This window comes from Oreochromis niloticus, linkage group LG12 (genome assembly GCF_001858045.2).
Source record: "Oreochromis niloticus isolate F11D_XX linkage group LG12, O_niloticus_UMD_NMBU, whole genome shotgun sequence".
NCBI classification, from domain to species: Eukaryota; Metazoa; Chordata; class Actinopteri; order Cichliformes; family Cichlidae; genus Oreochromis; species Oreochromis niloticus.
In genome coordinates this window covers 246,456-307,403 of record NC_031977.2, presented here as the reverse complement: position 1 = coordinate 307,403, position 60,948 = coordinate 246,456, and the positions used below count along the sequence as shown (strand labels likewise).

The 60,948-nt window shown below is 40.6% G+C and overlaps 2 protein-coding genes across 2 annotated transcripts in view; both read left to right on the top strand.

The window, feature by feature from the left end:
- The first annotated feature begins 306 nt into the window (after nucleotides 1-306).
- On the top strand, nucleotides 307-27,580 carry npr3 (natriuretic peptide receptor 3). The gene is made up of 8 exons (XM_005461822.4): nucleotides 307-2,401; nucleotides 15,982-16,104; nucleotides 18,084-18,259; nucleotides 22,048-22,183; nucleotides 24,639-24,733; nucleotides 24,812-24,944; nucleotides 25,027-25,111; nucleotides 25,513-27,580. The coding sequence occupies exons 1-8, from the start codon at nucleotides 1,741-1,743 to the stop codon at nucleotides 25,622-25,624; spliced, it is 1,521 nt and encodes a 506-aa protein (XP_005461879.1). The 5' UTR covers nucleotides 307-1,740; the 3' UTR covers nucleotides 25,625-27,580.
- Nucleotides 27,581-59,579: 31,999 nt separating this feature from the next.
- LOC102077962 (uncharacterized) overlaps nucleotides 59,580-60,948 on the top strand; it is an 8,880-nt gene continuing 7,511 nt past the window's right edge. The window contains exons 1-2 of the mRNA XM_025897083.1: nucleotides 59,580-60,138; nucleotides 60,228-60,593. Coding sequence (XP_025752868.1) covers nucleotides 59,596-60,138; nucleotides 60,228-60,593 — 909 coding nt within the window. The 5' untranslated portion in view covers nucleotides 59,580-59,595. The remainder of the gene's footprint in view (nucleotides 60,139-60,227; nucleotides 60,594-60,948) is intronic.

Genomic DNA, 60,948 nt, shown 5'->3' with positions numbered 1-60,948 from the left:
TTTATTACCAGGCCTCTGCAGAACATCAAGACATGTTTAGGAGGTCATTTAGCCATTTAAATCAGCTGTGTTGGATCAAGGATACATCTAAAACCTGCAGGACACTGGCCCTTGAGGCCTGGAATTCGACACCTGTGCTGTAGACCCTCACTTGTGGTACCTCCATCCTGAGCTCCTCTGAACATACTGATGGCGATTTGGATCCAAAAAGGCTAATCTGGATTCTCCACTCCATACGGCCTTCCAGTGATTTTTTAACATTTATTTTTATTTGATTAGCATTCAAATATCTCAATGAATACAGAATTAAGATCTACCACAAAGCAAGAAAGCATGAGACAAAGCTAATCACATGCGTATTACGCCAAGCCTTTAAACAAAAGATCATTTAGTGTGCAGCTCGTGTACACAGGGCTTGAAGCAAAAGAGCAAAACAAACAAACAAAAAACAAAACATAAAACCTTCCACCTTAGATAAGTAAATACATTAAATTAAATTTCATAACAATAATCAAAGCAAAACAACCAAGAGTTTCAGTATTATTATTATTGCTCATTTCATTCTTGAAACTCTAGTTTTAAACATGTTTTTAAACAAGGAAAATGAAGTACACCTTTTTTAAATCACTGTCATAACTATTCCACACATTAACCCCTCTGACAGAAACACATCTCTGCTTTATGTTTGTCCTTTTCTTGTTTTTTCTTGTTCTGGAGTAATTTGGCAAACCTCAGCCTTTCCTCCCTGTTTCCTTAAGAATGGCTTCTTGACAACAACGCTTTCACTGGGAGCATTTCTGATGATGCCTCAGTGACATTAGATGGATCCACTGGAGGGTCAGATGCATCTCTCAGGTCCTGTGTCAGATCTTTGCTGGGTTTCTTCCTGTTTCTCACGGACATGACTTGTAATTTGTCGTTTATACTGTTGTTTATGGTGTACAGTGTTTTTGCAAGAGGCTTGTCAGCAGTGTAAGCATGCACTGCTGAGCTTAAAATGATTTCTTTGCCAGTTCACTGCCAACATTTAAAAAATAAAGAACTTAGGGCTTCATTTAAATCGTTTGTATACCATCAACATCAAAATTTTAATTTTTGGTCACATTTTTCCACCAGTCTTTCGACTTATTTGCTACTAATGCTGAAAATGTCTGTACAGAAATCTTGGTTACTGCAGAGTCCATGCACACCTGCAGTTTGACCCTGTCTAAATAAATGATCTATAGCTGTGTTACAGATGGTTAGAGCTTGATCAACAAGAAATAAAGAGCCGTCATCTGCATTAACTGGAGCGCATTAAGTCGTGCTACGTTGAAGTGGCTCATTGTGCGCTCGGGAGCGGTGTAGCTTTAAGAAGGAGGTGGGCAGCGCTCCGATGACGCATGAATAATCCTGAAAAGATGCTTCTAAACTCCAGGCCGGAGCCAGCGTGTATGATGGCTGTTGACTGAGCTGGAAGAATTTCCGAGCCTGGCACGATCAACTGTTGAGAAAATAGTTTGAACAGGTTCAGAAGCTTGGGAAGCGACTCTAAATGCAGAATAAAACACACCCATTCTGGCAGATTGGCTTCTCCCAAAGACAAATACAGTTATTTACTATTAAGGCATTTACTAACGACAGAGGGCTTTCTGTTTGCAGCTCTATGTGCGCTGCCGAGAGCCAACTTGAGGGAAGGAACATTGGAAGAATATTTCTCTAAAAGTCTTTTGCTGTCTGTCTTGAAGAGGAAGTGCTACCATGCCACATTTGAGAACACTATGTGTCTATTTCTTGGTAGCCCTGAGCCCAGTTATGACAAACACCATCACCGAGGACATAGATGTTTTGGTATTTTTGCCACAAAATAATTCTTATCTTTTTTCATATGAACGAGTCGCACCAGCGATCCATTACGCACAAAAGAGACTGAAGGCGGACGGGGGTCAGTACTCTGGGTTCAACTTCAACATCCAGTTTGAAAACTCCGACTGCCTCTATGATGCTTTCTTCACATTAGCGGACAGGTCTTGCGGACAGAAGCCCGACCTGATCCTGGGTCCTGTGTGCGAGTACGAGGCTGCGGCAGTGGTAAGGCTGGCGTCCCACTGGAACATCCCGGTGATCTCGGCAGGTGCCCTCGCCACGGGTTTCGCGAACAAGAACAAAGAATACTCCCACCTGACTCGCATCGCCCCGTCCTACGTGAAAATGGCAGAGACTTTCACGGCGATGTTTGAACACTTCACCTGGAAGAGCGCTCTGCTGGTCTTCGAGGACGACCGGGAGCAGCGGAACTGTTACTTCACGTTAGAAGGAGTATACCATCTGATGAGTAACTATAACATCGAAAGCTATGTGTTAACTGAAGACAAACCCCTGGACACGGACGAGCTCCTGCGAAGCATCAATGACATGGGAGGTAAAGCAGCTTTCCTTAGTCACTTTAAAGCGTCTCCCTTAATTAGACGGTGTCTGAAATAAGTCTTGACTTTAGGTCACTGGATTTGGCTGACAGCTAACCATCATTCATAGCTTGGTGTAGACTACATATTGTTTGTGTTCTGTTTCAGTTGATGAAACAAATGAGCCCTACACTGATGTGCCCTTCACAACCCTGTATTTATCTGACATATCAGTTTGTACATGCACTTCATAGTCCTCCACTAAAGCAGATTTCAGGTAATTAAACAATCATAATGGGCTAAATTAGGCACTGCCAGAAAATGTAAGTACAAGTATATACCTGCACTGTCACACAAATTCACAGTCTGTACATTAACAACTATCCAAGTTTCAGCTTCAGCAGTCTGAATTAGGTCAGTCTTGTAATCTTCTCCTCCACAGCCTTTCAGTACACGCAATAAATGGCATTATTACCAAAACCAGCACAATCTGTTCAGGCACAGGGATTAACTGACAGTTCATTGAATCAACTAAATGTTTTATCAGACACAATAAGCAACCTGAAGCTGTGAGAGATGTTTCCTCTTATTCCCTATTCTGTCCTGTTCTCTTACCACACGATTCACATAACAAAAGGCAGAGTGAAAAAGCATTTTCACTTTTTTTGCACATTTCTCAAACTTTCATGTTTCAGATCATCAAACAAATTTAATATTAGACAAATTTAAAATGCAGTTTTTACATGATGATTTAAATAACCCACCTGGTCCTGTGAAAAAAAAGAGTAATTGCCCCCATTTGTTAAATCATGAGTCACGTGATTAACCACATCATTTTTGGAGAGCTGGGTTTAATTTCCTTAGCCACACCCCTTTAATGTCAAAGCCTGTGATTCAACAATAAGAAAGAGACGGCGAAGCGGCATCGATGGGCGATTTCCAGGAGAAACGCCGGCTCATCTCACATGGGCCAAAACACGATGTTTGATTATTTGGGGGGAAATGGTCTATGGACATCGCTGCTGATGTAAAACTAAGACAGCATTTCATAACAGGAACATCACACCAACAGTTCAACATGGTGGTGGTGGTGTGATGGTCGGGGGTTGCTTTGCTGCTTCAGGATCTGGATATAATTAGTGGAACCATGAATTCTAGGACAATGTCAGTTTGCTCACTCATGTTCTGCAGCAGGACACACAGAGTGTCTTCCTCTGAATAGTTTTTAAAAAACAGGTTTTTTAGTGGCCTATTCAAAGTCCACACTCAAATCTGATATGTTTAATCTTACAGTGAAACCATTATTAAAAACCAATCATGTTATCTTATTAAAATTTGTTTCATCTGAATCATGTGTGATAAATATGCAAAAAACTAAGGAATCAGAAAGAGGTCGAATACTTTTGCATGGCACTATCTACAGTAGATAATATAATTTAACATCTATAATAATGAATCCAATTATAATCCCAGATTTTTAAAAACCTCTGGTGTTTTTAGAAAATTAAGATGAATACAGAAGGAAGCCGTCCTGTAACTGAGAGAAACCCTGTCAGATATAACTCTGCTGCTTCTGCAGTGATTCCTCACAGCTCTGAAAACATTAATAAATACTTTAAAAAGCAGTGATTTTTCAGCCCGTTCCTCTTCAGACCCAAGCAAACATCCCTCGTGTAGCACAAGCTATCACTGGTGATAGGCATGTGTGTATTTGTTTGGCCTCACCCCACCCACTGCCTCCATTGCTTAGACAGACTTACATAACATCCTGCATGCTGTCTGCATGGTTCATCATCTCGTGTCTAAAGGTTTTGTTGCTTCTCACTTGACAATCTGGACTCCTTCTCTCCAGGAACATTTCCAACTCACCTGGAACCACAGCAGCCAACCAGCATCATGTATGCTGTCACGTCTACATGATTGCTCTGTTTCAGTGCTCATCACTATGTCACACAGCTTCTTCTCTGCGAGCGTGTCCAGAGGTGTTTTTGCATGGAGCCATTAAAATCAAAACTCCACTTGAAAGTAAAGAAGCCAAGACCATTTAAACCAGTGGGATTACTGTTGGTAAATAAAGCATGGTAATGACATGCAGCAAATCACAGGGCCACCCAGCAATCCAGCCAGGGACTCACTCAACACATTTGAACATGTGGTATGTGCTTAAAGCGCGAGGCTAAAACACTGATTAGCAGCTTGTTGGCACCGCTGCTGTGGTCATGACAGCCCCTGAGGAAGTGGCACCGTATCAGAGTAGCGGCTGTGCCGGTGTCCTAAAAAGTTGCCTGTGATAAACTTTAAATGGTGACGAGAGACTAAGTGCACTTGATAGCAAGAAATTAGTTTGAGATATTTTATGGGATTCAACAACCGAGCAGTGGGCAGAGCTGAACCCTCCTCCATGTTTCATATACGGCTACACAAAAATATCAATAACCAATGTGAACACAGCAGGTTTTTCTAAGAAATGTAAATCTTTACTTTCCTAACTAGCTTCCAGTGAGAGGCATCACGTCTGATGATGCTGTGACAGCTCTCAGCTTTTTTCCCCTCTGGCACTCAGTTGCTTCTCTCATCTGTTATGATGTCACGTTTGTAGGACATGATCAGCTTTTACACAAAACTCTGTATGAAGAGTCCAGAAGACCAGAAATGCCCACAAACATACTCTAATCATAAAGTGCAACACTGTATGGACTGTTGCATATTACACAACTTGTTCAAGATGAACAACTAATTGAGTGTAAAACAACTGCCAACATGATTTTATAAATGGTGTTGTTGGCCCGTCACTCAGAGACAGCACAGCGTTACAGCCTGCAAAGCAACTATTGTACTGGGAAATATCACCACGGCTGGAAGGGCCCAAACAATCCAGAGTGGTGTCCTGGCACCAACATGAACAGGTCAACTTGATAATAATTACATATTATTAGTTATTTTTTGTGTGCTGTATGGTGTTGCTTTCATCTGACAGCACAGAGATGCTTGATCAGCAATAAGGAAATAATGACGTCTGTGGTTAATAGCAAGTTATTACTGCTAAAACAGAAATAATGTCCAAATATCTTGCATAAACAGTAGGGATGGGACTCAGTTTTGCAGAGAGCTGAGTCACAGTAGTTCAGTTCGGGTGAATAGTTAGTCTGCTTATCAGTGTGACATGCACTCAAGCTACAATCAGCTGATTTCAGTCTGCGTGTTGCAGTCTACAGCATGGATATGGACATTACTTTTACTACATAAAATGATGAGAGCGCAACGTTAAAGTGCAAGCTGCATCCATCTACACAGATGGCATGCTAATGCTAAGCTAGCCATAAACCCAAAGTGATGTTAGAGTGGGCGAATGCTGACCCTAGCAGCCAGAGCCTGAACTTCAACAGGTAACAAACAGGTAAGCAGTTGGACTGCAGCCTCTGTTTCTACCTGTTCATGTTTCTAAGGTAGAGTCACTGTGGTGATAAAGTTTGTTCTGGTTTTCATCTTTGCTTTGTGTTTTCATCTTTGTGTTCGTTCATACCTAAATACTGAGAGAAAGATCATATTAGGACAGGGCTTTGTGTGGGACTGGAGACTTGGGTTTAAATGTGTTTCAGGTCATCTCATGGCGAAATGCAACACTAATATAACAAGTAGCATAATGAATTATTTTCTCCTGGTAGTAATTAAGTAACACACTGGATTACTTTTAAGAACAGTGTTGTGTAATGTGTGTAACACATGACGACCCCAGCACTGATCACAACTGACAGGGGAGATACAACAAACACAGACATTTGACCACATTGCATCCAATGGTAAATGGACTGATTCTTATATAGCACTTTTCGACTCTCCCGGAGTACTCAAAGCGCTCTATACAACATGCCTCATTCACCCAATCACACAAGCACTTCTAAACTCAAGTGCAACTAATAAGCATTCACACACATTCACACTCCGATGGACGCATCGGAGGACAATTTGGGGTTAGTATCTTGCCCAAGGATATTTGGCATGCAGACTGGAGGAGCCAGGAATCGAACCACCAACCTTCCAATCAGTAGCTGATCTGCTCTACCACCTTAGCTACAGCCACCCATGTGCACAAATGTCATGTCATTAATATGCTGCTTAGTGGTGACTCTAAGAGTGAAGTCAATGACAATCAATGAGAGGATCATTCAGTAATAGGAACTCCTTAATAATAATAATGTAGTATAGGTTGCCGTTTTATAATAACAGAGCAGGGAGAATACTAACAGGAACTAAAACGAGAGCTCATATTTCGCCCATATGAGCTTCTCTTTACTGACTTACTGAGTCTCGAATTAAATTTAAAATCCTTCTCCATCCAGTGTCAAGTCCTGAATGATCAGGTCAGTGATATCTTAAAGACCTCATATAGAGCTGGGTGATAGAACGATAACGATATGTATTGCGAAATAACTTTTTCTCGATAGAAAAATGTAACTATTGCGATAGGCCTCATCTCTCTTGTCCTCTTAAAAAAAAAGAAAAAAGAACGGCCAATCAAAATTAAGTAGCGCAGAGCCGAACCAATCACAGCCGCAGTGTCACATCACGTGACTTGTTACATACAGCACAAGCGCCAAGGCGCACATGTGTATTTGTTTTTGCAGCCGTGCAGCCCGGGTAATGAAGGAAATGAGTTTGCCGACTAGAGAAAAATGAACCGAGAGCGTGAGCGAAGGTTACCGAAGAAAAAACAGATGATGGTTCCAATTCTGGAGAGATTGTCAAACGGAAGGGCCACAGAAGTTCCGTAGTGTGAAGGTATACAATAAAGCGGTGCATGCTCAATCTCTGACTGAAAGCGCTAATTCGTCATTCGGCTTTTGTCAGACTAAAGTAACTGTTAAAACTGTTTGAAAAGCTAAGCTATACAACAAGGAGAGATTGAGAATTTCCTTTTAGTTCTCAGTTTATTTGATATTGACAAAAGTTAGTCAATTTTGTCTGTTCTTCTATAAAACGACCTAAGATTTATTTTTAGAATTAATATTTTGTTTCTAAGTGGAATTGACAATTTAGTCTGTTTTGTTTGTTCTATTTTGAAACTTAAACGCTTTAGCGGCTGCCTTTTGTGTAGTTTGCAATATTTGCCTTTATTTATCTGAAACTGAAGTCTCATGTTCCTTAAGTACATCTGCCCTGTTGAACTTATTATGGGAAATAAATATTTTAATTAAAACAAGCTGCTAATTATTTCACATTTTACTTGTGAGCAACGGCACATTTAAATCTTACAAATATAGTTATTTGGCTTATATCATGATAAGATAAGATAAGATAAGATAAGATGGCCTTTATTAGTCCCACAGGTGGGAAATTTGTTTTGTTACAGCAAAAGTGCAAAGTTATGTAGCAGAAATTAGAAAACACTGGAATGCAATAAAATAAAATAAAATAAAATAAAATACTATGTACAATAGAATAAAATAGAATAGAATAATATATACAATAGAATAAAATAGAAATACAAATACTATATACAACTGAGTAGGAAAATACAAAAACACAACTTCGTCAGAAGAAGAATTGCACGTATAGCAGTCTTATTGCACATGTGTGGGTTTGTGTGTTTGATCAGCTGCAAAAGTCTTTATTGTAGAGTCTGACAGCAGTGGGGAGGAAAGACCTGCGAAATCTCTCCGTCCCACACCGTGGGTGCCGCAGTCTCCCACTGAAGGAGCTGCTCAGTGCTGTCACAGTCTCCTGCATGGGGTGGGAGATGTTGTCCAACAGGGATGACAGCTTAGCCACCATTCTCCTGTCACTCACCACCTCCACTGGGTCCAGAGGGCATCCTAGAACAGAGCTGGCCCTTCGGATCAGCCTGTTCAGTCTCTTCCTGTCCCCAGCAGAGATGCTGCCCCCCCAGCAGACCACACCATAAAAGATGGCTGAGGCCACCACAGAGTCATAGAAGGTCTTCAGGAGTGGGCCCTCCACTCCAAACGACCTGAGTCTCCGAAGCAGGTACAGCCTGCTCTGCTCTGATATATATCATTATCGCCTGAAATGAAAAAAACATGTCGTGATATGAAAAAATCTTATATCGCCCAGCTCTAACCTCATACTGTCTTGCATTTCTCACAGTTTCCAAAAATAGAATGGGATTCAAAGCCTTTAGGTGTCCAGGAAATAGATGCGTCATCTACTTTTAAAATCGAGCTTCAGTCTTTCCTTTTGAGTGATGGTGACTTTGAACGTCCCCTTAGTTATTCTGATATAAGCTCCGGCTGCTGGGGGAATCCCATCATTACTGAAAAGTGTTTTGTGAAAACACCACGTCCAGTTTTGGGATATCCTTACCTGGATGATCGATGCATTAAGACCTCAAATGGTACAGACTTTTGTGTCTGCTATGTGCTTTCTGCTGTTAGTGGTTAGACTCTCTGTGCTTATCTCTCTGCTTTCTCGTTTGATGCTGCAACCTTTCAAATGTCAAATGCCTGCCCTCACTGAGGCCTGTTTGACAGAGAGCTCCGGTTAAAAGGTGCTCTTTCTCCCCAGTGCTGCAAAGTTCTTACTCAAAGGGATTTGCTAAGTCCTTAGCTTCTTATCTGTAGTATTGGTAAATGGTAAAATGGGCTGGTTCTGAGCACTTAAAACACTTTATACAACATATCTCTTTCACCCATTTATGAGGTTTTCCTATGGCTAAGGGTTTACTTTCCAACATCCCTCTCTGGATGGACTGGAGAGAAACTTGGGGATAGGATCTTGCTCAAAGACATTGGGTATGCTGACTGTAGCAGCCAGGGATTAAATCACCAACGTTCTAATTCATAGATGATCTGTTCTACCTCCTAAGCTACAACCACCCCACATCCATGTCATCCACTTGGAAAAGCCAGAAAATCAGATTCTTGTGTTGTGATATTTTGAGTTTTGTGTTTCCTTTACTATATTTATAAAGACCCAAAGGGTCGGTTTATCCTTTAATAACCTTTAATCTGCTTTTGTTGTGAATTTACCTTAACTTTTAATGCAGAACAATATAAACAGGTTTTGGAGCAACATACCAACGCTTGATGTGTTTTTCAGAACAGGCCATTCTTATTTTGATAGTATCAGAATACATTCTGCATATATTCCACATTGCATATACAGCATATATTCCAACATATATACGGCTCAGCAGTAAGAGTCGAGGTGTAAAGCTGTCTCACAGGTAATCGCACTCTATTATTCATGAAAGCCAATTAGTACATTTTGATAAAATCACTTAAAATGGAGCTAGTGTTGTTTTCAGATGTTACCTGTCCCCCATATCAGTTAATATGATGACAGGTGCTTCCATTAGCTAGAAGACTTCCGTTTGAAGACTGAAGAAATATCGTCTCCTCTGATGAGTCTCAAATTCTGTAGCAACACTTGGAACATGATTGAACAATATGAAAGCATGCATCCATGCTGCCTTGGCTCAGCTGGTGGAGGTAGGTCACAACCTCAGCCTGTTCTCATTCCCGACGCGTAATGTACTGGCGATTTGTCACGTCCCGAGGCATTCAATGGGAACGGAAAAGGTGACCTTCCGTGTTCCTATGCGTTCCAGTCGTTCCAGTGTTTATCTGTCTGACACACTCGACCAAACAACAAATACATTCAAAATTGAAACGTCTTTTCCAGCGAACATAAAAAAAAAAATCTCTGACGTAAAGTTAAGTTTTTTGTGCAATTCGGCACATCTCAAATAAATAAATAAATAAACAAATAAATACATAAATAATCCAAAAAGTATCTATATTAATACTGAAACAAACAAGAAAATGTCAAATATTCCCTCCACACAAAACTTATAAATTCTGTGACAGGAAACGAGCATGTTTACCTCATCAGGTGTTAGCAGTGTGCACAGGTGGTTAACAACATTAGCAGCGGTGTTAAAGACGCGTTCTGCCGTGTGCTTGTGGCTGGTATACACAGATATTTCCGTGCCATGTGTGACATCAATGGGAAATGTTTTTCATGTATTTTCCACCAAACCAGTGGATCGTCCTCTCCGTCTACGACCTCCTCGCTGACAGTCTATTTCTCTCTGCGCCTTCTCCTCCAGTGTGCAATTTGGCAATTAGTTCGTCCATGTTTGGACTTTTTCTGTGTTCTAAACGCACAAATCAGTCTGTGCATGATTACATTGCTCCACCCATCAAAAAGTCTGCGCATGTGCGACTGATGATTTTCAGTTGGAACATTTTTACATATCGCCCAACCTTAGCTTGCACTTCATGTTGCAGTTTAAAAATGATCTTTATTTGCCATTGTTATAGGAAGCAATACCTGTAGAGCAGGTATTGCTTCCTATAACCTTACATTTGCCTTACCCTATACCTGATGGAGCCTCGATAGACTGAAAATTTGTAAACCAATAAATGTGGTGAGCAACCCTGTCTGCAGGAGTTTCATTTATGTGAAACTGGTTAGGAGAGCGCATATTAACCAGTAACATTAATTATCAGTGTTAAATTATGTGATTAACATATGCTAATATCATCCTAAATGCTAAGACTGAACAAAGCCTGCTGACCTGGTTCTACATTGTTTCTTCTGTTTTTCTAAAAATGTAAACTATGTATTTTTTATCCATCTACACAGTAAAGAAAAAATGTTTCTTTACTGTTAAAGTAAAAACGTTTATGAGCGATACACTGTTACAGCTTAACTACAGTCTCAGTTCATCAGTCCAAGCTCATCAGTTCCTCTAGGAATGGTGTTGAGAACTACAGAAATTGAAACACTACCATGACATTAATACTCCTCCTGGGCACCATCTGCTCCTCTTTACATGTTCAGGTTACCGTAGGCAACTAATAATATGTCATCAGCCATCAGTTTCTCTCCACCAGGTCTGGAAAAAGCAGTGCCTGCGTGTTTGTAATTGCATTATGGATAGAGCCGTGGCTGTGGTATACAACACTAGATTCAGAGCCACTTCAGGTAAACGTTGACATATGCAGTTTTCTTTATACTTATAGATGTATTGCCATCAAAAAATAAAACACTGATGAGATTTTCATCAAAAATAAAAGTTTAAAGATTTGATATGTTTGAGAACCAAATGTTGGGTTATTACTTTAGACCGTGTCCCAACTTTCTGGAGCGGGTATTGTACAATAATACCTTAAGTCAACCTGGGGGTCATGTTTCTATGTTGAAGCACAGATTTGAAGAGTAATATTATTTTTTTCTAAATGCTTCATTTATGCTACTTTTAAACCATGAATATTAAAGGCAGTGAATCACATGTTTATCAGCTTCAGTTTCAGGCTGTCGTCAGCTTTGCCCGTTATAATCTGACGATTCAGCTTCTCAGATTTGATCAGTTTTTTGAGATGATGTCATTTGGAATTTGATCCTTTAGTTTGATTTTCCTGAAAACTGAAAAATTAATTGTTTTATACTCAGTTTGAAATGCAAATAAAATTACAATGTAAGATGTTTTTACCATCAGAAGTGGATGAAATTAAAAAAGGTTGAAGTTTGTATTTTAAATAACTGGGAAAGAAAGTGGAAAGAGGACATATTTAGGCAAACAGGGAAAACTGAAAACGCTGGATCAGTTGTAAGTGCAAGACATGCAAAACTGTTACATCACATTACGCCCATTTTCAGCTTACAGTGCAGTTTCACTCGCTGGGCTTACGTCCTTGTTTTAGGTTTGGCAGCGTTTTAGTAGATAAAGGCGAATGGCTAAATCAAGAATTGAGCTGCGGTTTGTTGAAGGCCTCGATGGTGCCTGGGGGCGGCTGGCAGATCCCCCCGTGTACTAATGAGATGTAAAGGGTGGGGCATGAAAACCAGAATGAACAGCTTGTAGAACTGGGGCGCGGGGTGCGGGGTCATATATAGAGAAGAACCGGAAGGGGCGTGTTTGGAGGCATGGTCCAGCCCCTGAAATTCAGATAATTTATCTCCAATAATTCAAAACTATGTGCTTCTCCCAACATATGCAAACAAAAAACCAAACTATTTGTTATAGACGATTTTGTAGTAGGAAGATCGCATCATAAAGATTCTAACACAAACTGAAAATAAAGCACCTTTCTTGTGATTGGTTCATTTCCAGTGTTTGTCCATCTGAGACCTGCACTCTGGTCCTGAATCTGTATGAAGGACAGAACTCCTCCAAGGCTCCTGTAGGACTCGTGATCCACTTTGAGTCTATGTCCACAAGTGACCTGATGATCAGGCTGAAAGGTTCAGACAGTGATATGTACCCCAGGACTATAATAATCAGGAGAAACAGTTAGTCAGGAAATAAATATTGATTTCTGTATTTTAAGGACTCTGTTTAACTGACCTACATATATATATTTATGTTCCACCTTCCTTTCTTTTCCTTATTCTGTTCACCTGTCTGACAAGCACATCCAACATCACTTGTTGTTTTATGGAAATGGCATTACAATTTGCCTCTGCCCATTTTCACTATGTTCTAGTTTGAAAGCTAACAGGCAAAACAGGGCATTTGAAATACAGTGTGGGCACTCAGTAAGTGCTCCATGTGCTGGCCCATTCCTGAGTTCGTTTGTAACGAGCATCAGCGCCCCAGCAAAAAGGAAAATCCAGAAGTTTTGAAATATTGCTGGCTGCAAGCGCTGCCCCGTGGAATGGCTTGCAGAGCATATACAGGGCCAGTAGTGTGTGTAGAGCCCAGTGTAATTAAAGGGTGCTACAGTGCTGGCAGTACTGAGGTGAAGTTTGTCCCACTGACTCAAGGGATATTTCAGGAGGTGTGTTTAAGTGACAGAGTTGTGAGGAATGTTCCAGCGAGACTCTGAATCTTCCTTATTAGAAGGGGCGCTGGGGTTACTGTTTTTCAATTGCAAGCCTTGTTTGTGCAGCCATGTGTTTGTTGGTTTATTTATTTTTAATCACTGGGACACCAGAGGGGGAAAAAAAACCCTTTTATACAACCCAGCAAAATCATTCGTTACATTTGACTTTTTCCTCCTCGGCTCACTTCATTCATTTCGATCATTAAATATTTAGTTTAAAGTAAACAGAAAAGGCTCTGCGGTCTACAGAGTAGTGAGGAATCTGTTTACTAACATGGATTTCTTAAATTCTTCAGATGATTATCTTTAAATTCCTGCAATTAATACGCAAATCAAGGTGCATTATATGAACTCTATTATTTTGATTAATAATTTGTTTTCTCGTTTTCGAGGACTTTGCATTGTTGAATTTAATTGAGTAATAATAATAATAATAATAATGATACAATTACAATTTGAAAAGTGGTTGGTTTTTAGCATTGGAGAAACACTGACTACATAGTTCTGGTAACTTGTCCCAGCGTGTTGGAGTGTGAAGACCAATCTCTGAACTCAAATGTAAAATAATTTAATTTTATATTAAATCTGTGTTCCACAAGTGTGAATAAAGTGTGCATACTTGCTCACAAAGTGCTGTTGCTGTTTCACTCGTAGTTTAGTGACTTTATCTGCACTTTTTAACTCCAGAATTCTGTTTGGAGCTTAAACAAATGCAGTAATGTCTGACGTCAAAATACAAAGTGTGGACAAATGAGAAGAAGCTGCATCTGTATTTGTTAAACTTAGTCACTGAAATTAAGTTACACATGAAGGTGCATCCAAAGAGAACCAGCATCTTCTGAGCATGTCTCAGTTCAGTTTGTGCAGCGCCAAATCACAACAGGATCACGACGTTTTATATTTGAAGTTAAAGACGCTACAATAATGTCTCCACACTGTATGTGTGTAAAGCTTTCTTCTTTTGAGAAAAATACAAATCCAGCACTGATCCTGACTTGCAGTGAATCAAACTGTAAAAAACGTAGCACGGTTCATTTCTAGCACTGACATATACGACACCTGTGTTTATTTTAGTCATTTTATCTCAGCTCTGCATCAAATCTCCAACAATTTTTCCCATCACATGTGGACAGCCATCAGTAGGAACACCTGCCGTTTGGCCCATTTCATCACCAGTCTACCAAAGCATGTCCTTACCTGTGCCACGGACATCACAGCTTTGTCCAGAGAGCAAAAGGGAAAAAGACACAGTTATGTTGCGTTTAAACTAAAGTGTCCTCTATTCATCTTGATATGGTTTAACTGGTAAGGCACATGCCTCTTTTTCTCAGGGCATATTAGTGTGTCAGGCCACCAAGCACTTCCTGTTTGTTTGGTTTTTTTAAAAAAAAGAAGCAGCTGGTGCTTCTTATTAAAAGTGAAACAATGTAGGACTCATATAATCTCTGTTCTATGGTCCAAGCCCTTTGCAATGATTGAGGTGGTAAACCAACAAATTATATTAAGTATATAAAGGTTACAAAATATAGGTTTCATCTATGTAGTGTATTAACTCCATCTTAGAAACAGGAGCTTGTACATCTGGAGACAACTTGAAGTCCTGGTTGTTTGTGTTGATATGAGTCAGCTGTGCAGTTCATACCTCCTGAGCACCTTCCTCTGTAGGATGTTCTCAGGCATGCCCCTGTCCACATCTGCATATGAACACCAGATACTGAGAAATGGAAGAAGCTGGGCTGCTGTAATGAATCTTTTCCTTACAGCTCATTAGTGTGTATCTAAATGCTTTGTCTGTTGTGCAGCGACATCAAGCAGGATCAGAAAGTTCTTCATCTTGAAGATCAAATCAGGTTTTGAAATGAAATGAGTCATGATGCAGTCTGTAGAGAGGGCTTGATTAAGTTAAAAGCTTATCTGTTCCATCAGATGTGAGGACGGTGTCTGACTAAAATGACTGATTAAACTGAAAATATACAGTTTAAGTAACAGCACTGATTGTGCCAATGTGGCCCAAAAGCAGCACACTGCATGGAGTCCATCAGCTGATTAGCTTTACCCAGCTGTCTCTGACGGCAGCTGGTCCAGTATCTGTTCCATCTGCAGGCTCTAATCAGAGTGACGTGCATCCAGGAATACACACCACACATCCACTGGTTACATTTTGTGCAACCAGCAACACACTGTTGGAAATAGTCCACAGAGCGCTCTGTGTATACGTGCACGTCAGGCCTGTTGCTTACAGTAATAATTATCAGCAGCTGTGCTGGAGATAGGCTTGTGGTAAATTTCTTACTGTTTTCACTTTGATGGTTCTTTTCATCATTTGAAGCTATGTGAGGTATGTGTGTTAGAATTTGATTAACATGATATGCTCCTCAAAAAAGAATTACATCTGGGACATGTGGGGCGTTTGATTTTGTTGTTAACAGTTCTGAACTGGACACATGCTATTGTGGAGCACTAACCTGCACATCAAGAAATATTGTAACTGGCTACCCAGTGAATTAAATGTATTAAATATCTGATGTGCTTGGAATGAAAATCTGTTAGAAATTACGATTATTTGATGTCTGTTTGCCACACAATGCAAAAATGTATACAAGTGTGGCAAAACCACACCACCCTGACTGTGAATCTGACTCAATTGTTATTATTTTTACTATTATTTGTGGAGCTTGGGTTATCTTTTAATGTAAATTACACTAAAGCTTACCTAAATTAATTGTCCCTTTTCATAACTTATTGTGTCCAAATAAACTGATGAGCCTATTAAATGACTTTTTGTCTCTGTCTGATTTTCTCTGCAGTGGTGATTATGTGCATGGGAGCAGACAAAATAAGAGAGATCATGCTGGCTGCACACAAACGACAGATGACAACTGGCAAATGCATATTCTTTAATGTTGAACTCTTTAATGCCTCTTCTTATGGTAAGTTAACATCCATTACCTTAAATGTGTCTAAAATACATATTAAAGGTAAATAATTATTAGACAGCACTGGCGTTGTCTATCAAGGTTTGTTAAAGTGTGTACCAGTTAAGTAAGGCAGTGCATTTCTGTATACGTTTAAATGGAAAATAGAGGTAAAGTTGCAGATTGCACCTCTCCTTCCAAGTGTGCAGAAAATAAGCTGCAAGGTGGTTGGTGCCCACGTGGTGGTGACCCCCAAACCAGATGGACAAAAGTGAAGGGAGCCATTAGGCTGAAGGAGGAGTCCCAGAGTCCTATCGGGCTTGGTTAGCCTGTGGGACTTCCGAAGCAGGTACTGACAGGCCAAGCGGAACACAGCTTGGGCAGTGACTGAACCAAAAACTCAGGTGTGGGAGGAGTTTGGAGAGGCCATGGAAAAAGACTTGTGGACTGCCTTGAAGAGTTTCTGGCAAACTCAGGCGACTCAGGAGGGGTACAAGTGCTGGTGGAGCACTGCTGACTTCAACTGAGGATTCAGGCAGTGGAAGGAATACTTTGAGGACCTCCTTAATACCACTGATATGTCTTCCATAGAGGAAGCAGAGTCTGGGGATGAGGGGGACGACTCGTCCATCACCGGGAGTGAGGTCACTGAGGCAGTTAAACAACTCCTTGGATGCAGAGCTCTTCAGGTGGATAAGAGTCGCCCTGAGTTTCTGAAGGCTTTGGATGTTGTAAAGCTGTCTTGGTTGACACGCCTCTACGATGGAGATCAGGAGTGGTACCTTTGGACTGGCAGACCAAGGTGGTGGTTCCTGTCTTTTAGAAGACAGAGGGAGGGTGTGCTGAAACTATACGGTGATCACACTCTTCAGCCTCCCCGGGAAAGTCTATGTCACAGCGCTGGAAAGGAGATTCCGTCTGTTAGTCGAACCTCGGATAGAAGAGAAACAATGCAGTTTTCGTCCCAGTCACGGAATACTGGACCAGCTCTTTATCCTCTCAAGCATACGTGAGGGAATGAGAATCAGCACCTTCAATCTGAGGCCATGGTCCTCAGACGGAAAAGGATCGAGTGCCCACTCAAGTCAAGTCAAGTGGCTTTATTGTCAGTCCAACCATGTGCAGTGGTACAGTACACAGTGAACGAGACAGCGTTCCTCCGAAGCCATGGTGCTACATACAACAGACAATCAACACAGGACTACATGAAGTGAAAAGACTGAGCATTGTGCATAAAGTAACTTGATGTATGAAGGTGTGTGTGATAAAAAGCACAAAAACAAAATCATTTAGTCTGGAGTGGTCGTTGTGTGCTACTGCTGTGCCGCCATAGGTTCATGAGGCTCCGGGTCAGGGACGAGTTACCTCTCCCTTAGAGATAGGGTGAGAAGTTCAGTCAGAGCCGCTGCTGCTGCACATCAAAAGGAACTAGTTAAGGTGGTTTAGGAATTTGACAAGGATGCCTCCTGGGTGCCTTCTGGTTGAGGTGTTCCAGGCATGTCTCGCAGGAGGAGGCCCCATGGGAGATCCAAGACAGGCTGGAGAGATTATATCTCTTGGCTGGCCTGGGAATGCCTTGGTGTTCCCTCGGACAAGCTGGAGGTGGCCAGGGAGAGGGAGGTCTGGGCTTCTCTGCTTAGGCTGCTGACCCAGCGACCCGGCCTTGGATTAGCGGAAGAAAATGGATAAATGGATGGATATTAGTGACATTATCCATTTAATTCTTTCAAATTAGAATCATTGCAGACTACTTTAGTTCACTTTAATTCAATTTTATTGATATAGCACAAGTTCTCTTCTTTATGAGGCATCAGTAGATGTGAAACGATTAAAGAAAGACTCTCAGTAGTTCTTAGTTCTACTTCACAGGTTCAATTTGATAGGGTTTGTATGTAAAATGTATCTAGCATGCTCTATGTAACAAGCAAAGCATTACATTTGTAAATTATTTGGTAAATGTAGCTTTTTTCTGTCCCTGGAAACTTAAATTCTAGGCAATGGCTCATGGAAGAGAGGTGATGAATACGACAACGATGCAAGGCAAGCCTACGCTGCTCTGAACACTGTGACTCTCCTGAGAACTGTCAAGCCTGAGTTTGAGAACTTCTCCATAGAAATGAAAATGCCCTTTGAAAAAGTAGGGCTTCGTGACTGCAACGACTGTGAAAATGTAAGTATGTCTATCAATATCAGACTAAAACAAAGAAGTGTAAGGCATAAGAAAACTGAGTCGTAAATGCTGATATGTTTGCCTCATATCTCGTGGTTTAAGGCAGTGATTTTGGAGGGTTGAGTGAACAGAACTAAAAAAAATATAAATGTGTGACAACTGGAACTGTACAGGACTTTTCCAGGGTTAGAATAAAATAACACTAGTCATAATATATGTCTAGTGTTAAATAGCAGTTAAATAGCAGTCTAGTATACTAGAAAATTTGCATTTCCTGCGAAAATGCTGTGTGGATGCCTTAATGCTGAAGCTGTCTGCTGAAAAGCTGAAAAAGATGAAAAGTTGTATGGTGGTGAAAAAAAAAAATGTTGGCCTGAGCAGCATTCGAACCTGGCCCTCCTGGACTCTAGGCAGCTACTCATCTTACTGACCCAAACTGACTCTCACAAAGAAGAGGTGGACAGACTGACAATTCTGCTGAAATAAGCAGAAGCTGCTGAGAATTGTGCTGATAAGAGGTGAAAAGGCTGAAAATTTTGCAGAAAAGAGGTGACTTAGCAGAATTTCTGCAGAAAAGAGGGAAAGAAGCAGAACGTTGCGCTGAAAAGAGGTAAATGAGCAGAATTTCTGCTGAAAAGAGGCAGAAGGTTCTGTATGTAGAAAAAGAAACACTGTTGAACGATGTGTGAAATAAATAAAGAAATGAAATGAAAGAACAACCTGGTTCTGCTCAAATTCACCAATCAGAGGTACTGCCTCTGTCTGCTTCATCAGGCTGTGTACTTGTTTCTGCCATGGAGCGTTAACAAGAATCTGAGGTCCATATTAGAAAAGCTGCTAAAATCATAAAACTTTGCAGAATTGTAATAAATTAGCAATATAAATTACAGGTCTGTGATAGTGTATAAAGTTGTGGTGAAAAAAAAAAAAACGTGGACCAAGGTGGGATTGAACTCACGACCTTTGAGCTGCAGAGCCGTGTCATTACTGATTGCGCCACCTGGGAAGGGGGCGGTTGTCTGAAAGACAGATACTTGGACAGTCAGAAAATAGATCGCGGTGAGAGGCGAAAAACGCCGTTTTTTGGTGTTACAAAACGTCGTGTAACTCAAAAACTAGGAGGGCTAGCAGCATAATTCTTGTACTGGGTGAATCGGTGGACTTTGGTGTATTTTGACTGCGATTTTAATAGCTCGTTCTACCTCCATCGCGGAGATATGACGAGAAAAGAAACGGCTTCATTTCCAGAGTTTGAAGACTGAGAGAAGGACAGATTTCCGCCCCTCAAACAAACGTAATTCATTGCTCAACGGTAAGATAATTGTAAAAACTGCTTCCACTGTGAGTGTCAGCAGTGTCTGAAGATATATTGGCACAAGCCTCATGTCCTAACTTTGTTTTGTTAAAGAGATATGACGATTTGAAAATGCCTCTCATTAGAGAATTTCAGCTCTGAATTTTAAAACCTCCCCATAGACTTTGAATGGGGAGTTTTCAGACCTTGTGTCACTTCGAGGCAAATTGCGAAAAAACGGTAAATCTCACAATAAAGATAGTGACATTGTCTGAAAGCCAGCAAAAATACCTACGTTTTGATGTATAATTTGTGGGGGTTGAGTGGAAATTGAGCGAGTAGCGAGAAGTTGTTCGGACATGAAGAGAAAATTCAGAACAGACCAGCGCTCACTGTCAGTTGCATAGCAACCATAGCAACGCATGTATTTTCTGAAAAATCACAGTTTTGGAACTGAAAACTTAAAGAGGTATAAAATTAAAACGGTAACAGATCTGAAAAAGCTGAATCACACAGGAATAGCCCAATAATCTGAGAACATTTTAAAGTTTGAATGGAGTTTCTGGGTGAAAGTATGAGGAAGTAGTTACATTTCAAAAACAAGCAAGTTTTAGCAGAATTGTGGAAGTTTTCCATTCATTTCAATGGGACAAATTAAAGGAAAAAAGTGTAATATTTTAAAAAGTATAATAGTAATAAACACCAAAAGTCATAGCCGGCATTAGCAGAAAGAGCAGAACAGTTTAGAGTTTGAACGGTGAAAATCGGCTGAAAACTGAGGAAGTAGTTAAGTGCTGAAAAACGTACGGAAGCAACTAGTAAATAGTGGAATAAAGAATAAAGAGAAACAGGAACTCAATAGTGTGGAAGCCCTTTGAGGGCATCCACACAATTAGCTCACACTAAAACTGCTGTTAAGATTATTCCAATTCAGTTTTATTTATATAGCGTCAAACTACAACAAAAAAACCCTCAAGGTAAAGATCCTACAATAATACAGATAACCCCAACAATTAGATGACCCCCTCAGAGCAAGTACAACCTCAAACTGGCGAGTAAAACCCCAAGCATTATTTCTATACATGTCATAGGTTTTAGGGAAGTTCAAATTGGGAAAAAGTCAAAAAACAAAATCAAACAATTTTGTCTATTAATTGTGAAGTCATTTTAAAGACTTAAAGTTTTGACCACAATCATGTTGGTTTTTTAAGCCAAAAATGACAACAAAAAAAAATACCCCCCCTCCAAAAAAAAAGCTGATAAAGAATATACAGCATGAAGAGTACAGACAGGCTGAGGTGGACACTCACTTCAGCCTTTGTATGTTATAACTTTGTTCTTTTCTGCAGCTGGTTGTTGGGCTATCAGCAACACTGGAGACTGAAACACAGAGATGAGACAGACTGGACACAAAAGAGGAACTAAAATAAAACAACAAAAATCAAGAACTATAAATAATAAACAGAGGCAGTAAAAATAACATATTCAGGAACTAGATCCTTCATTATCTTATAACTTTCTAATAAGTCCAGAATAAAACTAAAAATACTGGATTAAAGACCCAGGACCGTGACATCATGGGAGTCTGTGGGAATTAACTCGCTTATGGAGCCTGCCAGAATCCAGTTTTAGCCCCAGGGCCAGCAAGATCTCATACAATGTTGTGTACCACCTTTTTCAGAGGCTAGCAGAAACAAATGTGTTTTTATCATGCAGTGATATTTAAAATTCCTAAACTGGGATACTTTGTAGAAGTTCTAAAAGTAGATTAAGACAGCCTAATAAAACCAACTAGAGAAATAATTTACACTTGATTTACACTGACGTTTTCAGTGGGAGAGAAGTTTCAACACTCATGCAGGTGACTTCTTCAGTCTCTGCTGACTGCAGGTTTCCAACCTTATAAACAGGACATTTGCACAATGACTGAAACTAGCCCACTGTTCATTCAGTGGTGCTAGTTTCAGTCACTGAAGAAGTCACTTGGATGAGTGACAAAACATTTTTGCACTGAAAACAGATGCAGATGAACAGAATCAACTTTTTGGGATTTACTTACCTGGATGATTGAGCATGCATCAAGACATTTACACTTAGTCTCTTTGTGTGGCTGTAGCTCAGAAGGTAGATTCTGATCGGAAGGTTCGTTGTTCGATCCCTGGCTCCCCCTAGTCTGCATGTCAACTATCCTTGGGCAAGATATTAAGTTTCTCTCCGATACGTCCAACAGAGTATGAATGTTAGTTCAGTAAAATCATAGAAGAAAGTGCTTGTGTGAATGTAGCATGTTGTATTAAGCTTTGAGTACTGTGGGAGAAAAGCTCTATATAAGAATCAGTCCATTTACCATTTGTGTATTGAGTAAATTGATAATATAAAATATCTGTCAGTTCTTCAAAAGATAAATGTATACAATGTATCGTAACAGCTGTCCTAAAAAGCCATCGTGATTTTGTGAACAGCACAGTCACTTCATGAATTTGTTTCATGTCAGGTCAACATGTTTGTTGAGGGATTCCATGATGCCCTGTTACTGTATACCATCGCCTTGCATGAAGCCATGAAAAATGAGTACAGCAAGAAGAATGGAACAGAGATCACCTCACGTATGTGGAATAGAACATTCGAAGGTAAACACACGAGATGGTGTTATGGGACCATAATTTAGTCTGATTTTATTTCATATATGATAAAATATAAACTTGTAGACTTCAGATTTGCTTAACTGTAAAGCAACATCTGCACATGAACAAAACAAAAGCAATGAAGAATGAACTTTTAAATGCCACTGATGCAAATGAGTAAAAAAACAGGCTGACGTGGAATTAACACTGACATTAATATATCATTGTACAGATAAAACAGTGACTGATCACTCTGCAGGTACTGTGCAAAATGATAAGGATCACTCTGAAATCATTTGCTCTCTAGAAAACAAACAAATCTGAGAAGCAGTTTTTGAACCAACTACTGTGAATTATCCAAAGCATGACTGGAACCACATGCTTTATGTCTGTGGCCGCTACAAAAAAGTATTTCTGCATATTTGTCACATTTACACGTTTCAAACAGATTTTAACATTAGACAAATATAAATTGAGTAAACACAAAATGTAATTTTAAAATGATGATTTCATTTATAAAGGTGGGAAGAGGTTATCTACGTGGTCTAATGTAAAAAAGGACTTTCCCCTAAACCTAATAACTGGCTCTGCCACAATGACAGCAAGAACTCCCGTCTTTTACAACTCTTTGGAGGAATTTTGCCCCACTCTTCTTTGCAAAGAGTTTTTATTCAGCCGCATTGGAGGGTTTTCAAGAATGAACAGCCTGTTTAAGGTCATGCCAAAGCATATTAATCATATTTAAGTCTGGACTTTGAGACCAGTCCAAACCCTTTCCATTTTTTAAGCTATGCAGAGATGAACTGGTGCATTTTGGATCATTTTCCTGCTGCATAAACCAAGTAAGCATGAGCTTCCTGGTTTTAATTGAAGCAGAAGCAGCAAAGCAGCCTTAAGCCATAACACTACCACCACCATGTTTGACTGTTGCTGTAACGTTCTTTTGATAAAATGTTGTGTTAGTCTTACGTCAGTGTAATGGGACTCAAACCTTCCAAAAAGTTCAACTTTTGTGTTGTCAGTCCACATAGTATTTTCCCCAAAGTCTTGGGGATCATCAGGATACTTGTTGGCCAATGTAAGATGAGCCTTTGTGTTGTTTTTGGTCAGCAGTGGATTTCTCCTTGGAACTCTCCCATGGATGCCATTTTTGCTCTGTGTCTTGTTGAATAATGAACTCTGACCTTACTGAGGCAATGAAGGCCTGCAGTTCCTTAGATGTTGTTCTAGGTTCTTTTGTGACCTCCTGGAGGAGATGTCGATGCACAGTGTTGGGGAGTAACGGAATACATGTACCGCCGTTACGTATTTAGAATACAAAATATGAGTAACTGTATTCCGTTACAGTTACCGTTTAAAAAGGTGGTATTCAGAATACAGTTACTTTGTTGAAATAAATGGATTACACGGCGGTATTTTCCTGTTTCATATTGTCGCGGGTCAGGATTATTTGGGTTTGTTTGACAGCTATGTTCTGTTGTTCCAGGCGGCAGCGTTACGGTTGCCATGGTTACAGGGTGACGCGCTCTCTCTCTGCGTGTTTCCTGGGTGAGAGAGCGCTTTTTTGTTGTTGTTGTTGTGCTAAGCTAAAAGGCAGAATGCTACAGGCATGGCCCTAAAGAATGTAGCCTCATGGGCGGTGTAGTCCGTGCTGCAGCGAGAATGGACTACCATACACGTTATGTGTCTGTGAGCGAGGGAGGGAGAGAAAGGAAAAGTCCGAGCTGTCACGGAGCAAAAACGGGAGCTGGAAGCATGTAAATATAATAATAACCACTGCAGCCAAGAAGAGTGCCTGACGAGCCCATTTGTAAGTAAGCTATTAAGACTCAACTGTACAGTGTTCGTGTTTTCCTCCGGAAAAAATAAGTTCCGTTGGAGCAGCCTTTCAACGCCTCTCTCTGTCTCTGGCAAGCAAAGTTGACCCAGACAACAAAGTAAAGCTAGTTTTCGGCTACCAGCCCGACACGGAACCCACTGTATTAGCCCGAGGTCCCTTTACTACTGTTCGGAGCCGCGGACCTTCAGTAACAGTAATAAATCACAGCAATAGTACATTCACGTAGTTGTAAACAGCAGGATAATATATTAAGTAATCCAAAGTATTCAGAATACGTTACTCTCATTGAGTAACGTAACGGAATACGTTACAGAATACATTTTGGGGCATGTATTCAGTATTCTGTAATGGAATACATTTTAAAAGTAACCTTCCCAACACTGTCGATGCACTCTCGGAATAATTTTGGTAGGTTAGTCACTCCTGGGAAGATTATTTAAGAACTTTATCTTTGTTTAGTACTACAATTTGTTTTGTGATCTGAAAGATGTAAACGTGACAAATATGCCAAAAAGGAAAACAAAACAAAAACCTTTTCATGGCACTATGAGGTAGTGAGGTATCTTTCCCTCTACATTTCTGGGATTTAGTCAAATAACGCTGCTTCACAATGGGTTGCAGGAATTGCTGGCCAAGTGTCTATAGATGCCAATGGTGATAGAAATGGAGATTTCTCTTTGATGACCATGACAAATGTTGAAGCAGGAACCTATGAGGTAAGAAGAAGCTCTAAGGCTTCGTATTGTGAATGTGCTGTGCAGCTTAATAACAACAACAATTTTACTCATTTACAGGTGGTGGCTAATTACTTTGGTGTAAATGGAACTTTTCAGCTGTTGCCAGCATTCAACACTGAGCATTTCACTCTGAAAGGAGGGGATAAAGACCACCCTGAGAAAACAGATAAATCAGACACACCCTGTAAATGTATGTTAATTACATGTTTGACATTGATGGCAATATTTTTGGTGCAATGTTTGTTTTCACTAATAAGTCCTCGTCCACACAGGTGGACTAGGAGTGTCAGCTTTGACTGGAGTCATAGTCGGAGCTGTTCTGGGGGCTGTAATCCTTGTAGCATTCTACTTTTTCAGGTAAAAAACTATGTAGTCAGCTTTTCTGGACAGTGGCGTGTTCTGTTGTAATTTTGCCTTGGATAAAAACCTTGTACACTTTAGGAATTATATTTCAAATGAAACCTTACTGACTCAAAACTGGTTTACTTACTGAAATTAGGAAGAAATGAAAACTCTGCGCACTTCAGAGTCTATCAGCAGTCACATCATCAAACACTCAAGTGAAGGGCTTTCATATTAGATTTTCCTGACTTATTTTGCATGTTATGCTGTTTTAACTTTAGCCCCTGCTTTCAGAGCTCTCCATGACTTTGTTGAGTATGATTTAATGGTAAAAGAGAGGAATTAAAGTAAAAATTCTAGACGAAAAACAAACATATTGAAAGGCATCATTTTCTACTTTATTTTGAATCCTTCAGAAAAAACTACAGAATTACCATTGAGCGTCGCACACACGGCGAAGAATGTGACTCTGGAAAGCATCGTCAGTTACGAGAAGACTCCATCAGATCAAACTTCTCAGCAGCATAATGACAGGCTGACACAGTCCTTGGAGAATCGCACATGTGACCAAAGACTTTGCAGTGGCTGTCAGTAGACCCACAGTGTTAGTTATGAGACACTCTTTTTTGTGTCCTTTGATGTTTTGACTATATTAACTCAGGACAGCTGTAACAGTCACAAAGCACCACTCACTTGGATTTTCCCCCACACAAAGGTAAATGATTGTATTGGTGTTTCATGATATTTGGCCACAATGTTCTTTGAGGTTTTTCTATGCATCTGGTATTATTATTATTATTATTATTATTATTATTATTATTATTATTGTTGTTATTGTTGTTGTTGTTATTATTATTATTATTATTATTCACACAATTCTAACTATTAACTGTGAATAATTCAAAACAGTATTTAACACTATATTGGCATGCACTACTAGCAGAGTTGTTGAGGTCTATTTTTACCTTGCAGTTTTAAAAACAGTGTATAAGTGTAGTACACCTAAATGTCATCTTAACACTTTAAGGATATAACAGAGCTAAAGGGGTGTAGACTAGATCTATATCAATAGGTGATAAGCTACTGATCTTGAGCTACTGATACTGTAAGGTTTTCAGTTCATTACAACATTGCTGCAGTCTGGTAGCCTTCATACAAATCATGTTCCATCAGTTTTCTAAACATGCTGATTTCTAATGATTGTTTTCTTTTAAATAATTTTATTGTAAAAATTCCTCATATAATTAATTCACTACCTGAAAAGATACTAAAGATATTTTTACTTTACTGATAATGTGTACTTTACGTTGCATTTTTATTACTGGTTCTTTATGAAACTTTAATATAGCAGTAAACAATATTTTCTGTGTAAAGATGTGTATAGAAGCATAATTACAGAGAATTACTAAACACTTCCTGTCTGTGTCTTGCAATACAAGCGTCTCGTACATGACATTTCATGAGTCCTTCCCTTTGAAACATTGTCCTGGTTCATAAAGAGACACATGTGAAAGTGAAAGTGAGATGACAGAGTACACTCAGGAGCAGCCAACCCCAAAACCCAAAGTAGTAAAAACAATACTTTATTCATATTTACTTACTTTCTGCATCCCTGCTGTTCTCCTCTGTGCTCTCTTTCATTCTGTGTGTGTCTACATCACCTTTGAGGCTGTAAATAAATTGCAAAGAGAAGAGAAAGGTGACCTGATATCTTTGACACTTGTCTCACTTCCAATGAACGGATGTCCGTAAACACAAATCTGGACAGGAGCCCAACAGCACATGATCATCAAGGCCAAGTTTTTTGCCAAAGGAGAATAAGTTATTAGAAGTAAGTTGTTATTAAGGGCGTATTGTTGAGACATTCATTAATTAGTTAGTGATTTATTTATATTAGTACAGACATGGTTTTTAGTAACATAAATAAGCTCTTTTCTACAGGCTGTTTAATAAAGAGATCTATAGATAAGGTTGTTAGCTTACTCATTGAGGTTGTAGGCAGGGGGAAAATCATTTCAGCATGAACTGATTTATTGTTGTTTTTTTTTAAAAAAACAAACAAAAACAATTTTATTCTTAAGCACTGGGTTAACTTTTATTTAAATCTGTGTGTAATATTATTATAATGACTCTTGGCATGTGGTTGTGTATGATGACTGAACATTGAACGCGATGTGTTTAAATTATTCCTTGTAAATTATAACATCTATTATTTTACATATTTCTCTCAATATTGAATTTATAATAAGTTTGTATTGTTATGATTATTTCTGAAGAATACTTTTACTACACGAATAGTTCAGTTGTACCCTACAAATACTTCTCAAGTATCACTTATAATATAAGTATAGGGAGCTCTTGAGTTTATAAGCCAGTGTTAATGTTGATTTTTTTATGATATTATTTTAATTAGAGTATACGTTGTGATAATTAGGAATACAGTTTATCTTACGTCATTAAACTTTTGGTTTGTCTGAAATGTCATCAACATTGTTTTTTTTAATAACATGCAAATAATGAATAATGAGAATAATAAGTGATATTGAATTCTTGATGCGCATTCAAAAGAAGATACACTGCCAAACAATACAAGACAATGATGGAGCAGGTTTATCACATTTCATAGTAAATTTAAAGTTATAAAACTATTTGATATCCTACCGAATGACAATATCGGTTTCTTTTACAAAGAAGAAGACAAGAAGTGACTTACTGTTGTGTAGTGAAAAGATAAGCAGCTTATAAATGGAAGTAAATTCCACTGATGTAACAGAACTTGTCATTAGGCAGGTTTTATGGCAAATGCATATGAACACATGGGAATTTCTTAATAATATTCTATGGGACCTACAACATACAATGCAAAAAGAAAGAAATTGAACATTTTCTGCTAAAAGGTGATTGAAAACATGTTGACTGCTTTGTGTTTAATGATATTTTTAAGAGATCTTTTTTCTTTTCCTTTTTTTCCCCTCTACTTTTTGGTTCACTTTAGACCAGTGCTTCCCAACCTTTTGGAGACATGGCACATATTTCACATTAGAAAAATCACACGGCACACCAGCAAACAAAAATGTCACAAAAAGCATATTGATAATTTTTCCCCGCACACCAGGTTTAGCACAATTGGCTCAGTTTGTCTGCAGTATACCTTTTTTGCCTTTTTTTGACCGCTACTCATGCTAGGGCCTTCATCCTGTTTGGAATTTTCTCCAGGACCCAGGTCAGACTAACTACTTTTTCTTTTCAAATATCTATTGCTATTAAGCACTGCCTTGTCTCACTCGCAGGATGACTTTTATGTAATTTCTTCTTTGTCTCCTTCTGCTTTACTGGCAGTTGGCAACCTATTTAATTGGAGCAAGAAGTTGTACTGCCCTCTAGTGGAAGAGAATGTAATTGTTCTGCCTGTTCGCTTGGAGCAGGGTTGTCCAACTCCAGGCCTCGAGGGCCGGTGTCCTGCAGGTTTTAGATGTGTCCTTGATCCAACACAGCTGATTTAAATGGCTAAGTGACCTCCTCAACATGTCCTGAAGTTCTCCAGAGACCTGGTAATGAACTAATCATTTGATCCGGGGTGTTGACCCAGGGTGAGATCTAAAATATGGTAGACTACCAATCAGGTGAAACCAGACAATCTTTCTCACAGCACACCTATGTGCCGTTGCACAGTGGTTGGGAAACACTGGTCTAGACAACAAACACTTATTTGGGTTTCAGAAAAGATGGTGGTTTAGGGTAAACCCATTCACAATCTTAGACAATTTGAAAACTTTTGTCCTTGACCTTCAACCTGTTTTTAAATCTCTTCACGGCACTGAATCTGTGCTGCTGAAGATTTTTTAATGATATTACCGTGGCTACAGATTCAGGGGAGTATCCTCACTCCTGAGGAGTGGTTCAGATTTTTCCTGGCTCAGAAAACTTTTTCTGTTACTCTAAACAATTTCAGATCATCCTCTGCTCCATTGTTCTGTGGGGATATTGTTGTCCCCCCTGAATGACCATATTCCTCACCCTATCATTAAAGGAGAGCCACCTTTCAGAGAAGGCTCATTTCTGCCACTTGACAGGCTGAGGACGCCTCTCTCGGAATGCTGTTGAACTTCACCTGGAGGTGGAAATGGAAAATCCAATGGGCCAGGGCTTTAGCCACATGCTTCCAGGACACTCTTACTATACATTTGGGCACACCAGTCTTGTACAGTGTCCTCCCAATTTACCACCAGAGGGTAATCAGTTGATAGCCCAGCTTCTCTCTTCACCTGTGTCCAAGACATGGGGCCACAGATCAGAAAACATAGATCTAGCAATAATTACACAATTGGTCATCACCCTGCAATCTAAGGTGTACTGGTGTCAAGCACACTTATAAACAACTGTGTGCTTGAACACAGTGTTACTTATGAACCAACTGGTTGGCACAGATCGGGATCCTACCAGTTAAACAACACAGTTCCTTGGTTTACTGTGACAAACAAACCCCTCCATTATAAGATGGTGATTTATGGATGAAATAGTCCATATGACCCCCTATGAGCAAGCACTTTGGCGACAGTGGGAAGGAAAGACCTCCGGCAGAACCAGGCTCAGGGAGGGGCGGGGCCATCTGCTGCAACCAGTTGGGGTGAGAGAAGGAAGACAGGATAAAGACATGCTGTGGAAGAGAGCCAGAGATTAATAACAGGTATGATTCAGCAGAGAGGTCTATTAACACATACTGAGTGAAGAAGAAACACTCAGTGCATCATGGGAATCCCCGGCAGCCTACGTCTATTGCAGCACAACTAAGGGAGGATTCAGGATCACCTGGTCCAGCCCTAACTATATGCTTTAGCAAAAAGGAAAGTTTGAAGCCTAATCTTGAAAGTAGAGTGTTACGGTCCTGGGCCTGTGGCCCAGTGTTTTGATTTTGTATTATTGTTTGTTAGTCTGTTTTCTTCTACTGTTCATGTTTACTAGTGTTTTGGTGTCTGTTCTGTATTTCCGAGCTTGTGGATTCCTTTGCCACTTATGTAACTCTGTACTGTGTTAGTATTGTCTCTGAGTTCAGTCTGTGGATTTCCTGTTTTACTTTGAAGGTCTTGTCTCATGTTAATGTATTCTGCTTTACTTTCTTGTCTTGTCTTGTCTAGCTTAATGAGTTCCAGCTGTGGAATAAGGGAAATATCTTACTGCTAGTTATGCTTCTTATCATTATCATTGCATTAATTAACTTTGCATTAAAGTCATGATCATTGCATTAAACCATATAATAATCACTTCATTGAAGCAGTTATTGAAGCTGCTGACATTACATTAAAGTCTGTATTACAGGTGTTATCATAATCACATAATAATCTCTCATTGCAGGCGCAACTGTAATCATGCTATACACATTGCAATTTGGTGCTTATTAAAGAGTTGTGGCTCAGTCAATTAATCAGAAGGTTGAAAGCTCCGTTGGGTGTGAATGTCCCGGCGAAACATGGAGTAAGTGGCTTGGAGCTATGGAAGGTTCAATGCATACACGCCTACAAAACACATATAATACATTTAATCAAGAAACAGGCTGGAGTGAAGGCCTGAATGTATTCAGCTTCTTATTGCAGTTGAGTTTGCCCAGATACAGGTGACAGAAGAGGTGGCCAGATGACTGCCATCCCCAAGGACCATCTGGAGGATGCAGCGAGTGGCCTTATATGGAAAATGTGATAGAGACAGGAACTTCTATGTCTATTTTAGCTTATGAAAATGAATATTTACTGTATCTAATATATCACAATCTTTGTAAACGCATGAGGGGGCGTCAACCCTGATGAATCAAAAGCAATCTGAAGTGTCTTTTTGGGTGGAGTTCTACAACTGATGTTTGGCAGTTCGTACCTCCCCGCATGTGTATTCAATAAACTCTTCCGTTTGATTGCATCCTTCTGGGCCTTTGGTATTTTGTTTTGGATCTCAGTATTTCGAATCGGGACAGTGCCCACCTGTTTTTGTTTCCTCATGTGCCTGCCAGTGTATTTTAGCCCCAGTCAGTCAGTACTTGTTGTCGCATCATTAACGTCAGTTCTCCCTCGTGCTGTGTCTCTCCTGATGTTTTCTTGTGTATTTCTGTTCTAGCTTTCCAGTTTAGGTTTTGTTTGGTTTTCCTTGGTCAGCAATAAAAGCTACTTTTGAGTTCACGTTTTGCCTCTATGAGTAGGGATGGGTACCAGTATCTGGTGCCATTATGGCACCGGTTCTGACATAAACGGTAGTAACCAGACCGAAAAGCAGCGCACATTTCGGTGCTTTATTTCGGTGCTTTTTTTTTCTTGAGATGTCATACACTTTGGATTCTAGCCAATCATTTTACCTTTCCAAGGATAGTAGGCGGGCCCAGGTACATACGTTCTTTTAGAGCAGAGCTACAGATTAAAAATGCCCAAGGCGAAGCGGTCAAACGTCTGGCTGTACTTCACAGCAAAAGATGCAAACTCAGCAGCCTGCAACAAGTGCTTTAAGCTGATACTGTGATACTGTCAAAGGAGGTAACACCTCAAATCTGATAAAACACCTGGTGATGCATAGCGTTTTTTTAAAAGCTGAGAAATGCACTGTAGTTGAGAGCTTGTTGCAAGACCTAACACCAAGCACATCTACTGCGGGTGTGGTGCCTGTTATCGGACCCGGAGTTAGCAACATCCCCCAAGAACCTGTAGAGTAGAGTCCTGGCCCCTAGCCCTGTCAGCGTAGCAGAAATGATGACGGATGATGATGGCAGCAGCAGCCGTTCTTCTCTGGGCGAGTAGCTTAATGTTGTTCGTGTGTAATTAGAGTAGGCTAACCGCGTTATTAAATTAATGCACGTAAGGTGAACTAGCAAACACCGTCGTAGTTACATGCGGCTGTCTTCTTGTTTGATAGAGTGATACCATATATGCCCTATAGCTGCAGAAAAGGCTAACATTGTTATCTTTTTACAAAAACCCCCCCAAAAAACCAGCTAAACATGAGAGGTTTTAGGACAAAGTTTGTGTTTTCCATTGTTTAAGCACCGGTTCCAACCAAAGGAGGTATGTTGTATCAGCGAAAAGGCTAACTTGGTTATCATTTTGCAGAAAAAAAGAGACTGCTAAAAATGAAAACATAAGAGGTTTTTGGACAAAGTTTGTGTTCTCCATTCTTTAAGCACCGGTTTGAGCACCATTTAAGCACCGGCACCGTTTCAAAAGTACCAGTTTGGCACCGGTATCGGATAAAACCTAAACGATACCCATCCCTATCTATAAGTCCTGCGTTTGGGTCCAATCTTGCCTGCCTGCACAGCACACCATGACAGAACGCCACGACCATAAAATTGACCCATTGGACTCAGGTTTTGGAGGAAATGCTCGAGCAGCTGCGGGATTACTACAGGAGCGTAATCCATGCCATGGACAATTGTAAGAGACTTCAACAGGTCGTGTTTTTCGATCACTTCCTGTCATCCACTACCTGCCACCCGCTCTGCTTCCACCACAACCACCACTTCAGCCTGCAGCCCAGTCAGCCGCCCGGCCTTCAGCTCTGTTGTTTCTAGTTCAGTCTCCCGGTCAGTCGTTTCTAGTTCAGTCTCCTGTTCGGTTTCCTGCTTACTCATCTCTAGCTCAGTCTCCTACTCAGCCTCCTGCTCCGTCGCCCCTAGCTGAGCCTGCTATTCAGTCTCCTGTGCTGCCACTTGCTCAGACTGCTATTCAGTCCGCAGCTCTGCCACCTGTGGTGGCACGAATGAGGGATAACCGGGGACGGTAACTAAGATGTTGACAACGCCACCTGGGGGAGAGAGTTACACCACAGGAAAGATTTCTCTAGCCAATGTAAGTGTTACATTGGCTACCAAAGCCCACAGACTCGTTATTAATGGCAGAGGTGAGACAGATGAATTTTACAAATCAAAGTTTATTAAGAAGAACTACTAAAAACATAGAATTATAAAATCAAAAAGGCACCTAAGGTAGCAGGGTTGAGACGGCAAAATAGTTAATTAAAACACTTTATTAACGACCGATGATTAAAACGACCAGACTCCCTACCACGATGCTACCCTAAAACAATCACAGCATGATAAAAGAATAACTAAACAAAATAGAGGAGACCGGCCACTTGAGGAGGCAACCTACAGGGAGGAGTGCCCAAGAGTGCCACCAATTACTCACCCGTGTAATTTCACTGCAGACCTCACTGTCACTCACACTAAACTCTAAATGGTGCAATCTACCTATGCCCGGTGTGTACACTCGCATGCATCGGGGAGGGGATTCCACCTCAGGTGCCTAGCCTCTCAACAAGCGGCCGCACCTCCACTAAAGCAATAAAACAAAGCATAAAACGTTAAACAAATTAGTAAAAGATCTACATAAAACAAATACACCCCAAATTACCGTTCTTTATAAAAGCATCACATGACAAACAAAATAGCATAAGACAAGACAGCAGCAATATAGCACAATCCTGCAACAAAAGAGGGAAACAGTCATCAAAGTCAACCCTACTATATGCCACATTATGATAACGCAAGAGTCCCACTTACCACTCTCTAAAGGGCAATACTAAACTGAGTAGCTTTCCTGGAGAGATCTGCAGTGCTTAGCTGCCTAATGCTCTCAGCCACCTTGGATGGACAAGACTGCCAAATGCCTCCATCTGGTAGTGAAGCGCAGCTGTTTCTTATAAGCCCGCTAATTGTCAACTGGGAAGGTGTAGTTTTCAGTGGTGCATTCGTGGACATCACATAAGATCCTACCCCAGAATCTATTTCACTACACACCCATTCTGCCACCATCCTCACCCATTGATTCTATGCAGGAAGAAAGTCTCACTCCAACCATAGGTGTTTCTTTTTTTAGACAGTTACTTGCTCCAGGGCCTCCCCAGAGGCTGGGTTTCAGCCCTTAGGTGATTCTGGATCCCTGGAGGCTAAGAAGCCCACTGAGGACTGCACCTGGTTATTGCTGCCTGGGCAGGGCCAGTGCCCTGCTGGTTTTGTGTCTGCCTCTGCTGGAGGGTCCTAGGGACCGCTTCAGTCTTCTGTTTCTGCTGGAGGATCCCAGGGACCGCTTTAGGGTTCGTCTGTCTCCGCTGGAGGGTCCGAGGGGCCTATTCAGCCTTCTATTTCCGTTGGAGGGTCCGAGGGGCCGCTTCAGCCTTCGTCTGCCTCCGCTGGAGGATCCGAGGGGCCCATTCAGCAGCCTGTCTCCGCTGGAGAGTACAAAGGGGCCCGTTCAGCAGCTTGTCTCCGCAGGAGGGTCCAAGGGGCCCGTTCAGCAGCCTTTCTCCGCTGGAGGGACCGAGGGGCTGCTTCAGCCTTCGTTTGTCTACACTGGAGGATCCGAGGGCCTGTCCAACCTTCCTCAGTCTCCGCAGGATCCCGCCCTCGTCTGGTCCTGCCTTGTCCGGTCCTTCCTTGTCTGGTCCTGCCTCATCTGGTCCTGCCATGTCTGGTTCTGTGGCTGCCATGCCACTGCCTCATTCACATCTGACTCAGCCTGCTCGACCTCATCCATGTCTGGTTCGGCGTCAGCGGCCTCTTTCCAGGCCGTTTACTGGACTTCTTTGTCAGCGTGGAAGACCTCAGGAGCTGCTTTTTCGCTGCCGCCACCTCCCTTGTTGTCGGCCTCTGGACCAGTTAATCTTCTGTTGCCGCCACTGCCTTCCACGAGGCCAGCCTCCAGACCTGTTATGCCTGCGTCGCCGCCGCTGCCTTCCACGCGGCCTGACTCCCGACCTGATAATTATAGGCCATTGGCCAATGTAGACGAAACGTTTTGCACCATCGAAGGCACCTGAGGTAGCACCCAAAAGGCAGAGGAAGATGCTAACCATCGCACAAAAAGTTGGACTTCTGGACATGCTAAAAGTTACCATATTTTTTGGACCATAAGGCACATTAAGCGAAACAAAACAGTCAGACAAGTCAAACTTTACTCAACTCACTCTTCTTGCTTCCTCCACTTCCGTACCATTGATTCATTAATGTTGAATTCTCTGACAGCTGCTCTATTCCCATGTTCTGGACCTGAAAACAGGGCTTGATCTTTGGTTTCATTCTATAATATTGGACTTATTTTTCTACGAAGGTTTGAACTTGAGTGTTTAAACAAGACAGAAAATTTTGAAAATGTACATGCTGTCTGAGAAAAGTGTATAAAGTGTGTAGTGAGGGGTCTTACAGCTTTAAAACATCTATAGTAATTGCAAAAAATAAAGCTGGCTACTTTGCGGATTTAACCTATCGCGGGTTATTTTTAGAACTCCGGTCCCTCGATAAGCGAGGGACTGCTGTAAATGTTGTAAGTTGTATATGCTCTAGGAGAGTAGAAAAACACAGAATCATATATGTATGTACACAAGAATCAATCCATTTACCATAAAGCTGTTTCTGTGCCGTGATGGGCTCTGAAACCTAACCGAAACTCTTCAAATAAGCCATTCCTCTGCAGATGATCTGTTAGCTGTTTGACAACTACTCTTTCAAGGATTTTTGATATGAAAGGAAGGTTGGAGATTGGCCTATAATTAGCTAAGACAGCTGGGTCTAGAGATGGCTTTTTAAGTAAAGGTTTAACTACAGCCACCTTGAAGGCCTGTGGTACATAGCTGATTATTAGAGATAGGTTGATCATATTTCAGATTGAAGCATTAATTAATGGCAGGACTTCTTTGAGCAGTTTTGTAGGAATGGGGTCTAAAAGACACGTTGATGGTTTGGAGGAAGTAATTATTGAAGTTAACTCAGAAAGATCAATTGGAGAAAAAGAGTCTAACTTAACATCAATGGTACTAAAAGTAGCTGTAGATAATATTACATCTGTGAGATGATTATGAGTCATTTTTTCTCTAATGGTTAAAATTTTATTTGTGAAGAAGTTCATGAAGTCATTACTAGTTAACGTTAAAGGGATGGTTGGCTCAACAGTGCTCTGACTTTTTGTCAGCCTGGCTACAGTGATGAAGAGAAACCTGGGGTTCTTATTTTCTTCAATCAGTGATGAATAGTAAGATGTTTTGGCTTTGCGGAGGGCTTTCTTATAAAGCAACAAAGTATTTCTCCAAGCTAAATGATGATCTTCTAAATTTGTAACATGCCATTTCCTCTCCAGCTTACGAGTTATCTGCTTAAGGCTACATGTTTGAGAATTATACCACGGAGTCAGGTACTTCTGATTTGAGGCCTTAGTTTTCACAGGAGCTACAGTATCCAGAGTCGTACGTAGTGAGGAGGTAAAGTTATTAACAAGATAATCGACCTCTGTTGGAGTAGCATTCAGATAGCTGCTCTGCTCTATGTTGGTACAGGGCATTGAAGATGATAACAGTGGGTGGATTATATTCTTAAACTTAGTTACAGCACTTTCAGAAAGACATCTACTGTGATAAAGTCTACTCTCCACTGCTGTGTAATCAATTATTGTAAATGTTATCAGGAAATGATCAGACAGCAGAGGGTTTTCAGGAAACACTGTTAAATGTTCGGTTTCTATGCCATATGTTAAAACAAGATCTAGAGTGTGATTAAAGTGGTGGGTGGGTTCTTTTACATTTTGAGAGAAGCCAATTGAGTCTAATAACAGATTAAATGCAATGTTGAGGCTGTCATTTTTAGCATCTACATGGATGTTAAAATCACCCACAATAATTATTTTATCTGAGCTGAGCACTAAATCAGATAAAAAGTCTGAGAAATCAGAGAGAAACTCTGTGTAAGGCCCAGGTGGACGATAGATGATAACAAGTAAGACTGGTTTCTGAGTTTTACAGCTGGGGTGGACGAGGCTAAGCATCAGGCTTTCAAATGAATTAAAAGTCTGTCTTGGTCTTTGGTTGATTAATAGGCTGGTGTGAAAAAGTGGGATGGATGCCGTCTCTCCTAACAAGACCAGGTTTCCTCCAGAAGGTTTGCCAATTATCTATGAAGCCCACATCATTTTTTGGACACCACTCAGACATCCAGCAATTTAAGAACATGCGGCTAAACATGTCACTCCTGGTCTGATTGGGGGGGGGGGACCAGAGAAAACTACAGAGTCCGACATTGTTTTGGCAAAGTTACACACCGATTCAATATTGATTTTAGTGACCTCCGATTGGCGTAACCGGGTGTCATTACTGCCAACGTGAATTATGATTTTACTGAATTTACGTTTACCCTTAGCCAGCAGTTTTAAATTTCCTTCAATGTCGCCTGCTCTGGCCCCTGGAAGACAATTGACTATGGTTGCCGGTGTCTCTAGCTTCACATGTCTGAGAACAGAATCACAAATTACCAGAGTTTGACCCCCGGCGGGTGTGTCGCCGAGTGGGGAAAAACGGTTAGACACATGAACAGGTTGGTGGTGTACCTGGGGCTTCTGTTTAAGACTATGCTTCCTCCTCACCGTCACCCAGCCGCCCTCTTTCCCCAGCTGCTTGGGGTCTGCCGGGGAACAGCTAGCGGGGCCTACACTATCTTCGGCTCCACCGGCTACAGGGGCCTGGCTAGCTACGGGTGAATGAAGGGTGCGAAGCCGAGTCTCCAATTCAGTAATCCTGGCCTCCAGAGCTGCAAATATGCTACATTTGTTACAGGTATCATTACTGCTAAAGGAGGCCGAGGAGTAACTAAACATCTGACACAATGAGCAGGAAAGTGCAGGAGGGACAGGTGAAGTAGCCATGGTGCTAACGAGTCGGCTACGAGCTAAGCTAAGCTAACGAAACAGTAAAGACACAGTGAGTGAGTACGCAGAAAAGCACATTAAGATTACTCCAGTGGTTCCCAAACTTTTTTTGCCAGGCCCCCCTTTTTTACAAGAAAAATGTTCGCGCCCCCCACCACCTAACCCCCCCGCCGCACAAACACATCCTCCAAACACACACCCATATTTTGCTCCATTGCGCTTTATTTCACACCTCAAACATTTAGTAAACGATTAAGCAAATACAAGTAAACGGCAATAAATTACAGGTAGTAATAAAATATACTACTAACTCTTTTACGCTACGTCCACAACTACACGGGTATTTTTGAAAACGCAGCTGTTTCTATGCGTTTGGGCTTTTCGTCAACACGTAAATGGCGTTGCGATTCACCGAAAACGGAGATTATTTAAAACTCCTTTTTTGCGCTTATGTGTGGACGAGGATTACAGAGTTCGTCACGCAACGTCAAAGGTATTTGCCTCTTTTCACGTCACGCTGTGCGCCATGTTATTGTTTACATGAGATGAATAGCAGAATGGCAGATAGAGACAAAATACTGTTAATCTGACTATCTTCAGGTTTTACACGCTTACATACACACGCAGTTACTGTCCCTCCATTTAGAAAGGCAGAGGCGTCACGGTGTAATTATTTTACGTGTAGTTGTTTTTTTTCCCTGTGTAATAATATTCAACATTGCTATCAATACATTTTTCAAAAAATGCCTCTCTGTGCAAAATGGGTTTAAACACATAAACAGCTGTGGGATCCTGTTTGTCCGTGATTTGAACAGGGGGAACAAATTACGGCAGGATCAGCCTGATATTATTTGTATCCCACTGTAACTTTGCTGTATAAAGAGCTAACATGTCCAAAATGTCAGGAGTAGTTAGTTATTACAAGAAGTGTTTATGAACTAAAAATCAAGAATGTGGGATCCTGTTTGTCCGTGATTTGGAGAGCCCAGCGCTGCTCCCGACGCAGGGAAACTAATTTTGCAGGGGAGACCTACCTTGGCACCTGTGCAGGTGAAGCCAAAGGGAAGATATGCTTCACCATATTTTCTAGTCTTTGGCTTGGAAGGAAGTTGGTTTGGAAACATATTTGGCGATGCTTCATCTCCTGCTTTGCGTTTATGTGGGAGCCCCGTCAAAAACCTGTCCACAGTGTCCAAGCGCTCTTTTTTTTTTTTCTTTTCATACTGCGCCCCCCCTGCAATGGCTCTGCGCCCCCCCTAGGGGGCGGGCCCCACACTTTGGGAACCTCTGGATTACTCTATGAAATAAGAAGTTATCTAGAAGTTTTTTAATAAATTGCTATGTAAATAAGCTACACAAAAACGCCCTCGTGTTTTGTAACAGGAAGTGATACTTTACGGCAGAAAGAGCGAACACCAAGTGACAGCGCCACCCAATGACGGAGGTCAGAAGAGAAGTCTTTGAGTTGAGAATAAGGCAACAGTAACTCAAATATCCACTTATTACAACCAAGCAGAAGGACCATCTCCGTACGCACAATAACCATGAAACCTTTAAACAGATGGGCTACAGCAGCAGAAAACACCGTCGGGTGCCACCATTATTAGCTAAGAATAGAAAACTGAGGCTATAATTTAGAAGTTTGGACACAGATGATGCATGGTCTGGTAAGTCTCAAAATTTGCAGCAGCTTCAGATGGTAGAGTCAGAATTTGGCATAAATTGTGCTTTTCTACTTTAATTGAGCATTTGCTTTTGACAAGAGAAGATCCATCCACAGAAGATCAATGGCTGGAGAATGTGAAAGATAAGAAGCCCATGAGTCTGAATAAGAGAAAATGGTATTAAGTGTTATGATTGGTACAACCAGAACCATAATTAATATGCAATTTTGCTGATAGTTAATTATGCTTAATTGGTTAATGCTGAACAGAATATAATCAGGTGTAAGTTCAATCAATATACTGAATAATATAATATAATAGTGTTCTAAAGATAGACTTCTCACTGGGCGTCTGACCTTTGTGTGTGTATATATGTGTGTGTGTGTGTGTGTGTGTGTGTGTGTGTCTGTCTGTCTGTGTGTGAGAGGAAGATTTCCATAGTTTTCCTGTTGGATTCTTATCATCACCATGGCACATGGGGATAAATGCATCTTCAGGCGTGGGTCTGCCTGTTCTCTCTCCAACCTTTCTCTTCCCAAAGATCAGGACAAAATCAGCATTTGCTCCGGGTAGGTTAATTAAGTTAAGTAAATGACCCTTGGGGCCGACTGTCCAGGCCACTGAACTAAATAATGTCATATTCCAAGACCACTGATCTAGAGGAGAGCTGCTGTTAACAGATATGGCTGATGGGGACTGAGCCTGCAAGGCTACTCAGGGCTTCCTGTTTCTTATCAGCTCCATCTGAGCTCTGCACTGCGTACTGGGTAAGACCCATAGGATCAGAGAATAGGGTTAGTTAAACAAAGAGCCGATTCAGACTTCCTGTACAGCTGGTCCCACAGATAAACACTTTATCCAACATGTCTCATTCACCCATTCAAACACACTTTTTTCTACATCTAAGTGCTTTCTATCTAATCGTCAGACAAACACACACACACTAATGAATCTTGCTCAAGGATGCTTTGGCATGCAGACAAAAACAGCCGAGCATCCAACCACCAACTTTCTGATGAGTGCATGACCTGCGACACAGCCACCCTCAGACTTAAACAGTCCATAAAAGCATGCATCCCCCATGCCTTATACCACTGGTTCAGGCTTCTGCTGGTGTAATAGTGTTTGGAATATTTTCTTGGCTTTCTTTGGGCCCCTTGGTACTATTAGAGTATCATTAGCCAACCTGAGTACTGTTGCAGACCATGTCCATCTTTTATGGCCACAGTGTACCCATCTTTTAGTAAGTAAAATTTATTTATATAGCACTTTTTAAGCCAGGAATTTACTACATAATGCTTTACAGGGAGTTAAAAAATATATCAGACAGAAACAACACATTACACAATAACATTACCCAAATGCCTGTCTAAATAGATGAGCTTCCAGCTGTTTTTCAAAAGAAGCCACAGAGTCAATGGTGCGTAGAGGAGGAGGTAAATGGTTCCACAGTTTTGGCACTAAGGTTAGGAAAGCATGATCCCCCTTTATTTTCAGACAGGTCCGTGGAATAGCAGAAGACCACTATCAGTGGATCTAAGCATCTGGTATGGCCTCTCCTCCTCAGGCCATAAAAGCAAGAGTGAGGATTTGAAACTGATATCTGTACCTAACGGATGGAGGGATATGTGGGAATGTCTGACTGTGAGTCTTGCTGCAGCATTTTCGACAGCTTGAAGGTGATTTAAAGAAGCCTTTGAGGAGGAGGAGGAGATGAAGACATTCGATTGTTCAGATTGGGTGGACAGCCAGCTCTAGGAAGAAACCTGGTGATTCCAAACTTTTTCCATTTGCACATGATGGAAGCCACTGTGATTATTGGGACCTTCTGTACCCTTATGTCAGAAAATGACATTAAATTTCAGTGATCATAATATGTGCTGTACAGATTAGATCAATGTGAAATTAGGATATTAATATGGTCACTGACATGATGAGAGCTCTAGATTGGCATGAAGTGATTAATGAAATGATGTAAATTTAGCATGGAAGAACTTTGAAATTCAGTTGAAAGTTGTGGATGTTGCAGAAAAGACTCAAACAAGGTACAGAATCATGGTTTTCTAGTGATTTGTTAAAACTCATCAGTGAAAGACACCGTGCTTGGATAAGGTTTACAAATTATAATGACAGTTCATGCTGCATATAACAAATTAAGACACCCTACTTGATATGCAATGTGAACACTTAAAAAAATTATATAAAAAAAATTTGAGGAACATTCACATTCTCCCAAAAAATTATGGAAAGTTTTCAAGAAAATAGGTATGACACACGCTAAAGGTATGTTCTGTAATACTGGTTTCCCACCAGGGAAATAAATGTTTGTCATTACGTTTTAGTGCTCCTTCTTCTGGTACTTATTGCATGCACACTATCATGGGCTTAATGTGTATGCATGTGTTGGTCTGTGATATTCTTTTGGTTTGGATTGAAATAAAATCAATGGATGAATCTGTGCCTCCAAACAAGCCTCAGAGCTCTGCAGACGTGTCCTGGGAGTGTATGGCTGGTTTGTACTCTGACATGTATGTCAACTATGGGACCTGTTATAGGTCAGCCTTGCTCAGTTTGGAGCAACATGGCAAAGGCTGTGCGTGCGTGCGTGCGTGCGTGTATTTAATTTGGAAGAATTTTAAGCATACCTTTTTTGATTTGGTCATTATGGGCTATTGTGTGTAGAATTTTGAGGAAAAAAAATGAATTGAATCCATTTTCTAATAAGTTTGTAACATGATTAAAAAAAAAAAAAAAGGAACAAGTTCAGGACATTTTCAGGATGCACTGTAAAGGATTTAGAGAGGAGTGGTCCAGAAACAAACCTGCTGACCAACTACAAGAGGTGACTTAAACCTTTGTTGCTAACAAGGGTCTCTCAGCCAAGTACGAAATCATGTTTTACTTACTGTTACGACCCGGCTCAAAAGCCACAACATAAAAAAGGAGATGAATACCAGAGTGCTAGTGAGAAGAGGTTTTATCTTAAAATGGAATCGCAGTTTGGCTAAAATGGCAGGTGCCACCAAGGCAAAGACAAGTGAGCTCTCCGGGAAGCTTGCCTCAGGTATGCTTTTATCCACACCTGCCTAGGTGTGGCCAATTAGCACCAGCTGAACACATTGAGATGATTAGGGGCTGCAGAGGGACGTAACACTTACCCTCTTAAGCCCCAAAGGGGTTTCTGAGCTTCCTGCTCGAAAATGAAATGTCCCAAATTAATTGATTATTTCTCTGCAATTACAAACTCTGTGCTTACAACCTTGGTATCAAAATAAAGCTAACGCTTGTGAAATTTCATCAGAGGTGTAAATATTGAAGCAGATATTACTGTGTCAAAGTTACTGAGACTGGAACACAGTAAAAGTAAGTAGATTTTATTCTCGCCTAATTTTTTTTTATCTTTTAGCATATAACCCTTTTAAAAATATGCATCAGTTCACATATCATTCCAGAAATTCAGTAACCAACATATAAACATCATCTGTGCAAAGATTTATGTTTGTAAAGTGAAACAGTGAAAAATTACAGCACTGCCAATACATGAATATCCATGAATATCCAGAACAAATACTTTTTTCACCCAATGACATGCAAATTAATTTATAACTGTTTATATTCTTTGGTCTGTTCTTTTGGTCTTTATTAAAATTAGAATACCATGAAGAAATAGAGGTTGTTCGTTTATTTTTAAGTGAGCAAACTTACAGAGTGAGCACAGGATAAAATAATGATTTGCCCCCTCGGTAAGCTGTATTCATTCTTTGGACCCAATATGGCAACTGCAGCCTGCTTCAGCTGTCATGGGATGACCAGGTCAAATAGCCTGAATTAAATGAAAGTGCTACTGTGCATGGATTTTTCTGTGTAGTTAGTTATTTATTTGTCTAGAGCACGTGGTGCTTGGATTTTACAGTGAAAGATAAAACCCTCAGTTGACATTATGCAGTTGCATGTGAGGCTGAAAAACATTGGCACTGAGGCGGGATGTTTAGCTTGATAACTGACGTGTGATTAGTATCAGTGTTGTAAACATCCCCAAAGAAGCAACTCAGCATTGGCCTCAACAAAGAAGACTCATTTTGCCCATTTCCTTATCATCCTATTATGATGTTGATTCAGACATTTTCCATCTAGCCATCATCTGCCCACTTGGATGACGTCAAAAACCTTTAATCAGATAAAATTCTCACACTCTACATGGCCAAGTTGACGATTTGCAGCGGAATGCGTTCCCTCTCAGCTCTGGAAGAAATAGTTTCCTTCCTTCTTTACTTTATGCTTCCTTTCCCATTAGTCCTGCACAAGCCCTCATGCTTGTTTGAGGTTTTTTCCGTTGTGTGTGTGTGTGTGTGTGTGTGTGTGTGTGTGTGTGTGTTTGTTTGTTTTTTTTAGACCACCGTGCAGTTTCTGAGTTAAAATAACAAAACACCCGTACTTCTATGAGGTTTCACAGATTTGTTTTGAATGGATTATAATGAATATTTTTGTGAATCAGTAAAAACAAAACTATATTTGTATATATTATATTTATTTGTATATGAAATGTTGCTCCCTTTGCAACAGCAAAGAGAAGCCTCCAGTAAGCGTCTCTGGGCTTATACTGCAATGCAGAGACCAACACTCCCAGTGAACACAGAGCACCTGGTAGTGGTCTAACATTCACAGCTCCAAACTCAGCGGGAACTTCAATAAACAGCATGAAAATGCTGAGCTCACTGCTGCAGTACCGGTCAGTGTTAAGGAATTAGATGACCACCAACCACCTCTAAGAGTGGGACAACATGGAAGCTCCACTCAGGAGTTATAGCAGCTAAGTATAGATGTAAGCCGATTCTTGTTTTTAGTCATTTGTATCCAGAGATGTCTGCCCAACACGGTCACTTTCAGTAAAGACACAGTCAATATAATTTGGTTTTATATCTTCCACCCCTAGACAAGTTGGACTGTAATGCAGTTCTGCAGTGTATTGTTGACCTGTCCAGGATGTGCAATGTCTTTTGCCCTGGGACAACTACAATAGGTTCCAGCTTCCCTTAACCCTTTAAAGCCGGTGTTCCAGATCAACTGGCGTTGGTCGAACAGATGTGTGGCAGTCTTGCGTTTCAGGAGCTGCTACCGACAAACCAGCAAAAAAAATGCCAAATGTGTCATCTGTGACACTTGTGAGGTTATCTCAAACACACTCCGTCAGTCTTGATGCCGTTGAACAACAAAAAGTTTAAAAATGACGCGAGTTTACCTGGTGATATCCTCATGCGCGACGCGATCGCAAAAACAGCAAACAATTAATACCACGCCGGTGTTGTTCACAGGACAGCAAGAGTAAACGATCGGGAGACTCTTGTCGTCGTTATCGTCCCCCTCGCACGTTTTATTTCTCCGGTTTCAGCGTTTTTGCTTCACAACTAAAGCGTGCAGTTTACTTTGTGTGCACTAACATGGATTCGAGTCAACCAGCGCCACCTCTGGCCAAGTGCCACAGCCTACAGCCAGATCAACTTGTGACACACATCTGCAGCACGTTTGAATTCGTTTCATGCACAACACATTTGTACCTTTCAATTGTGTCTGTTTGTGCGTCATGCAAATAAACCTTTGAAAAGAATGAAATGATATCATATATTTATTGTGGCCTACATTTGTACAAAATTCCAAATTATATACACAAAGTCATAGAAATCACCACTCCAATTGGTCATCATGATTTTAATATTCTCTTTTTCCATAACAATGAAATACGCCTTGGACAAATATGACACATCAATAGTTCAATGGTGTTGTCACATCACATCCTGTAAGCATCTTCTGCCTGTGTCTTTTCTCTGGAAATGAATATTTCCAGCCAATATAGGCAATCCATCAACATGGCTGGAGAGTTGGTAGTTATATACAGTCTGTATAAGTGTGGTTAATCTAATGAACATTTGTAAGGAGATGGCAGTTACTGTGAATTTACAGCAGATACACAGTGATTAGTAATAAACAGAGCCAGTGAGAGTGAGTGGATTTAAGAAAGTCAGTGACTCGGGTGTGTCGATTGGTTTGTCATCTGTTTTTGAGGCTGGAGGAGACGTAGAAATCTTTTGTTTTAAATCTAAGTTTTAAAACAAGCACCTTTTGTGAGAAATGCAAGAAGTACATCTGCAGAAAGCACACAGTTACATTCTGTCCATCATGTGGACAAAATTGAAAATGCTGAACATTGAAAAACTGAGAAGGTTGGGCAAGTTCAAAAGAACTTGCCCAGAAATGTGTTTGTAAGAACAAAAAACCTTTGCCAAATTGTTCCTAAAATAGTTATGGAAAGTCTAACTGTTGTATGTCTGTGTTCTACATGTTTATCTAATCGAAAATAAAGTTGCTATTGTCATATTGCAGTTTCTTGAAAATTCTGAGTGGATTTCCACACCTTTGTAAAAATGGTATTTTCGTATCCAACAGTTAACACAAGCCATCATATTAATAAGCACACAATACACCAACTACACACTGATGGTATGAATAAAAAACACATCTGGCTTTTGCTTTCTCTGTGCACAAGGTAGGCTATGTCAGTTTGAGCTCATACTTTTGTCATAGATCCGTAAGCATAGAGGGATCCAAACTTCAAGTACTGGTGTTTATTCACACACATCAAAACAAACACAAGTGTTTATTTCCAAGTATAGGATTATTTGCAATCGCCATATTGACTATATGGGTTTCTTGGTCTGCAGTGAACATTCTTCCTCTGCTCCCAGCATCTGGTCATCTAGCAATTCTGTAAAGTAACAATTTCAGTATTTTTACATCTATGGTATTGTTGTGTTTCTCATTAGCATGGCAGTGCTACAAATCTTAGTGCAAAGTGACTGTACTAACCGACTCTCATTTCAAAATGTCCTTATGATGCTTGCTACAGTGTAGCGGCTCGAGTTAGGCTGAACCTGTTGGCCAGCTTCCCTCAGGGTCACTCCATGGTTGATTACATGGTTCACTGTTGTAGCTCTGATGTCATCAGCAATTCTATTTCTTACTCTTCTTACCCTTCTTCTCCCCCCTCCCCGTCTTCCTCTCCCCCCTCCTCGTCCTCCTCTTGCTCCTCCTTGTCCTTGTTGTCCTCTTCATCCTACTTCTTCACCTCCACATCCTCTTCCTCGGCCTCCTCTACTTCTCACTCTTCCTGCTCCCTCCATTGTACTCCACACACAGAGCTTACCTGTATTATAGTGCTTAGGCTGATTGCAAAGTGAACTAACTATCTAAAAAAGTTTTCACATGTGACAGTGTGCCAGACAGTTGGCAAAATAGTGTAAATAATGGCCTTAAATGTGTATAATTTTGCTAGGAGTGTGCTGATCATTTGGAAATTGAGTGTAAAGCCGTGAGTTGTGTTTACAGTTCTGCAAAAAGAGTGCTGTGCAGTGGATTGTAGCTACAGGTTTGCAAAGTGTATGTTACAAAATGGCAAACTGAGTGCAAAGCAGTGTTTGTGCTTTTAGTTTTGCAAACTCAGTGAGTGGTTTTGCTATAAGTATTAATAGTTTTAGAAATTGTGCTATAAGAATCACAGTTAGGGTTTAAGCATTCAGAAAAAACTGTAACTTGTGACACATCTGCACCTGCTGCTATGATCACATTGAGTAGAGGCTGAGTGGCTGCACTTACCCCTGGTGCATCCAAAACTACCCACAAACATGTTGAAAGATGCAATCCCAGCAATGTGGATTGTCAACACTAAAAACAATCAGTAAGCAAAGACAACACGGATCAATTTTTTCTGTTTATTTAGCACCCACAACATTTGTAGTCGTCTTCTGCACAGGGCAAGTCCACACACACTGTGTGGTACCACTTTCCGCAGAAGGTGCATTAAATCTGCAAGATTGAATGAGATTGTCAGGGTCATTGTCTGACTGTTTATTACTAATCACCTGCTGTACATTCACAGTAACTGCCATCTCCTTACAAATGTTTATTGGATTAACCACACTTATACAGACTGTATATAACTACCAACTCTCCAGCCATGTTGATGGATTGCCTATATTGGCTGGAAATATTCATTTCCAGAGAAAAGACACAGACAGAAGATGCTCACAGGATGTGATGTGACAACACCAATGAACTATTGATGTGTCATATTTGTCCAAGGCGTATTTCATTGTTATGGAGTGTTGATTTCTATGACTTTATGTATATAATTTGGAATTTTGTACAAATGTAGGCCACAATAAATATATGATATCATTTCATTCTTTTCAAAGGTTTATTTGCATGACGCACAAACAGACACAATTGAAAGGTACAAATGTGTTGTGCATGAAACGAATTCAAACGTGCTGCAGATGTGTGTCACAAGTTGATCTGGCTGTAGGCTGTGGCACTTGGCCAGAGGTGGCGCTGGTTGACTCGAGTCCATTTTAGTGCACACAAAGTAAACTGCACGCTTTAGTTGTGAAGCAAAAACGCTGAAACCGGAGAAATAAAACGTGCGAGGGGGATGATAACGACGACAAGAGTCTCCCGATCGTTTACTCTTGCTGTCCTGTGAACAACACCGGCGTGGTGTTAATTGTTTGCCGTTTTCGCGATCGCGTCGCGCATGAGGATATCACCAGGTAAACTCACGTCATTTTTAAACATTTTGTTGTTCAACGGCATCAAGACTGACGGAGTGTGTTTGAGATAACCTCACAAGTGTCACAGATGACACATTTGGCGTTTTTTTTGCTGGTTTGTCGGTAGCAGCTCCTGAAACGCAAGACTGCCACACATCTGTTCGACCAACACCAGTTGATCTGGAACACCGGTCATAGCGGGCACGCTCCGTTTTGCGTAACTATTTTTAAATCCCTGTAGAACCGGAACCACATAAGCCTAGTGCAATAAAATTTTTTGCATATGAAACCGGAGGAGTTGTACTTACATCTTATGCCATCAGCTTGTCCTAGGTCACGGTTTCCTTCCACATATAGCTTTGCAAAAATTGCATAAAAACCACTTGCAGCAACAAAAACATAATATTCCAGAAACACGGTTTGTCCATCCGATCAGCTGTTCGTAACACTTCCTAGGTTGGAATAGACGTCAGCGCGAACTATCGCATGTCCGCCATTACTGTCCCCAAACCAGAAGTGACGTCATTTTCGCGGAAAATGTAGTTTTTTACTTCTAGACATTATAAGCCTATACTGGTGTTTTTAAAAGTCATGTTTGACTTCATGCTTTTCTGAATACTTTCTGGGATGTTTAGAACTCAAATTGCACTGCTTTAAATAGTTTATTTTATGCACATGCTGTTTTCTTTGCAAATTTGCAATATAGGATTTGTCACGATGAGTTGTGTGGCTGTCAGTGGCTAGACCCACGTGCAGGACTCGGAGACAAAGCATTGACTTAAACGGCAGCTTTATTTGCTGGTGAGTCACGCTTGGCAAAACATAAACAACAACTTAAACTAACTAGACTGGAGATGCTGAAGGTAGACGACAATGAATACACACACAACAAACATGGAGGACGCAACAACTGGCAGGGAAAAACACAGGGCTTAAATACATACTGAGGTAATTAGGGAATGTGAAACAGGAGGAGAGCACGGCTGGGACTCATCAGACATGACAAGACAAGGGGAGGCAAAACTCAACACATTGACATAGTACACAGACTTTCAAAGTAAAACAGGAAACTGAACAGAAGTAACACAGAACCACAACCTAAGAACTAGAACACAAGACATGCCAAGGAACTAGGGATACTAGCGACAGAAATCAAAACACATCATGAAATCAAGGAAAACTAATACAAACAGAAAAACACTGAGTCCACAGACTCAGGACCGTAACAGGATTGTTTTTTGTTTTTTCTGCAGTATATAAAAATTGGTGTATCTCAAAAATAAAACTATGAAGACACTCAAAATAAATTTCCTGTTGTTGTCAACTATTTTTTGCAGCTTTTTTGTATTTAAAGTTTTGAGGGATAAACCTCTTAAATTTCTCTAAGTAGAAATATATATAAAAAACCCAAAAACAATTTTCAATTTTTTTGTAGTATATTGCACTTTTTTGCAATTTATGTAGTTACTATGGACTTAATGCATACATATTATTATAATTTGCGCTATAACAGTTGTATTGATGTGTAGCAGCTTGAAATGCTCCCAAAAATGGCACTACAGCATGTAAAAATATAAAGTGAGCTCTGGCGGACTTGGTTCTATGGTAGGTCTTAAAGGGTTAATATCCCTGAACTGAATAAGCTGTTAGCCTGTTAGCCCAAACCCTAACCCATCACAGCTAAATTTTTAGGAGAAAATTAATGCAATATATAGCAGCTTTCACGACAACAGTTGGCTCATGGCACTTTATATTTTTGAGACTCACCAATATTAAAGTCAGACAAGCCCTTGTGAGCAATCATTTGGCAACAGTGGGAAGCAAAAACCTCTCTTTTAACAGGAAGACCTCTCTGACAAAATCAGACTCAGGGGGGAGCAGCAACTAACTGTGACCATTTGGGGAGAGGGCAAAGATGAGGAAACGAGGCAAACTGTGGGACAAAGAGACAGAATGCGAAAATGACTGAGAGTCAAACACAGCAGTGGTGTATAAACACATGGAAAACAGATGAAGGAAAAACACTCTGCATCATGGGAAGCCCACTAAGAAAGTAGCCTAGTATTTACTCACTGTGCACACTGAAGGACCTGTCCTAGTCAAAAATGACTCCCGGGTTAATCAGTGTTATCGCTGGAAACCAAGGTAATGACATCAAACGTAAGAATCTGATTGGACACTATTGTTTCCAAGATTTTCAGGTTAGAGGACAATAACCTCAGTTTCGTCTGAATTTAGAATGAAATTAGATGTCAAGATTTAGCTAGCTGATCGGTATTATCTGGCTTCATTGATTTATAAATCAATCAATCTGGGTATCATCTACATAGCAATGAAATTGTTATGATACTGCATAAGGGAAGCATGTATAATGTAAACAGTACTACACACTGTGGAAAAAGACTCCCCATTTACTGTACACACAACCACACTGGACTCTATCAGATATGATACACACCACTGCAGCAGAGTTTCTTTAATACCAAAGTGTGTTCTACTCTCTGTAGTAAAATATTGTGGTAAACCTTCGCATACAGATCAATATTTAAGGTTTGACTCTCATCATCCACTGGAACATAAAGTGGGTGTCATCAGGACGCTACAACACAGAGTGAACACCATCCCCACAGACACAGTGGCCAGGGAGGCAGAAGAACAGCACATCAAGAAGGCCCTGAGTAAATGTGGTTATCCCAGCTGGACTTTTGTCAAAGCTGGGAAGGCTCCTTCAAGTCACTTCAAGTGAAGAAAAACTTTTTCCTTCACAAGAGTGTGAAACAGAAACAAAACATATGTACATACAGATGTAGTTTGATACTGTATACATCCAGAGAGAGGACGTTCGAGTACCAACAGCTTCAGTAGCAGATGAGGATATAAACATCATTAGCACACGTTACTTTGCAACGTAAAGCCACTCCTTCAATGGTGGATGGCAGTAATATCCTTATAGAACCCACACAGCAGAGCCATTGTCCCCAGTGTTTCATACATGTCTCATACTCTAAATTCACTAAAAACTTCATTTTTTCCATCTTATAAATCTCCAGAGTTACTTCAGTCCGGCTGCTTGATGTTGGTGGATCCTGCGTTCAGTCGCCTTTTTACTTGCAGCCAGCAGCACACCAAGTATTTATTTATACCCTTTATGTCTGAGGGTGTGTATCCTACACATATGGATTTGAAGGGTAACTATGTGCTATAGATGTTTTGCATCACTTTGTGAACATCTCTCCAGTAATTTTTAATATTCTTACAGTCCCAAAATATATGGTAGTGGTGTGCTGCTTCGTAGCCATTCAGAGCCTCCATCATCAGAGTGCGCCTTTAGAGCTGGCCAATAAAAACACAGGTAAGACTTTTACAGCAGAGCTCCACTAAAGCACTAAATGTGATTCAGTGCTTTTCCAATAAAATGAACAAATGTCTGGCCATTCTTCTTCTGTGACCGCCAGCTTATTTTCTTTTATCACCATTTTCCAAATCCTTTCCAAATCCTTTCCAAATCAGACCAGGAGTGACATGTTTAGCCGCATGTTCTCCTTAAATTGCTGGCTGTCTGAGTGGTGTCCCAGAAACGATGTGGGCTTCATAGATAATTGGCAAACCTTCTGGAGGAAACCTGGTCTTGTTAGGAGAGACGGTATCCATCCCACTTTGGATGGAGCAGCTCTCATTTCTAGAAATATGGACCAATTTATTAAACTCCCCAAAATATGACTATCCAGAGTTGGGACCAGGAAGCAGAGTTGCAGTCTTACATGCCTCTCTGCAGCTTCTCTCCTCCTGCTACCCCCCCAAAAACCCATCTCCATAGAGACTGTGTCAGCTCCCAAACAGACAAAAAACAAACTAAAAACCAGCAACAAACAACTTAAACATAAAAAAATCACAAAGAAAGAACAATACAGTATCCACATCTGAACCAAAGAGTAAAACAGTGAAATGTGGATTATTAAATATTAGGTCTCTCTCCTCCAAGTCTCTGTTAGTACATGACTTAATAATTGATCAACAAATCGATTTACTCTGCCTTACAGAAACCTGGTTGCAGCAGGATGATTATGTTAGTTTAAATGAATCAACACCCCGAGTCATTCTAACTACCAGAAACCTCGAAGCACAGGCCGAGGGGCGGTGTGGCAGCAATTTTTCACACCAGCCTATTAATCAACCAAAGACCAAGACAGACTTTTAATTCATTTGAAAGCCTGATGCTTAGCCTCGTCCACCCCAGCTGTAAAACTCAGAAACCAGTCTGACTTGTTATTATCTATCGTCCACCTGGGCCTTACACAGAGTTTCTCTCTGATTTCTCAGACTTTTTATCTGATTTAGTGCTCAGCTCAGATAAAATAATTATTGTGGGTGATTTTAACATCCATGTAGATGCTAAAAATGACAGCCTCAACATGGCATTTAATCTGTTATTAGACTCAATTGGCTTCTCTCAAAATGTAAAAGAACCCACCCACCACTTTAATCACACTCTAGATCTTGTTTTAACATATGGCATAGAAACTGAACATTTAACAGTGTTTCCTGAAAACCCTCTGCTGTCTGATCATTTCCTGATAACATTTACATTTACAATAATTGATTACACAGCAGTGGAGAGTAGACTTTATCACAGTAGATGTCTTTCTGAAAGTGCTGTAACTAAGTTTAAGAATATAATCCACCCACTGTTATCATCTTCAATGCCCTGTACCAACATAGAGCAGAGCAGCTATCTGAACGCTACTCCAACAGAGGTCGATTATCTTGTTAATAATTTTACCTCCTCACTACGTACGACTCTGGATACTGTAGCTCCTGTGAAAACTAAGGCCTCAAATCCAAAGTCCCTGACTCCGTGGTATAATTCTCAAACACGTAGCCTAAAGCAGATAACTCGTAAGCTGGAGAGGAAATGGCGTGTCACAAATTTAGAGGATCATCATTTAGCCTGGAGAAATAGTTTGTTGCTTTATAAGAAAGCCCTCCGCAAAGCCAGAACATCTTACTATTCGTCACTGATTGAAGAAAATAAGAACAACCCCAGGTTTATCTTCAGCACTGTAGCCAGGCTGACAAACAGTCAGAGCTCTATTGAGCCAACAATCCCTTTAACGTTAACTAGTAATGACTTCATGAACTTCTTCACAAATAAAATTTTTATCATTAGAGAAAAAATTACCAATAATCATCCCACAGATGTAATATTATCTACAGCTACTTTTAATACCATCGATGTTAAGTTAGACTCTTTTTCTCCAATTGATCTTTCTGAGTTAACTTCAATAATTAATTCCTCCAAACCATCAACGTGTCTTTTAGACCCCATTCCTACAAAACTGCTCAAAGAAGTCCTGCCATTAATTAATTCTTCGATCTTAAGTATGATCAACCTATCTCTAATAATCGGCTATGTACCACAGGCCTTCAAGGTGGCTGTAGTTAAACCTTTACTTAAAAAGCATCTCTAGACCCAGCTGTCTTAGCTAATTATAGGCCAATCTCCAACCTTCCTTTCATATCAAACATCCTTGAAAGAGTAGTTGTCAAACAGCTAACAGATCATCTGCAGAGGAATGGCTTATTTGAAGCGTTTCAGTCAGGTTTCAGAGCTCATCACAGCACAGAAACAGCTTTAGTGAAGGTTACAAATGATCTTCTTATGGCCTCTGACAGTGGACTCATCTCTGTGCTTGTCCTGCTAGACCTCCTCAGTGCTGCGTTCGATACTGTTGATCATAATATCCTATTAGAGCGATTAGAACATGCTGTAGGTATTACAGGTACTGCACTGCAGTGGTTTGTATCATATCTATCTAATAGACTCCAATTTGTTCAAGTAAATGGAGAGTCCTCTTCACACACTAAGGTCAATTATGGTGTTCCACAGGGTTCAGTGCTAGGACCAATTCTATTTACATTATACGTGCTTCCCTTAGGCAGCATCATTACAAGACATAGCATAAATTTTCACTGCTATGCAGATGACACGCAGCTCTATCTATCCATGAAGCCAGGTAACACACACCAATTAGTTAAACTGCAGGAATGTCTTAAAGACATAAAGACCTGGACGGCCGCTAACTTTCTGCTTCTTAATTCAGATAAAACTGAGGTTATTGTACTCGGCCCTGAAAATCTTAGAAATATGGTATCTAACCAGATTCTTACTCTGGATGGCGTTACCTTGGCCTCCAGTAACACTGTGAGGAACCTTGGAGTCATTTTTGACCAGGACATGTCCTTTAATGCACATATTAAACAAATATGTAAGACTGCTTTCTTCCATTTGCACAACATCTCTAAAATTAGAAATATCCTGTCTCAGAGTGATGCTGAAAAACTAGTTCATGCATTCATTACTTCCAGGCTGGACTACTGTAATTTTTTATTATCAGGATGTCCTAAAAACTCGCTGAAAAGTCTTCAGCTAATCCAAAATGCTGCAGCAAGAGTCCTGACAGGGACTAGAAAGAGAGAGCATATTTCTCCTGTTTTGGCTTCCCTTCATTGGCTTCCTGTTAAATCCAGAATTGAATTCAAAATCCTGCTCCTCACATACAAGGTCTTAAATAATCAGGCCCCATCTTATCTTAATGACCTTGTGGTACCATATCACCCTATTAGAGCACTTCGCTCTCGCTCTGCAGGCCTACTTGTTGTTCCTAGAGTATTTAAAAGTAGAATGGGAGGCAGAGCCTTCAGTTTTCAGGCCCCTCTTCTGTGGAACCAGCTTCCAGTTTGGATTCAGGAGACAGACACTATCTCTACTTTCAAGATTAGGCTTAAAACTTTCCTTTTTGCTAAAGCATATAGTTAGGGCTGGACCAGGTGACCCTGAATCCTCCCTTAGTTATGCTGCAATAGACGTAGGCTGCCGGGGGATTCCCATGATGCATTGAGTTTTTCCTTTCCAGCCACTCACTATGTGTTAATAGACCTCTCTGCATCGAATCATATCTGTTATTAATTTCTGTCTCTCTTCCACAGCATGTCTTTATCCTGTTTTCCTTCTCTCACCCCAACCGGTCGCAGCAGATGGCCGCCCCTCCCTGAGCCTGGTTCTGCCGGAGGTTTCTTCCTGTTAAAAGGGAGTTTTTCCTTCCCACTGTCGCCAAAGTGCTTGCTCATAGGGGGTCATATGATTGTTGGGTTTTTCTCTGTATTTATTATTGTGCGATCTATTGTACAATATAAAGCGCCTTGAGGCGACTTTTGTTGTGATTTGGCGCTATATAAATAAAATTGAATTGAATTGAATTGAATTGAATTGAATCTCTACTGTGGCTTTTACCTGTGGATTTCTTATTTTAACCATGAAGTCATGTAGATTTGTATCTGCCAGCACTGCCTGTATATGCATATTGGTTATTGTTTTGCATTCAATTTCCTTCCATGCTGCTGCACATCATGGAGCACACCAGTGCAGCACTAATCATTGCTAAATTGTAGTACTTTTTTAAACATGGTAGGCCCCAGTCACCATTCTCTTTGGGCAGTTGTAATGCTTTATATCGTATCCTGGGTCGTTTCTCTTGCCATATAAATCTAGAACTCATTTTATCTCATTCAATGAAATCTTTTTCTTTAATCCAGAGTGCGATGGTTTGAAACAAATATAGAAATCTTAGTAAAATGTTCATTTTGGTGGTTTCAATTCTAGAGCTTATTCTCAAACAAGAGATGTGATTCCATTTTGCAAGATCATCTTTGACTCTTTGATATAAATTGTTGTAGTTTTTATCAAATAGTGTTATTAGGATCTTTATTAGTATCTTTAGTAAGTTTTACCCCCCCCAGGTATTTAATTAATTTAGTGGGTATGCCTGTTTGAGTTTTTTGGATAGACTATAATTATAGGGAAGGGTTTCAGTTTTACTTAGGTTCAGTTTGTATCCTGTTATCGGGCCAAAGTTTTTAAGACAGTTTATTACCTCTGGCAAGGATCGGCAGGAGTATAAAAGTACATCATCAGCATAACATGCTATTTTGTGTTCTGCATCGCTAATTGTAATACTTGTGATTTTTCTGTTTTGCCTCATGTGTTGAACTAGCAGCTCCAAGAATATAGCAAGAGGAGACCAAGCACAGCCTTGTCTCACTCCTCTCTCGATGTCGAGTTATGTGACCATTATTTTCAGCCTTGCAGTTGGATTGTCATATAATGCCTTTACACTGTTTATCACCAGCTCATTAAAACCAAATTTATGCAGTACTCTGTATAGGTACTGCCAACTAACCGAGTCAAATGCCTTTCTCAGGATCACAGCCTGCTCTGTATGTTGTTTTATGTTCTTCACAAATAACATTTTAACCATTAGAGAAAAAATTACCAATAATCATCCCACAGATGTAATATTATCTACAGCTACTTTCAGTACCATTGATGTTAAGTTAGACTCTTTTTCTCCAATTGATCTTTCTGAGTTAACTTCAATAATTACTTCCTCCAAACCATCAACGTGTCTTTTAGACCCCATTCCTACAAAACTGCTCAAAGAAGTCCTGCCATTAATTAATGCTTCAATCTTAAATATGATCAACCTATCTCTAATAATCAGCTATGTACCACAGGCCTTCAAGCTGGCTGTAGTTAAACCTTTACTTAAAAAGCATCTCTAGATCCAGCTGTCTTAGCTAATTATAGGCCAATCTCCAACCTTCCTTTCATATCAAACATCCTTGAAAGAGTAGTTGTCAAACAGCTAACAGATCATCTGCAGAGGAATGGCTTATTTGAACTCCAGCCATAACTATATGCTTTAATAAAAAAGTTTTAAGCCTAATCTTAAAAGTGGAAGAGGGTGTGTGTCTCCTTAAGATGTGTGTGAAGTTGCCCCATGCGACACCACCGTCTGCACCTCCTCGGACCAAAGGGTAGCAGCTGGAATGGCCACTCAGTTTCTGGCCACTTACTTGCCACCACTGTGGCCTCAAACGTATCCAAAAAGAAATGTAGGTGGTCAGAGTCTCCCATCTGATGAGTGTGTGATGGTAGGGGGACATGACGGCGGCTGAACCGTGGAACCACACAGAGCCAGCAGGTTTTCCAGCACTTGTGCCTCTCGACTTTGGCCCGAAAGGCCTGAAGCCGTTTTCTCTGCACTGCCTCCTGCTCTTGATGCATGGAGGCCAATTCTGCCACCACCTACCCCGGTGTTTGTGCTGGATACATGGGTTGGCCGTCTCTGTTGGGCACTAATGCTCAGGATAACTCTTTATTGCTAATTTGACACAATGTTTGTACTTCTGCCCACACATCTCCAGCTGTCATCTTCTCTCCTGCTGCCACACACACACACACACAAACACACACACACCAGTCCAGCACAATACTGCATAAAATATAGAGTCATAATTAGCTGGTGTCTACCAGCTGTGCCAACCAGCATCCCCTGCCACTGCAATGTGAACTGGCTGCCCCCCCCCGGTTCAAAGTTAGCAGCTGCAATAACTGCATATATCAGCCTTTATAATGTTTTGAATTATGATCAAAACAAGAATGGAGCCAGAGCCTTCGAGTAAAACAAAGACGACACGGACAACAGAGTTTTTAAGACCTCTTTGACAATGCATGTGAAGTAAGCATGACATGTAGATCTGCGGTCCCTAAAACAGAGGAGATATCTGAAAACATCTGAAATCTGCCATGGCAACACAAATGGCTAATGAAATCGATTATGTTTAATCGAAATCTATCGAGATATCTAGGTGAACATATAGCCTGAGATGGAACTTTATCTAATTTCTTGAACATAATAAACTGTGTTTATTTTGCATAGTTTGCTATTTTATGAAAGGATATGTAGAATCTTTTTCAAATGAATCCAGATTCATGTAACCAACTTAAATGAAACTATCAATAGAAAGCTGTTGTCATTGTGACTTCACTGTATTAAAATGCTGTTAAATGTATCTGAGAATTTTCCTTTCAAATATAAACTGAACGCATGGGCGCTCAGTTTCCATAGTAACCACAGAGCCATGCGGAGTGGCAGCTTGTTGCAGCAGCGTTTGTATTTTCTGTTATGTTTTTCTCTTTATTTTTCACTGACTCCACCATTCTTAATTACAGATAAATTAGTCGCTTTGTTACTTTACGCAGCTTTTCTTTCCAGCCTGTGGTGTGTTTTGTTTGATTTTTGTGTATAAATCTTGTTTTCTTGATGCTCAGATGGTGAAGAGGAGAGGAGGTCACTAAGCAAACTGTTATCTCATATGGATGGACAGGCAACAGAGCCCCTTCTCTAACAGATTGATTCAGCTCCACTGCAGCAGTGGCAGATACGAGAAATTTTCTATATCACATGCTATCAAACTTTATAATGCATTAATATTATATCTGTGTGGCATACAGTATATTCCCAAAAGTATTCACTCGACCATCCTAATCAGTGAATTCACGTGTTCAAGTCAGTTAATCGATTGTGAAATTTCCTGTTAGGGGTTTTATAACAAAGTTGAAACGATTGGGAATGACAGCAACTCAGCCACAAAGTGCCAATGACAGTTGCTGGAGGGGTTATGATGGTGTAGCGTTGTTTTTCAGGAGTTGGGCTTGTTGTATATCTTGTTGTAATAAGAAACAAGCCTTTTGAAACTTAGAATATGTGGAGGACACAGGTAAGGCTTGCAGTTAAAACAGATCTTTGAATATCTGACTTAAAAATATAAAAACATTTAACTACATGTAAACATATACTACATGTATATGTGTATTCATGCATTCCAGTTGCCCTCTGAGCACTGGGAAGTACTTAAAGTCTACAATGAACTGCACAATGACCCAAAATTCTGACCCCCCACTAACTTCCTGACTTACTTATTCTCCTTTTTGGCAGAGAGCAAAATATATGGTCCCATTAACCACAGCAAGTTGTCCAGATGCTGAAGCAGCAGAGCAGTCCTAAAGCTTCACACCACCATGTTTGACTGTTGATATGATGTTGGTCTTATTAACAGCTATTAGTTTCAGGCGAGGTGACTCCAGCTGACAGAGTGATGGAGTCCAACTTTGGGCTTTTAGCTCACTTTGTTCCACAGGTTCCATTTAAGTGATCTCTTCTTTTAATACATTGTCCTGTGCAGAGATGGGCAGTAACGCAAGTAATGCGTTACTGTAATCCGATTACTTTTTTCAAGTAACGAGTAGGGTAAGGGATTACTATTGCAAAAAAGGTCATTAGATTACCGTTACTTTCCCGTAAGAACGCTGCGTTACTGCATTACTGAAACCGTGATTTTTTGCGAGAGTGTCTCATGACAGTGACGTAAGCGAGTGCGATGTTCGTGACAACAGCTGTCTGCAGATGAACAATGGATAATATATCGAGTGCGGAGAGAGTATGAGCGTGCAGCGTTTAAAGCATGGAAGTACTGACCTTACTTTGAGTTTGATTCCATAAAAAGTGACATAAACATTAGTGTCCGCTGTTCACTGCGTGGGAAGAAAACTTATTTTTACAGCGAAAAAAACCCCTGAACTAATGGCATTTATTTCAATTGTCATCTTGCGGGGAGTTACTAGGGTTCCATCACTACGTGACTGCTGGTCAGCAAACCCACAGATCATTGGAACTATGCCGCGTAACCGCTTCCAAGACATCATGCAACACCTACGCTTTGATGACAGGTCCACCCGCAGTGATCGAGCAAAGACTGATAAGTTCGCTGCAATTTCCAGTGTGTGGGGATCATTTGTCACCAACTGCATCGCGTGCTACAACCCTGGTCTACATATCACCGTTGATGAACAGCTCTTCCCATCAAAGACTCGGTGCTGTTTCCTGCAGTATATTGCAAGTAAACCTGACAAGTTTGGGATCAAGTTTTGGGTGGCCTGCGACCTAAAATCCAAGTACATTTGCAATGTCCTCCCATATCTTGGCAAGGACCCCAATCGTCCCAGTGGGCAGAGACTGTCTGAAAATGTAGTGATGAGGCTGATGGAACCATTCCTAGACAAGGGCAGAAATGTTACCACGGACAATTTCTTCACATCGCTTTCACTTGCGCAAAAACTTCTTAGATGGAAAACCACCATCCTCGGCACAGTCAACAAGATTCGCTGGGAAATTCCTCAATCCGCTAGATACAGAGATCGCAATGAATTCACCACTCAGGTAGGCTGCAGGTCTTTTGTGGTTCTATGTTTATGTGTTTCATTGTGTGTAAAAGTGCTATGGAAATAACAATTTATCTTATTTCTTAGGTGTTTTCAACCTCTGCTGCCACGCTGACGGCGTATGCAGCCAAACGGAAGAAGACAGTCTATATTCTTAGCAGCATGCACAGCGTGGTTCAGACTGATAACATCACCAAAAGGAAGCCAAACACTGTCACCCTTTACAACACCACAAAGTGTGGCGTGGATGTGATGGACCAGATGGTGCGGGAGTACACGGTCCGCAGAGGAACACGGCGCTGGCCAGTTGCCGTGTTCTATAACATGATTGACATGGCAGCACTGAATGCACATGTGCTGTATCAAGCATGCACCGGGACGCAGGAAAGACGGGTGGACTTCCTGGTGGAGCTTGCAAGAGAGTTGGCTAACTCTCATATGGCTGGGAAGAAGGCAAGAAAAGAACAGTTGCTTCGGACACAACCCTCCACACCTAGCCCTGGAAAAAGAGCCATGTGTCAGGTCAAACACAAATGCAAGAACAATCATGCCACTGTGCGATGTGTTCACTGCTACAGATACACATGTGGTAAATGCAGACTACAGATACCATGGCAGTGCCAGGATTGTGAGTGATTGCTGAAAATGTTGAAATGTACTCACTCACTTTTTATTGTTATTTGTAAATATGTGTACAAATGGTTGTTTTTTTGTTTTGTTTTTTTTGTACTGTTTTATCAATAAATCTCAGCAACAAAGGAAATACACCCATGTGTGTTGATTTCTCCCTAAGGCAAACTGAAACACA

Excerpts from the sequence above, each read along its gene's own strand:
- npr3 (XM_005461822.4), top strand. The coding sequence starts at position 1,741 with ATGCCACATTTGAGAACACTATGTGTCTATTTCTTGGTAGCCCTGAGC. Across the intron at positions 2,402-15,981 it reads AAGCATCAATGACATGGGAG|TGGTGATTATGTGCATGGGA; the intron begins GTAAAGCAGCTT and ends TTTTCTCTGCAG. Across the intron at positions 25,112-25,512 it reads GTAGCATTCTACTTTTTCAG|AAAAAACTACAGAATTACCA; the intron begins GTAAAAAACTAT and ends TGAATCCTTCAG.